This window comes from Lithobates pipiens, unplaced genomic scaffold, assembly GCF_037356315.1.
Source record: "Lithobates pipiens isolate NorthernLeopardFrog02 unplaced genomic scaffold, aLitPip1_a1.2 Scaffold_71, whole genome shotgun sequence".
Taxonomy (NCBI): domain Eukaryota; kingdom Metazoa; phylum Chordata; class Amphibia; order Anura; family Ranidae; genus Lithobates; species Lithobates pipiens.
In genome coordinates, this window is record NW_027507894.1 from 1,361,610 (window position 1) to 1,433,698 (window position 72,089).

The window sequence follows — 72,089 nt, forward strand, 5'->3', positions numbered from 1 at the left end:
TGTAATTAAACGCCCCTGTTAAACAGGGGCAGAAAAATTGGGCTGCTGGCATCACCCAGAACCAAAAATGTTCTTCCAACATATCAGCGGAGGAGGAAGAGGATAGACAATCAACATAACAGGACAGTCACTCAGCATCAGCATAGGCAGTCTTGAAGGGATGTGGTATTTCAAAAAAAATTATTCGGTTACATCAGCTTCAGGTGCTTGGTAGCTGTGGGTGATCCAAGACTGATTCATCTTGATCAACTGATTCGGTGGACAGGCGCACCCTGTGATCGGTAACAAAGCCACCAGCAGCACTGAAGGTGCGTTCCGAAAGAACGCTGGATGCAGGACAGGCCAGTAGCTCAATTGTATACTGTGCAAGCTCTGGCCAGTGATCCATCCTCAAGACCCAGTAAGCCAGAGGATTTTCGGTGGGAAAGGTGTCCAAGTCTGACCTTGCCCCTAGGTATTCCTGCACCATGTAAATTAGACGCTGGCGATGGGTGCTGGAACCAATCATACCTTGGGGCTGCGGACTAAAAAATTATCTGAAAGCATCAGTCAGACGGCCACCTTCTCCACCGCTCCTTCTGACCGATGCCTCAGCAACACGTTGTCCAGGACCAGGAGTTTGTAACCTCCCAGTCTCTGGGAACGCGTTGCACAGAGCTTTCTGCAAGGCCTCCCGGAGATGTCTCATCCTCTGCTCCCTCTGCGATGGCAAGATAAGGTCGGCAACCTTACCCTTGTACCGTGGATCAAGGAGAGTGGCCAGCCAGTAATGGTCCCTCTCCTTGATCCGAAGAATACGAGGATCCTTCCGCAGGCTTTGCAGGATCAGGGAGGCCATGCAGCGTAGGTTAGCTGAGGCATTCGGTCCGGAGTCCTCTGGGTCACTAAGGACAACATGATCCGCAGCTACCTCCTCCCAGCCACGTACAAGTCCACGTGTTTCTTGGGACTGTAAATCATCCCTGCTGCTGCTGATGCTGATGCTGAGTGCCAGCCTCCACCTCCATGCTGACACAATCATCCTCCTCCTCCTCTTCCTCCTCCTCATCCTCTTCCTGTGTGATGGGTGGCACAGCAGGAACACTGTCTGGATAAAGGGGGCCTTGAGAGGCAAGGAAGTCCTCCTCTTCCTGCCTCTGTTCTGCCTCAAGTGCCCTGTCCATTATTCCACGCAGCGTATGCTCCAAGAGGTGGACAAGAGGTACAGTGTCACTGATGCATGCACTGTCACTGCTCACCATCCTTGTGGCCTCCTCAAACGGTGACAGGACAGTGCATGCATCCCTGATCATGCCCCACTGGCGTGGTGAGAAAAAACCGAGCTCCCCTGACCCTGTCCCAGTGCCGTAGTCGCACAGCTACTCATTGATGGCCCTCTGCTGCGTGTGCAGCCGCTGCAGCATGGCCAACGTTGAGTTCCACCTGGTGGGCATGTCACATATAAGGCGGTTCTTGGGCAGGTTCAACTCCTTTTGGAGCTCAGCCAGCCGAGCACAGGCATTAAATGATCGGCGGAAATGCACACAGACTTTCCTGGCCTGCTTCAGGACATCCTGTAAGCCGGAGTACCTGCCCAAGAACCGCTGCACCACCAGGTTAAGGACGTGAGCTACACAGGGCACATGGGTCATTGTCGCAAACCACCATTCCTGGCTTAAGCTGGCGTGGCGTCAACCACCTCTCGGCCTGCCCCTGCAGAGCTGACAAAACATCCGCCCCAGTGTAGCTCCTGTCCCCCAAACAAACCAGCGCAAGCACGGCATGGCATCGTTTTGCCTGCGTACTTGCGTAGCCCCTGGAACTCCTATGGAGCACCGCTGGTTCTGAGGACAGAGCACTGGAAGAGGCCATGGAGGAAGAAGAAGAGGAGGGGGTGGAGGAGAGAGGTGTGTCACAACCAATAGTAGCGTTTTGGAGGCGTGGTGATGGAACAACCTCCAACACTACTGTACCTTGTCCTGCATCCTTCCCAGCTGCCAGAAGAGTGACCCAATGGGCCGTGAAAGACAGGTAACGTCCCTGTCCATGCCTGCTGGACCATGAGTCAGCGGTAATATGCACCTTACCGCTGACTGCCCTGTCCAGCGAGGCAAGGACATTGCCTTCCACATGCCGGTAAAGAGCCGGAATCGCCTTCCGTGAGAAAAAGTGGCATTTGGGGACCTGCCACTGAGGAACCGCACATTGTACAAACTCACGGAAGGGGGCCGAGTCTACCAACTGAAAAGGCAGCAGTTGAAGTGCTAGCAATTTAGCCAAGCTAGCATTCAACCGCTGGGCATGTGGATGGCTGGGAGTGAACTTCTTTCGCCGGTCCAGCAGCTGGGGCAGGGACATTTGCCTGCTATAATCGGACGTGGGTGTACTGCTAGCAGATTGCCCGGAAGCACTTGGCTGTGACACACCTAATTCTACACCTTCATTCCTCTCAGAGCAGGTTTCAGAGAGGACTGAAGGTCTAGTGGGGTTGGAGATGCCAGCTCATGAGGAGCAAGGAGAGGTGCGCTTTGTTCTTTGGTGTGGGTCTTTGAGGTACGCTTGCCAACGAGCTGCATGGCAGGTCAACATATGTCTGGTCAAGCATGTGGTGCCCAAGCGGCTGATGTTTTGGCCACGCGAGATACGCTTGAGACATATGTTGCAAATAGCAGCGGTGCGATCTGATGCACTGCGGTGTGATTCAGTCGGTGTGCTGCCCCTAAGCTGGCCCCCGGAGGGCATCCTGCCTTGTTGGACATGTGCCTCCTCCTCCTCCTGCTCCTCCTCCTCCTCTCTCCTACCAGGCACCCATGTGGAGTCAATGCCCTCATCATCCCCTCCCTCTTCATCGCTGTAGCAAACCTGGCAATATGCTGCAGCTTGTGGAACATGACTGCCAGATTGCTGTCCTTCTTGAGCATCCCCTCTCTCTGCATTCACACTACTGCCTTCCTCTAGCTGAGTGTCATCATCAGAGCCTACAAAACACTGGGCATCCTTCTGGAGCATGTGCCCAACACTGTGCTCAAAGAGTTCAGGAGACTCCTCAGGAGGACGTGGTGGGTCTAGGAAAGGAGTCACTGATGATGACATTGAGACGAGGGAAGACGATGCGTTGGCAGCTGCTTTGCTAGTACCCTGAGACTGGGTGAGAGAGGATGAGGAAGATGAAGAGGGCTTGGTCATCCACTCTACCAAGTCGTTGGCATGTTGCGGTTCAACATGTCCAGCTGCCGAAAAGAAGGACAAGCGTGTCCCATGGCCACGTGCTGATGACAATGCACCGCGTCCACGACCAGCACTGTTGTCTCTAGACACAGAGCCTGCTTGCCCTCTTTTATCGGCTCGCGCCTGTCTGCCTCTCCTTGCTGGCCTTCCAGACATGGTAATGGCCTGAAGGGAGTTGGGTAAAACAGCAGTTGGGTAGTGTATATTGTGCTGGAGGCACACAACACCCACTAACTCCTGCAGATGCCTTTATTATAGAACACCAGAGATAAAGGGGTATACTGTAATGGAGTCACACAACACCCACTAAGCCCTGCAGATGGCTCTATTAGAGAACAGCAATAAAGGGTAGATACAGGTGTATATTGTGCTGGAGGCACACAACACCCACTAACTCCTGCAGATGCCTTTATTATAGAACACCAGAGATAAAGGGGTATACTGTAATGGAGTCACACAACACCCACTAAGCCCTGCAGATGGCTCTATTAGAGAACAGCAATAAAGGGTAGATACAGGTGTATATTGTGCTGGAGGCACAAAACACCCACTAACTCCTGCAGATGCCTTTATTATAGAACACCTGAGATAAAGGGGTATATACAGATGTATACTGTGCTGTGCTCGAGGCACACACAACTTCCAATAACTCCTGCAGATGGCAAGTGGGCTCAAATAGAGAAGAGCTATGTAGGTGGATATAGCGGTGTGTACTGGGTACAGAGCACACAGACAGCACGCACAAGCTCCTAACACTACTGACTGCAAGCTCTATTATAAAAGATAGATCACTAGCTAGCTATATAGGTGAGGTGAATATAGCGGTGTATACTGCGGTCAGGGCACGCAGACAACAACCACTACAGAAGAGCAAGATCGAAAATCGGCCGATAACGATCGGTGTATACTGTGTTGAAGGTACACAGAACACCCACTAACTGCTTCAGACGCCAACACACTACACAAGGCCGCCGCGCTGGCGGCCTTATATAGTGTGGGGCATGTATTACACAGCCTGAGCTATGATTGGCCACAGGCATCCTGCCTGTGGCCAATCATGGCTCTCCTCGCTGCTGGCGCTGTGATTGGCCAAGCATGCAGGGTCACAGTGCATGCTTGGCCAATCATGAGCCAGCAATGCACTGCGATGACGCAGTGCATTGTGGGCCGTGAGCGCCACACGAATTTGGCGCGAACGGCCCATAACGTTCGGAATTCGCCGAACGGGCCAACAGCCGATGTTCGAGTCGAACGTATGTTCTACTCGAACACAAAGCTACTGTAGACTGTACACGAAGCTACTGTAGACACAGAAGCTTGAAACTGTACATACTGTGTACCATCTGCCTCTCCTTGGTGGCCTTCCAGACATGATGGGGATTTTTTTTTCACACCACACTACACTGTATTATATACTGTACACTGGCTGCACTGTATTATATACCGTGTACACCACCTGAAGTGTATTAGAAACTGTACACACTGTATTATATACTGTGTACACCGCCTGAACTGTATTATATACTGTAAACCGGCTGCACTGCATTATATACTGTGTACACCGCCTGAAGTGTATTAGAAACTGTATACACTGTATTATATAGTGTACACCGCCTGCACTATATTATATACTGTACACCGGCTGCACTGCATTATATACTGTGCACACCGCCTGAAGTTGAACACCAATTGCTGGTGTTCTGCTGATCATATATCGCAGGCAGGCAGCTGCAGTAATTACAGTTGTTGTATTGTGCCACCTGTATAGTGTACAGCTAAAGCTACCCCAATTGCCTGGGTTGTGATCCTATACCACAGGCATCTGCAGCAATTACAGTTGGTGTATTGTGTCATCTGCACAGTGTACGCCTAAAGCTACCCCAATTGCTGGTGTTCTGCTGATTCTATCCACAGGCAGCTGTAGTAAAAACAGTCGGTGTACTGTGTCATCTGCACAGTTTGCACCTACAGCTACCCCAATTGCTGGTGTTCTGCTGATCCTATATCGCAGGCAGCTCCAGTAATTACAGTTGGTGTATTGTGTCATCTGCACAGTGTGCACCTAAAGCTACCCCAATTGCTGGTGTTCTTCAGATCCTATACCACAGGCAGGCAGCTGCAGTAAATACAGTCGGTGTATTGTGCCACGTGCACAGTGTGCACCTAAAGCTACCCCAATTGCTGGTGTTCTGCTGACCCTATACCGCAGGCAGCTGCAGTAATTACAGTCAGTGTACTGTGTCATCTGCTCAGTGTGCGACTAAAGCTACCCCAATTGCTGGTGTTCTCATAGTAATAATACTACAAGCAGGCAGTTGATTCTGCTAGCTCCAGTATAATCAGTATATATGTCCCAGCTTTTTGCAGCTACATCTCCCTACAGGCCATTAGTATGTCTGGAAGGCCAACAAGGAGAGGCAAACAGTCATGAGCCAATAAAAGAGGGCAAGCAGGCTCTGTGTCTAGAGGCAACAGTGCTGGTCATGGACGCGGTGCATCCTCCTCAGCACGTGGCCATGGGACACGCTTGTCCTTATTTTCGGCAGCTGGATGTGTTGAGCCGCAACATGCTGAAGACTTGGTAGAGTGGATTACCAAGCCCTCCTCTTCATCCTCTCTCACTCAGGCTCAGGGTACTGGCAAGGCAGCTGCCAACGCGGCCTCTTCCCTCGTCTCAATGGCATCAGTCACTCCTTCCCTAGTCCCACCATGTCCTCCTGAAAAGTCCCCCAAACTGTTTGAGCACAGTGTTAGGTACATGCTCCAGGAGGATGCCCAATGTTTTGAATACTCTGATGATGATACCCAGCTAGAGGAAGGCAGTAATGTGAGCCAAGAGAGAGGGGTTGCCAAAGAAGGACAGTAATCTGGCAGTCATGTTCTACCAGCTGCAGCATGCTGTCAGGTTTGCCCCCAGTGATGAGGAGGGAAGGGATGATGAGGTTTCATAGTTAGTAAGGTTGAATAAAGACACCAGTCCATCCAGTTCAACCTGAGTGAGTGTCTACAATTATCCCTATCCCTGTACATTGCACACTCACTTTGGTCCCCATTCATATACTAGGGACAATTATGGACAGAAGCCAATTAACCTACCTGCATGTCTTTGGATTATGGGAGGAAACTGATCTACCCAGAGGAAACCCACGCAGGCACAGGGAGAACATGCAAACTCCAGGCAGTGGTTGGGATTTGAACCAGTGACCCTTTTTACTGCTAGGTGAGAGTGCTAACCACTACACTACTGGGTGTAGTGCAGTCACTGACACCACTACACCACTGGGTGTAGTGCAGTCACTGACACCACTACACCACTGGGTGTAGTGCAGTCACTGACACCACTACACCACTGGGTGTAGTGCAGTCACTGACACCACTACACCACTGGGTGTAGTGCAGTCACTGACTGCACGTAGGTGCCTGATAGGAGAGAGGAGGAGGAGGCACATCTCCAACAAGGCAGGATGCCCTACAGGGGCCAGCTTAAGGACAGCACACTGACTGAATCACACCGCAGAGCTCCGCCTATGCAGGGCGCTGCCTCTGCCCGTTATTCCAAAAGTTCTTTGGTGTGGTCCTTTTTTGAGACGAGTGCATCAGATCACACCGCTGCTATTTTGCAACATATGTCTCAAGACATCAGCTGCTTGGGCACCACATGCTTGACCAGACATATGTCAACCTGCAATGCAGTTCTTTGGCAAGCGTACCTAAAAGACCCACACCAAAGAACAAAGCGGAACTCTCCATGCTCCTCATGAGCTGGGATCTCCAACCCCACTATACCTTCAGTCCTCTCTTAAACCTGCACTGAGAGGAATGAAGATGTAGAATTAGGTGTGTCAGCCCTTGTATACACGGTCGGAGATTCCGTCGGAATGTTTCCTATCGGACCGTTTTGTCGGATATTCCGACTGTGTGTGGTCTGCATCGGACTGTTTCCGTCGGAATATCCGACGGACCAACTTTTCCAACTTGCCGGAAATATTTTCTGACAAAATGATCCGATCGGACATACTCTGATCATGTGTAGCCTATTCTGACGGACAAGGTGCCACGCATGCTCACAATCAAATTCAGACACGGAAGCGCTCACTCAGGTAAAACTACTGCTATCCCCAGGATGTGGTTCTTCAAGAGGCTGCATCTCCTTTCAGACCAGACTGAACCCAGGCCATCACTCTCTCGTCTTCCTTAGGCACTTCCCTCCGGGCATCCTTCGAGGCTGTGGCTGGGCTCCTGTAGTTGTGGCAGGAGGAGGAGAAGGAGGGCGTTGGTCGACCTCCTGGCTGCCACTTGCCACAGCCTCCCCCCGGCTGAGGTCTTCCTGTGTATGAAAATGGGACATAGTTTTAGTTTTTTGCTCATCAATCACACCATTTTTAGCTCATGACTGTTGCAAATTGAATGTTACCAAATAGAATAGACTATCATTCTGAGCTCAGCATTTTTCATTCTCGTCCCAATCATTTTTGGTCACTACTGTCTATTGATATGTAAACCACTTTGTTAAATCACAACTTACTGATCAATAAGAACATCTAGTTAACATCATTAAATGTACCACAAGAAATATGTTCAACAATGCAATACCTGTCTCAAGCTGGGCCCCACCACATGTTGCTGCCTGGAAGGCTCAGGTTGGACATTGGAAGCCTCAGCTGGGGGTGAAGGAAGCCTTGAAGGAAGACTGGAGAGTGGTGGCCTGGGTACCCCCTGGTCTACCAGAAAATGCAGGCTCTGGAAGTAAACCATCCTGGGGTAATAAATGGCATCTGGATCTCCTGATCTCAAAGACTCCAGGTGCTTCTTTCTCTCCCTGAGATATGTACTCTTCATTACACCAATTTTCCTATTCACATAGGCCATGTCTGCTGTGGGGACCCTGATCCGCACCAAAGAAAGAAGTTTCTCCAGCTGCGTTTCTCTTTCTTCTGTCATAATAAAACTGGTTGTTGATCTGCCACAGGCAGGGCATCTCCCTGTACAGTTCCAGAAATAGACCCATAAAACTGGGGTTTTTGAATGGATCCATCTTCTCTGCAAGACACAACACAAGACAAACCCTAAAATACTAATAATGCCATGATAAACCCTCCTAATCTTGTCCCAACATCGGCCTAGAAAGAAGTAGTCTAGTCTTGTGATGTACCAAGTTCAAAATGTTACCTTCGTTTGCACGATCGTCGCGTCAGCTCCTCACTCTGTTCACAGATCGTACGGACGTCACACGCGTGTTGCGTTTTATATACAGTGCGCATGCGTGAAACTCTGCCCGCCCCTGACGTTCTTTCTAGACTATTCCCCGCCCCTTCGCTTTCGGCGCATTGGGGAGAGCACATGGCGGAGAGAACGCAGGTGCGCAATCAGAGTTCCACTAACAAGGAGGAAGGTGAGGAAAGCCCGGAGCCTGAAACGATCCAGGAAGAGAAGATTTAAGGCCTCAAATATGTCTTTTGGATGAAATGCTTTGCAGCAGGGCTCATTCTTGCACTCCAACTAGAGTATATGGGAGAGGTTGCAGTGTCGTGGCATCAGCACCAGCACTGAGAGTAACTGTGAGCACTTATGGTGTTGTGGCACCAGCACAACCACTACAAACACCAAATGCCCAATTTTTCTACCACTGTTCAACAATGGCATTTAATTACAATTCTTGATATAATCGTTCACAGCAGGGTGCTCCAGCGCCCACCAAGAGTCACTTTGAGGGCTTACAGTGTTGTGGCAACACCAACACCTTAGGCCCCCATTTCTGCAGAGCATATAGGACAGGCCCCTACTTTCAAATATCCAACTTACAAACATCTCCTACTTGCAAACGGAAGGAGACAACAGGAAGTAAGATGAAAAAAGACGGATGGCAAAAAAATGATACAGGGGTCATAACCCTTCCCTATGTTTTCCAAAAATCGTAATTTTTTTTTTTTTTACTGGAGCTACACTTTAAAAATGTACCAGTTCAAAATTACAAACAGATTCTACTTAACACAACAAACCTACACAGTCCCTGTCTTGTTTGCACCGCCTGTATACTGCTGTTCTGAGTATATAGGGCCTGGGGGCCCCACGCCTTTCCTTTTTTTACTTTGGGTACAGGGTTCCCCTTAATATCCGTACAAGACCCAAAGGGGCTGGTAATGGGCAGGGGGGGGCTACCCATGCCATTCTTCTCAATGATTTTCATGCGTATTGCCAGAACCAGATATTACATTAAAAACGAAAGCAGTTTTAAGTGACTTTTTTTCTGTTAAATGTCATTTTGTGCAGGGATTGTTCTAAACATGGGAAACACGTGCCAATTCACAGGCATACTATAGACACCCCCAAGCACGATATTTAAAGGAATATTTCACTTTTTTTTTCACTTTAATCGTCATTAAAATCATTGCTTCTGAAAAAAAAGGCAGTTTTAAAAAAAATAAATTGGCATTGACCCATGTCTCCTGGGGCAGGAGCCGGGCCCCCAAGCCCTTTTTAAATTTTGAATGTTCAAGTCCCATAGACTTCAATAGGGTTCACAAATTTTCGGTCCGTTCGAAAGTTCTGGTGCAAACCGAACTGTGGGGTGTTCGGCTCATCCCTACCTGTAATGTAGAAAAGGATTTTACAGGTAAGTAAAAATTCCTATTTTGCGAGCAACTGAATAAAAAATAGTTCATGGAAAGAAAAAAATGGCTGCAGGTAAGCATTTAAAAAATACTTATTTATTACTTACTTATTTATTTTTTTATATTCATTTTTTTAGGTTGGTGACATAATGGTGAAATAATGGCATGTATAAAGAGGCTGAACTAATGTATGTGTGAGTGTGTTTGCTTTTTAAAGGGTGAATGAAACATTGTTTAACCATTACTCCCATTTTCAGTCAAGCACATTTTAACCACCTGACATCCGTGCTATGGTCGAATGATGGCCATGGCACCGATGTGAATTCCCGGGAGGCCATCATATGATGTGAGTAAGGGACTGGTCATTGGCTGACAGCTGATCACATGATGTAAACAAAAGCTCAGTGATGTTTTTTTTTCTCTTCACACTGACAGTGGAGAAGAAAAAAAAAGCTGATCACCGGCTTATCTTAACCTCCCTGGCGGTACGATTATTTGTGCTGAAAGCGGTGCCATTATTTTGCATGAAAATTTGGCGTTTTATATTGTAGTCCTGTAATTCTTAGGAATAACTCACTTAAATCTGTCCAAACCAGAGTCTAGCAGACATCCCGGGTATGATAAAGTTTGAAAAATATAATCATAAATTATAATATAATAAATAACTATAAATAATTATACTAATTAATAATATAACAATAATAAAAATCATTCAATAATGTAATCAAAACAAAAACACTGAAATTTGTTCAGTTGCAGAATTGTCACTGTCATTACTTTTCAGTATTTGATGACGGAGCTCCGCACAAATCGCTATCCCTCAATTCTACGAGTGATTCAAATTTATTATCGCTGTTTTCTAGCTGGTCTAAAATAATTTTTGATGTAAAGGGACAGTTTTGGTTGCTATGGACAATCTCCAGTTTCCAGGCATAAAGAACAGTTTTTATAATACAAAACTGCATGCAGGACACTGGACAGACCACTAGGGACAAAGGGGATGTGAAATAATTACATACAGCAATGTAATCTGTAAGATTACATTATACTGTATGTATACTGTATGTTTCACTTTTTGAATTTGGCGCTGATCTCCGTCCCCGTGTGTCGCAACGCTCGCAGGGCACGGAGATCGGCGATGTGATGACTCAAGCGAGACACAGCTCACTCATACAGCGAGGGGACATTGCTGGATCCAAGGGAGAAGGTAAGTAAGCGTCCTCCTGGATCCAGCGATGCGGTCCCGAGTCTGGCTCGGGGTTATCGCTTTTGGCATAAAAATTCCACCCCGAGCCAGACTCGGGAATACCGTCAGGGGGGTTAAAGGGACATCGGTCCCTAAGAGGAAGAGGCAATTATGCCCCATTTATACCAACCGACCAACAGTGCCCACAAGTGGCACCTATCATTGCTCACAAGTGCAACCTATTGATGCCCACAAGTGCCACCTATCGATGCCCACAAGTGCCATCTATCAATACCCACCAGTGGTGCCAATCAGTGCAACCTAGAAGTGCTGCCTATCAGTGTAATCGATCAGTGCCCATCACTGCCACCCATCAGTGGCACCTATCGGTGCCCATCAGTGCTGCCTCATCAGTGACAGACATCAATACATCAGTACATCAATGACAGACAAAAATTACCAGTTATAAAAAATAAATAAAAAAAAATTTAAAAAAATGTGGTCTTTTTAATTTTTTTTTTAAATAAATAAAAAATCGCACAGGTGATCGAGTACCACCAAAAGAAGGCTCTATTTGGGGAGGGGGGTGATAAAAATTTCATTTGGGTACAGTATTGTATGACTGCACAATTAACATTCAAAGTGCGACAGCGCTGAAAGCTGAAAATTGGTCTGGATAGGAGGGGGGTTTAAGTGTTCAGTAAGCAAGTGGTTAAACTGATGTGCCTGTAGTTGTTTTTCTTATCTTTTCAAATGTTTTTATTGAGATTTTTTTGCGGATTTAGTTACAACAAGGGTTACAAAAGAAACAACATATAGTAACAAAATTAACATAGCACAGTATAATGTAGTGACAGGATGTTCTCAGCATAATATAAAATAGTAACAAATTTTCCACAATAAAGAATAAAGTAGCATTCACAAGTATCCAATATTCATAGTCATAAAGGGACTTGAACAGGAGTAAGCCTCTTAGAGCTTGTGTAATAAAGTCCATATTATAATTAGTGTTAGAATTATAAATATCTATATGGATAATGGCCACTTCAGGACCCCCAAGACACCCCTCACAGGGATCTATCTGTGTCCTGGGGTACCCAGGCCAACATCCTAGAGGAAATTTAAACATAGTAGTTGGCGTTTATGAAGGAAAGTAAAGATCTATTCTTACTCCACAACTCATTTCAAAAAAATAAACATGTGATATATTTTTCTCTTTATTATGAAATAATTTTAAAACTGTCCAAGATATATTAAAGCTTACAAGGGTTCTTACGTCTATTTGATTAAGGAATCAGCAGTGTCTAAATTGTGGAAGTATAATTTTTGTACCATATGCTCCATGGTTCCCATAGTTGTTGTTCCTTAATATATAGGGACTTGTCGTTAGGGACTATCATTTCGTAGGAGTGGTGGAGTTGGGTTAATTCCATAACTTCATGTAAGAAAAAAGAGAAAGTGCATGTTCCTCTGGTTCCCCTGGATAAACTCCAGATACTGTCAATTCTTGCAAGTCAGCGATCGATGCCCCCGTGAAGTCATTTTCCTCTCCCCCCCCCCTTCTTTCCCCCAGTTTGGTGGGTGGATGAAGTGGGTTAGAACAGCAGGGCAGCGGTACAAGGATGACCCTTTGAGAGAAGGCACTATTTTCTTTTTCAGATTTTAATAAAAGTCTCTGGTTGAACAGTAACGGTTTGGTGGAACTGGTAAATATTACTGAAATAAAGTATAATAATTAGCTAATTTTTAGGCAAAAACTTTTCTATTGAAAGTCTTTTTTCTTTTGACTATTTGCACAATATATGATATAATCACCCCTTCTGCTTGGGTTTTGTCCCCCCCTGAAGAAGACCCTGACTCCCTGAAGGTTGAAATGCATTGGGGTAGCATGGGTGCTATTTGTAGCTTTTGAAATATTGATGTATTTGTAAATTGTTCCTGTAACTATCTCTGTACCAAATGTTGCATATATTTTTTACCCATTGATATGCTGTAATAACATATACCAGAGTCCGTATTTTAAATTTATGACGGCGATTAAGCCTTTGAACTAACAAAATAAATATATTTTTACAAATTTATTTCTGCTTCTTGTCGCTGCCTGAAAACCCCAAGGGGAACCTGTCCTTTCATTCTTTTTAGAATATTTAGGGGTGTGCAGCCAGCTCGTTATTTTATTTCCATGCACTTTCTCTTTTTTCTTACATTTAGTAATTGTCGGTGGTTAAACACCATTTCCCCATTCTTTGTGCATATGAGCTTGGATATGGTCTCTGGTATGTGAGGCGGGGGGGGGGGGGGGGGGGGCGGGGAGGGGAGAGGGGGAGAAGGGGAGGAGGAGGGAGAGGGAGATGGTCATGTGTAACGATTGTATAACAAATTTTGTATAATCATCATATTTTTTCTGTAAATATTGTATTCTAATTTACGATTGTATAACAAAATTTGTATAATCATCATATCTTTTTTGTAAATAATGTATTCTAATTTACCCCATTGTTGTTAACCTGCCTCATCGATGATGAGTGCTTTTCAGGGGGATGAATGGACCCATCTTATGTTTGGTTACGAGACTGATCTCGAACAAGGTGAAATTCTAATTTCTTTATTAATACGTAAATTTACACGTTTATTGAGAAGAAAATCACACCTTTCCTAAAAGGTTATACCTCAGAAAAAACAAGCTAAGGCATCAAGATGAGGGATTAAAAAGAAAAATGAAAGGAGTCATTCATCGGGGTGTGGCCGGATGGAGGTGGGAGTGAGCGAGTGAGTGAGTTTGAGTGATGCCCGGGCTCCCTGCCTACACCTCGAGCCCCGAAGAATGTGCGCCTCTGTTCCCCGACAAGACTGCGCTCTGAGATCGGAGTTTCCTTAAACATCTCCGCCTACCCCTCGCTCGCCGGAGACCATCGGAGAGTGCCGAGAGCCGCCGAGACATTCCGCACAGAGATCTCGTGGAGGTTCGTGCTCCCACGTGACTCCGAGAGCCGAGCGTCTCCTTCTCAGGTGGTTCTGAGAGCCGTGCATCTCCTTCTCAGCGCTGCGGGGGATCGTATGGAAGAGGCTCCGAGACCAGCCCGTACTGAGACAGCTTCGCCGACGAGACCCGGCTGAGTGGACCATCAGGGCTCGTCCAGCGGTAACCTTTCCTCCAGAGGCTTGAGGTACTACAAGGTACACCAAGGTATATTGGCGTTGGTAAATAGCTTAGTATGGCTGGCAGTTGGCCAGCAAGTGAACTGGATGGGACATGCAAGCTTGTTAATATCTGCTAGCATAGCTGTACATGGGCGACCCCCGCATTGATGGATGGCCTGCACTCACTTTCTGCCTTTTGTTTTCTGCTTTTTGCTCTTTTTTTGAGCTGCTAGCTGGCAAGTGCTTAGCCTTATAAGATAACTGATGCAGGCTCTTGGTGATGTGAGACTTTGATACAGGTTCCCTTTTGCCCTGGCACTTACTAGCTGAAAGCGGTTCCCCCCCGTTGAAAATTAGCTTTTATCTATGTTATAATAATTCTGGTTTTCATTGGTCTACTGCCCTTCCCCTTCTCTCCTTTTTTTTCCTTTTTTTGAATATTACTATGCTTAGTAAAAGAGCCGCGGAGGACATGCCACAGGGGGAGGGGAACCAAAAAACACGTGCAGCCAAGGAAAAATTAAGCCAAGCTTTAGCGGCTTCAAAACTTGAGCGCTTTGCACATGCGACTTCTCCAGGCAGGAAGACACAGCACCACTCATCTGGCCAGTTAAAAACCCAGGGGACGCTGGGAGACAGGAGAAGTGTGGGTTACCTGGCAGCCGATTCCGGTACTATACCCCCTGGGGGGGGGGGGTGAGCGAGCCATCCCAAGATGAAAATAAGATGTCTCAAAAATCTGCAGGGGGTGGTGAGCCTACCCTACGAGAGATTCTGCTGGCGATTAACGAGTGTAAAACTTCTATCTCTGGTTTTGATAGCCAACTAAGAAATATTCAAAACGAATTGCATGTCATGAGCCAATTACTAAGTAATACCATTGACAGAACAAAGGCACTAGAAGAAAGACTAAGTACGGTGGAGGATGACCTATCCCCCCTACAGGGAGAAATTGCTATGCTTCAGAAACAAATTGCCGCACAAGCTTCTAAAATTGACGATATGGACAATAAGAGCCGCATGAACAACGTGCGATTAATTGGCCTTCCTGAGGGAAGTGAGGGTTCTAACCCTGTAGCCTTTTTGGAGACCTGGTTCAGGGAATTACTGGGGGATGTCTCCTTCTCCTCACTGTCCTGCATTGAAAAAGCCTACAGAGTCCCTGCTCGGTCACACCTAGCAGAAGGACGCTGTAGGCCTATGATATTGAAATTTATCAACTATAATGATCGTATAACTTTGATGCGGAGAGTTAGGGGATTGGGAGACATCCTCCACAGAGGGATTAGAGTGTCATTCTGTCCAGATTTCTCGGCAGATTTACAGAAACGGAGAGCGGAGTTTTTACCTGTTAAACGTAATCTGCAAAAGCATAAGATAGCCTACGCTCTATTGTACCCGGCCCGACTCCGCGTAACTGCTCTGGGCTCAACTTTCTTTTTCAGCTCCCCTTTGGAGGCCACGACCTGGCTCGAGGAGCATAGGGAGTCTCTTTAGTGGCTGCTAGTGTTGCAGGGTATTTTTTTTTTTTCAGCACTAATCTTTGGGAAGGGGATGGGGGTGGGGGTGGGGGTGTCCCTCCCTTTTTTTTTTTTTTTTTTTTTTTTTGGGGGGGGGGGGGTAGGGAGGGGGTTGAGTAAGTGGAGATAACATATTAACCACTTAGGGAGGGGGGATAAGGTATTACGGATTATTGTGTACTACACGGTGAATTACACTCTGTATAAAGTTTACGTAAGGTATTATCACAGATATGGGGGGGGGGGGGGAGTGAGGGAGAAGTACCAAGGGAGGGAAAAGGTATGGGGTAAGGGTTAAAGAAAAAGCTGGGGGAAAGGAAGACAGGAAAATGTGTATAAATATTACTAGAATTATCTCACTTATGAATTTATGTCAATGTTTATTTGGTGCACTGTGTATGAAGCCTTTGCAAGGGGTGGGGCATAGATATAGTGGTACTGTGAGGGGGGGGGGGGTGGGGGTGATGAGGACAAACTTTGTGTATAAATATTACTAGGAATACCTTGCTTATATAATTGTTAATGAATGAACGGGAAGGTAGAATGTCATTGATTGCCACTTGTGAGAGGGATAACAATGGAGGAAGGAATGGGTTAACACTATGGGTTAATGTTTATTATAATAATGTAAGGTAAATTAAATAATAAATTAAATAACATATTAGCTAACTTCAGCCGACGTAAAGAGGTTTTGTAATTGAGTTGGGAAGGGTAGTTCTTGGGGGGTGGGGGGGGGGTAGTGGGGGGATATCTAGAACCTAGCACTAGAATTATTGAGCTTTTGAAGTTATAATGCCGCTTTTTTCCCCTCTTCCTTTTTTTTTTTTTTTTGCTTTGTTTTTGTTGGATACAAGTGGCGCTATGGAGGGACTATGTCCCCACCTGAAACTTGTGTTAAACAAGTATGGTAGGATTACTGGGGGGGGCGGGGAGCAAGGGCATGTTTTGAATGAGGTATGGTTATACCGGCTGCAATTGAGACCCCTAGGGGTTGCTCTAATGGGCAGGGTTGGGGGGGAGGAGGGAGGGGGGTGAGTCTTCGAACACATGCTGTTGGCACCGGGATCGTGGCGGGGAGCAGGCTGGGATGGGGGGGTGCTCGGGGGAGGAAGCGGCTCCCTCCCCCGTTGCTTCCCCCCCATCCCAGAGTATATTAGCCGCCGGAGCTGATGGGTAGGTGGAACATAATTTCATGGAATGTGAGGGGCCTGGGAGACCCTAGGAAGAGGGGGTCCGTGATGTTGGAGATGGAGAAGAGGGGGCCTGGCCTCCTTTTCCTACAAGAGACCCATTTAACTCCGGCCGCGGCCCCCCATCTTCATAGTCGGAGCTTCCAGGCACACTATCATTCCTTCTACTCATCGTACTCCCGTGGTGTGAGTGTACTAGTCTGGAGGGGTACAGATTTTCTTTGTAAAGAGTCTCAGATTGATGGGGAGGGGAGATTTATTTTTTTACATTGTTTGATTGGTGGGCAGGAATATGTCTTGGCCAACATCTATATACCCCCCCCCTTTAAACTGGAGGTTATACATAAATTTTTAATGTTTAGCCTGGGTAAACCAGGGGTTCCATGGCTGATAGCTGGAGATTTCAATGAAACTATGGACAAGAGCCTGGATAGATTTCCCTGCTCAGTGGGGAGTAGAACCGGCCGACTATATGAATTCTCGCTGGAGGTGGGATTAAAGGACATTTGGCGTATGCGGCACCCTCAGGATAGGCAGTACTCTTGTTTCTCTAGTACCCATCAGTCACTATCGAGAATAGATATGGGCCTGGGGAATAAAGAGGCATCAGAGCTGGTGGTAGACATGGTATACGAGGCACGTGGGATTTCAGATCATTCCCCCTTAGTGATAACTTTGAGTACGGGAGAGAGCCCCCCACGGGGAGAGTGGAGAATAAACCCCGCTTGGCTAGAACTAGTTGACAATTCTAATCTTCTAGGAGCACAGATAGGGGAATTTCTTCAAATTAACAGAGGGACAGCACCACCCGGAATTGTTTGGGACTCCTTAAAAGCCTTTGTTAGAGGTTTATTAATACAGAAAATCGCAATAACTAAAAAAAATACTCGAGAGCAAGAGAAAGAAATTAGAAATGATGTTATTCAAGCTGAGAGAGCGTTCGTGGAGGACCCATCGCCAGTTAAACAACAGGCTTTGGTGAACTGCCAACAGATATATAAAATGGCCCTCTTAAAGAAAGCAGAAAATCAGCGTATTTTTCAACGCCAATATTATTTTGGTGAAGGAGAAAGGGTGGGTCGAGTCCTTTCTCTGTTGGTCCAATCGAACGGCCCTTCTACTGCAATACAAGTAATTAAAGCACAAAATGGAGACCTTGTCTCCAGACCCTCTGAGATCATGAAGGTACTTAGGGATTATTATAGCAAATTATATAAATCGACTATACAGGATCATAGACGCTTAGCCACCAACTTTCTACATCAGACAGATATCCCTATGCTCTCAAACCAGGATAGACTGAATTTAGATCTGCCATTAACGATGGAAGAACTAAAAAGCGCAATGTCTAGTATGCCCAACTATAAATCCCCTGGCCCTGATGGGCTTCCAGTGGAAGTCTACAAGCGATATAGTGAACAGTTGCTGCCGGCACTACTGGAAACATTAAACCATGCATTAGAAAGGGGAGAACTCCCTCCCTCAATGTTAGAGGCTAATATCACCTTAATCCTAAAGGAGGGGAAGGACCAACAGGAGATCTCATCGTATCGACCGATATCCCTGTTATGCTCAGACGTAAAAATCTTGGCTAAGGCCTTATCAACTCGCTTAAACAACTACATCCATAAATTAATACATCCAGATCAATCCGGGTTTATCCCGGCCAGAACAATCAGCACCAATATTAGGAGGGTTTTCTTAAACCTACAAATACCTAGAGATAATGAAGGCTCGGGGGCTATACTGGCCTTGGATGCTACTAAGGCCTTTAATAGCCTGGAGTGGGGTTACCTCTGGGGGGTTTTGGAACGTTTTGGCTTCGGCCCCGTATTTATCCAATGGGTAAAGTTACTATATGGGGGGCCAAAGGCAAAGATTAAAATGGGGACCTTATTCTCCGACACATTTTATTTAGAAAGAGGAACGAGGCAGGGGTGCCCGCTGTCCCCCCTCCTGTTCGTATTGGCTATGGAGCCCCTGGCTGTGCGGGCGAGACTACGCCCGGACATCCAGGGATTCCGGCGCGGACCGGAGGAAGAAAAGATGGCTCTATTTGCAGATGATGTTTTGTTTTTTATTGGGGACACGGGCTCTACCCTGAATAATGTGGTGCAGTTGATGGAGGAATTTGGACAGCAATCAGGCCTGGTTATTAACTGGAGCAAATCAGCCCTGATGCCATTGTCGGGGTCTGAAGGTCCAACACAATCCACGGTCCCGGGATTGGAAGTGGTGCCTAAGTTAAAATATCTGGGTATCTGGATCCCTAGAGACATTAATCAGTATGTTGAGGAGAATCTAGTACCACTACTGGCTAAGTTGAAGCAAAAGATAGATAATTGGTGTCGCCTCCCCCTGTCTGTAGCTGGCCGCTGTAATCTGGTAAAAATGATTTGGCAGCCCCAGATTTTATATATTCTTCACAATTCCCCAATCTGGATTAACCAGAAGTGGTTTACTAGACTGGAGGCGCTGATCCGCGAGCTAATATGGAGGAAGAGACAGCCTCGTATTAGACTACAGATGTTGCAGCTTTCTGCAGAAAAGGGAGGAGTAGCGATACCGCACTTAAGGACATACTTTTTGGCAGCCCAGCTCCAGCATTTTACTGGGGCTGGGCTTGAAGGAGGCGGCTGTCCAAATCATAAATTGATGATCATCAAAGCACGCCACAAAACACTAGCTGAAGTTTTGGAGGCTAACTCATTTGCTTGTAGGTGTCCCACCAATGTATTGGCGAGGAAAGTATGGCAGACAACTAAGCAACTTTTGGACTATGAAGGAGTGACTGAGTATACACCCTTATGGGATAACGGAGACCTGGCCGAATTAAAAAGTATAGGTAGGCCCCTGGAGTGGGAGAGAAGGGGGATCACTAGATTAGTGCACCTATACCAGGGAAGCCTTATGAAACCTTTTCAAGATCTTCGTCGGGAATTTGGTATCTCCAATAGAACGTTCTATACATACCTACAAGTGAGACATGGGATACAAGCACAGTATCGCACACTTACCATTGAAAGGACAAACACCCCCCTACTTCAAGAACTTCTTGATCGAAGGCAAACAAAGGGACAGATCTCTAGGCTATATGCAAAACTTAAGGATAAAGTGCTGAAAGGAGAGGGCCCAGATAAGAGTAGAAGGGGATGGGAGGCTGATTTGGGACCACTCAAGGGTGACCAATGGGATGGGATCCTAGCACAGGGGAATTTGGTATCTATCTCCCCATCACAGCGCATGTCCCATAAGCTCTTCCTATATAGGGCATACTATACCCCTAGAAGAATGTGGAAAATAAGTAGTAACTCTAATGGTAACTGCCCCAGATGTGGGGCATTAGGGGATCTTCTCCATATGGTATGGAAGTGCCCAAAACTGTATCAGTATTGGCTAGAAATTGTACACAGCATCAACAGGATCTTCAACACCACCTTGAAACCGGAAGCTAGGACTTGCTTATTGGGTATTATGGAAGGGGGTAAAATACCAGCTGCAACAGAGACAGCTATACTGAGGTGCCTATATCAGGCCAGACGTCTAATTGCGTTGAACTGGCAGGCAGCGAGTCCCCCAGTATTACAAGCTTGGGTAAACGTCATAAACTCTACAATTTGGTGTGAACGTGCAATGTTTATTAGACAAAATAATTTTAAAAAGTTTGGGGCGCTATGGAATCCGTGGCTGAGCGACATGGGTTACCCCCTGGACGTGGTAGTGGACGATAGGACCTAGCAAGTTACTATTCGGTTGGGCCTGGTGTGGTTGGTAATCCGTTGCTGCTCCCCGTCTTGGTCCCTGCAGGGACTTGCCACTTTCCTAGCCAGCCTGAACTGGCTTGGCCGGAGCCAGTAGCATGTGTTCGAAGAAGAGGGGCTTAGGGGGGAGGGAAGCCTGGTAGACAGGTTAGGGGAATTAGTATGGGCTATATGACTACGCCTGTGTTTGTTGATAAATTATATGACGTAAGAATTTGTATTTATCGTTGTTTTATATGGTAATTCTTCTTCATAATCATGCTGTATGTAAAAGGAAAATCTTTTTTCAATAAAGAGTATCTAAATTAAAAAAAAAGAAAAATGAAACAATATTAGTGAATGCAAAGAAATATATTCTTTGGTTGAATCTCAACATGGAGCCATCATGTGGGCTCAGCTATTATCCCTCTGTTTTCCCTCTGTTTCCCCCTCTCCCCTTTTCTGTTTTTGTTCTTCTCTCTCCCGTCTCCCCCTTTTTTCCAGAATCATAATTGAATTTTTACTATAAAAATACCATGGAAGAAGCAGTGAAACAACAGTGGTGGTATCCATTACTCTGACAATATTTTGCATTACTAGCAACATATGTATTATATTTAATGGTGCATTGTCACTTTATGTGATTCCTCCTGGGCATCAAGGATCTGCTGAAATTATTGAGGTCTGACTATATCGGGGGTTTCGCTGACTTCCCGGCACGGGGAGGGGAGGAGGGAGCACTTCATTGTTGCTTCCGATCCCCCCATTCCCTTGGCTAGGTTTGGCTGGGGGGAGTAAGCCCCGTGCCGGCGGCATTCCGCAATTGCCACCGCATGTCGTGGGTTGCGCTGTGCGTTTGCGCAAGTTCTCCCCGGGTTTTCATGGGGAGTTTTGCATTGCGAATGCGCGCGCACATCGTCGCGACGTCACCCGGGTTGCGTTGGAGACAACGGTGTTTCCGGGGCATTGTTTGCCTTCCGGAACGCCGAGGAACTGACAGGAGCCATAATTATGGCTCTGGGCGCTGAGGAGAGCAGTGGAGGGGCGGAGAATAGGCACACCTTTAGGAAGGAGGAGAACCACACCTATACTCAATCGAACAATTATGCAAGTGATATAAATAGGGTGTAGCAGTCAGGACTCATTCATTTGATTCCTGGAACACCATACAATACAGATCATTGAAACAGGTATGAAGGATGTTGAAGAGAGATATCTCCTCTTCCTTTGTTTTTCTCCGTTAATATAATGTGAAGCTGAATAACTATATTACTTTATATTTAGTTGTAGGGCTGCTGCGATACTGGGGGCTCTCTCTCTCTTTTTTTACTTGCCATAAGGGGCTAACTTAATCATCTGCAGGCTACAAAACAAGTGCAGCAGATAGAGTATACAGGTATTATATTATCAATCATTAATGCTACTAATATCTTTTTAGTTTTCACTGCACTTTCTATCACTAATACTATCACAGTCACATCACCATATGCAGATGGGGTCAATGGTTTAGGCACACTCCTATGTTAGTTTTTTCAGTCTTTTTAATTTTAATTTTTTATTTTTTTTCATCCACAACCTACACATTTTGGTTTGCTCGCACCACTTGTTAATCATTTACGAATAATAGTAACACCACTTCACAATAACGATAATCATCATACTGGTGACTCCACACTTTTTTACTAAATTGCTTTTGTATAAACATATATTATTTGGGCAACTAAGCATTACTTTTCTTCCACTCTCTATTTCTTATTTATAATTATATATGCACTTATATAATAGTATAATATTGTAACACAACATTTATATATTCACTTAGAATATCTTTACGTGGAACACTTATTTTATATTTTATTATATTTCATTATTTTTAGGTGTGGCCACCTAGGGTGTGCCAAGAACCTCCTCTTCTGTTCCTCTGGTTCCCCTGGATAAATTCCAGATACTGTCAATTCTTGCAAGTCAGCGATCCATGCCCCCGTGAAGTCATTTTCCTCTTCCCCCCCCCCATTCTTTCCCCCAGTTTGGTGGGTGGATGAAGTGGGTTAGAACAGCAGGGCAGCGGTACCAGGATGACCCTTTGAGAGAAGGCACTATTTTCTTTTTCAGATTTTAATAAAAGTCTCTGGTTGAACAGTAACGGTTTGGTGGAACTGGTAAATATTACTGAAATAAAGTATAATAATTAGCTAATTTTTAGGCAAAAACTTTTCTATTGAAAGTCTTTTTTCTTTTGACTATTTGCAGAATATATGATATAATCACCCCTTCTGCTTGGGTTTTGTCCCCCCCCCCCCCCGAAGTAGACCCTGACTCCCTGAAGGTCGAAATGCATTGGGGTAGCATGGGTGCTATTTGTAGCTTTTGAAATATTGATGTATTTGTAAATTGTTCCTGTAACTATCTCTGTACCAAATGTTGCATATATCTTTTACCCATCGATATGCTGTAATAACATATACCAGAGTCCGTATTTTAAATTTATGACGGCGATTAAGCCTTTGAACTAACAAAATAAATATATTTTTACAAATTTATTTCTGCTTCTTGTCGCTGCCTGAAAACCCCAAGGGGAACCTGTCCTTTCATTCTTTTTAATTCCATAACTTCTTTCATAGTAGGAAGAGAGTCAGTTTTCCATTTTCTAGTTATGGGCAGTCTCGCAGCTAAAAGTATATGTGTTACCACTTTACGATATTTTTTGGGAATCGTATGTATATTTATATTCAGAATGGCTAGTTCTGGTGAAAGTTGAAAGACAATACCTGTAACCGAAGTAAATAAATGGGAAATTGCCTGCCAGTAGTTATGTAAACATGGGCAATCCCACATAATATGAAATAGGGTCCCTATTTGGGTACAGTTTTTCCAGCAATTAGGTGAAGAGTTCCCCTTGAATTTTGCTAGGATATGTGGAGTCAGGTATTGTCTTTGAACAATTTTTTGTGCCAATTCCCACAATGTAACACAGGCTGTGGCCCTGTAAACAGGGCCGCTGTTAGAAATCATGGGGCCCCATACAGCCTACCTGACGGGGCCCCCTTGACCCCGCCCACAACCCACCCTGGCTCCACCCACAACCCCACCCCCCGTTCAGCCCCTGCCTCCATGCTGTCAGGGTGGGGGGGGGGTGTCTGGAGGCAGGAGCTGGAACATGAAACATTTACAGCACCCCACCAATCATAACTGCATCTGAATGGGAGAGATGTCAGTGTTTTGACATCTGTGCCCTTTCAGTTTGTGTCTTCATACACCACCGACTTGTGTCCATTTACATCAGGCTACCTCTGATGTGTCACATTTAGGTCTGGAAAAATAGAAAATGATATTCTTTTGCAAATTTTTTTTTCCCACCTGAATGGACACAGGTGGATCTAAATGCACACAAGTCAGTTCATACCTGTAAACCTACATGGAGCATTCAATCAGGTCTGCATGAAAAAGGACCTAATTGCAAAGCTTGGGTGAAAGGTTATCAAAGGAGAGTGGTTTAGGGTGGTAAAAATGCAGCTTGGCTGTGTGTTTTTACTGTCCCTTCCCCCCCATCACATGTGTAAAAGTAGCATCTCACTATGTGCTCATGGTCATTATCATTATGATGATCAGAGCACAGCAGGTTCTCTATGGCTTTGTCAGTGTAACATGACTGTGTGGTGCTGACTTTGTTATGGCTGTGCTGAGTTATAGTCTGTAACACACAGTACAGCCATATATCAGGAAAGTCAGCACCCAACAGCCATGTTACACTGACAGAGCCATACAGCACCTGCTGTGCTCTGATCATCATAATGATAATGACCATGAGCACACAGAGTCTGGGGACTGCACATTCTACAATAGTGTGACCTATCAGTGTGTGTGTATGTGCAGGGGACTGCTTGCCTGTGCACCACTGCCATTACGAGATTACTCCTGCTGCTCTGTCTGTCTCAGCCACCTCAGTGATAAGTCCCTCAAGCTGCAGCACTTACTGAATGAAGGGAGCCATATAACAGTAATATCCATCCGCAGGAGAGGCATACAGTGAGCAGGAAGAACTTTAGTTTGTGCAGGTATACTGAGAGCAGCATGCTGCACGATATTGTATCCCTGCACCCGAAAATGGAAAAAAAGTCCCTCTTCTGCTCTCACCTCCTGGGCCCCTCTGGTAACTTGATGGGGCCCAGGAAATTAATATATATTCCTTATATACCTTGGTAATCAAGTGGGTGCGGGTTAATATAGTTATTTTTTTTTTTTTAGCTAGAAGTTAAAAGCTGCTCGGGGGCCCCCCTGCTGGCCGGGCCCGGTACAACAGGGCTGGTTGTACTGGCCTATCAGCGGCCCTGCCTGTAAATGCTTTGTAGGGAAGCCGTCCCTTGTTTAATTGAAAATTCTTGCCCCAAATCTTGTTCCCATTTAAGGAAGGTAGGTAGTTTGCTGGGTATGTTTTTTTCCCCTAGAACTAGGTATATTGTTGCTACTCCTTTCTTTGATGTGGTATGGTTGTTGAGGAAAGACCATATTTTAACAGGGATTAAAGCTCTGAGTTGTGGATTGTGATGCAGACACTTATCTATTTGATTATATGTAGATCGCCCAGATTTCGGAAGTTGTAATTCATTACTTAACTGAGAAAAAGATTTTAATGAGCCCTGTTGGAAGAGGGATCCAATTTTGATATCCCGACCCAAATTCCATTCATGTATGTGTAGGCCAGGAATTAATGTTAGTAATAGTTTCAGAGGAAGGTTCAACATGGTGATTGGGGTTTTTTCCCATTTGTATGCGATGACTCTCAGCCAAGAGTGTAACGTCGCTTTCACCGTTGGTGGGTATTGAGCTGTAATAGTTGACCTAAGTTTACTACTTAGCAACCAGAATTGCATATTAGGTCTTTCTCAATTTGTCCCTATAAAGTTTTAGGAGTAGGTAAGAACCATTCTTGCATTTAGGTCAAAATAGGTGCGTCATAGTAATCCTGTAGATCGGGTATAGTCGATCCACCTATATTTCTATGTTTAATAAGTATGTGGAATGCGCAACGGGGTTTTTGCCATTCCATAGATATTTTCCCAAACTGCTTTGTAAGGATTTAAAGTAGTATTTAGGGATACATATTGGAAGGGACCTGAGTTGATATAATCATTTTGGTAAAGTCATCATTTTGAAAGCTGCCAGGTGACCAACCCATGTAAATTCGAATTTACTAAGTGTTGTCAGATCCGTTTCAAAATGTTTCTTAAAAGGTAAAAAGTTTGTTTTAAATAAATGTTTTGTTTTGTTAGTGAGAGTGATTCCTAAGTAAGGAATCCCCTCATCCTTCCATTGATAGGGGTATTTATTAGTCAATAACTTCCTAGTTGTGTTATCTATTCCTAGGTCTAAAATATGGGACTTGGTTTTGTTGATTTTATAATAGGATGCTACTCCAAATGTCGTTAGTATATTTTGGAGATTCGGGAGAGATGAAATAGGATCAGACACTATAAGTACTATGTCATCTGCGAACAGACTTATTCTATTGTCTATTTGCCCAATTTTTATTCCAGATAGTTTTGTGTCAGATCGTATACGTTCTGCTAGAGGTTCGATGGCTAAGTTAAATATTAAAGGAGATAAGGGGCAACCTTGTCGTATTCCATTCGAGATGCCAAAGGGCCTAGACATCATATCATTTGTGTAGACTCTCGCTGAGGGGTTTTTATACAGTGCTAAAATTGCAGATAAAATGTTTCCATGAAAGCCAAATTTTAAAAGCACTGTCTGTAAGTAGCCTCAATGGAACCTATCAAACGCCTTCTCTGCATCCAAAGAAAGGAGCAGAGAAGGTGTTTGATGTCGCTCAGTGAAGTGTATAATATCAATCAGACGTCTTGTCTGATTGATTCATCAATCAGGATCTGAAGATTGTCGACCTTTAGTAAAGCCACATTGATCCTTGTGAATGAGGTCTGGTATGTAATTCATCAGTCGATTCGCTATTGCCTTGGCGTATATTTTGATGTCAATGTTCAATAATGAGATTGGTCTGAAATTTTGGGGAGCGTTGGGATCTTTGCCTGGTTTCGGCAATGTTATGACCAAGGCCTGAAGCATCTCAGCTGGAAATTCTGATTTAGATGCCGCATCGTTAAAAAGTGAGCATAAGTGGGGAGCTAGTATATCTCAAAGTAATTTATAGTATTCTCCTATCATTCCGTCTGGACCCGGAGATTTATTATTGGGCAGGGAGTCTATAGTTCTAGCAATTTCTTCTACTGAAAATGGGATATTAAGGTCAGAGATTTGATCGGTAGTTAATGATGGGAGACTAATAGTATCTAGGAAATCACTTATTGTCTTTGGGGTAGGTGTGGGAGTTTGAAAATCTTCTTTAAGATTGTAAAGGGATCTATAATAACAGCTAAATGCATTCGCTATGTCTTGGGGGTCTTGCAGTTTTTCTCTAGTAATAGAGTGGTATATATATGGAATCTTTGATTTGGAATATCTGCCTTTGATCCGTAGTGCCATGTTTTTCCCTGCTTTGTTGCTAGTGTGGTAATATTTAGCTTTAAGTTTTCTAATATGTTTTTCATATGTATCCAATAAAGTCATTCTAAGTTCCTGTCTTAATATTTGAAATTTAGTTTTCAGTTGTTGTGAAGGATGAGACTGGTTTTGGGAATCTAGTGTTTTAATTTCAGCAGTAAGTTTCTCGATGAGTTTCGTTTTATTTTTTCTGAATTGAGCATTCATTTGAATAAGGATTCCCCTACTAAATGCCTTATAAGCATTCCATAGGGTAGCGGAGTCTGACACCGATCCCATGTTATATTTAAAGAATTCAGTTATCTGGTTCTGTATAGCTGTAGCATAGGTAGGCATTTTAATAAGATATGCGTTTGTTCTCCATAGGAATTGGGTCGTTTGAGAGTGTTTAGGTAGAATAGTCATACTAATTGGGGCATGATCAGTCCAAGTTATGGGTGCAATGTCAGACTCCCTCACCCGCTGCAATAACCACTTATCCGTAAAAATATAATCGATACGAGTATAGGTATTATGCACCTGGGAATGATATGTATATTCACGATCTCCAGGATGATGGCATCTCCATGCATCATAGAGATCGCTTTTATCAAAAAAAAATTTAAGTGCATAGTTGGTTCTGGTTTTGGGATTAGAAGTGTCTAGTTCTTGTTCATGTATTGTGTTGAAGTCTCCACAAATTATTAAAGCACCTTTCCGGTATTTACCTATTTTTCTTATTAGGCTATTCAGAAAATGGGATTGCCTCTTATTAGGCGCATACACATTTACCAATGTAGTAAGTGTATTATCAATGGTACATATTAATATGAGGTATCGTCCATTGGTATCAACAATAGATTCATGTAATTGAAAATTAACCGAATGATGTATGGCAACAAGTACTCCTCTTTTCTTCTGTTGGCCTGAGGCTGTAAAGATGTGAGGAAAGTTCTTATGTGTACATGTGGGAATAGCGCCCGTTTTAAAATGGGTTTCTTGTATACACAATATTTGACAGTGCTGGGTGTTAGCCATTTGCCACATCGACGCTCTTTTTGCTGGATGGTTAAGACCATTCAATTTCAAAGAGAGTAACTTTGTACTCATAAAAGGATATTAAGAAGATGGAAAAAGTAAGTACATACTAGCCTGACAATAGCTTTAAACCCTACATTCCATGTGAACAATTTGTAGTCTGAAGTGACTATGAATGTTCAAAAATTTAATGACTGGAAAGTTTTGATTTAAATTTTGTAGATTCACAAAATGCCTGTCACTTTGAACGCTATGAGCTGTGTAGAAGATACTGTGAAAAAAAAAAGAAGAAAAAACACAAACCCAAATATAACCAAACATTAAACTTAACTTGCAGTGGTAAACATTTCAATGTATACTGCAACATTAGAATGGGGAATTAGTTCAAAGGTCAGCTGCTCCAAAGATTTATTATCTCGCGGCACGGTGGGCAAGCTGATAAATCGGTTTCCTATAGGCAGGATTGTAGTTTGTCTGGGTCTAGACAATGAATGTTAATGCCATTGTGGTGTAAGTTTCTCCGGAGTCTTCCTAGCTCCGATGGGAGGAGTTCGTTCGGGGATAATACCCCATGTGTGAAGTAACTTAATGCCTTGTTCCACAGAAGTGATTGTGTGGGAGATGTCATTCTTCTGTACCAGTAGTTTGGATGGTTGTTTCCAACGGTATTCAATGTTATGATTACGCAGAGCTTTTGTAATCGTGGAAAGTTGTCTTCTCATATCTAGGGTATGTTTGGACAAGTCGGCATAAATCTGGATTGTGTTATATGGTTGTGGAAGTTGTCCTAGATGTCACGCTTTAACGTGGTAGAAATGTACTCTAAGTAGTACATCACGCGGTATTTGTGGAGGGAGAAAGGACGGTTTTGGTATCCGATGGATACGATCTATTGTGAGCTCTAAGGCTGGTATTGCTGGCAGCAAGTTAGAGAATAATTCAGTGGCATATGTTTTAAGATCAGACTGCTATATATTTTCAGGGATACCCCTGAGTTTGAGATTGTTCCTCCTTGAGCGGTCTTCAAAATCTGCGATTTTAAATTTAAGAGAAACATTTTAAGGAAAAACACTGCGCTATAGCTAAAGTGAGAATCAGCAGCTGACACTCAAACAAACAAAGTTCAGTGAAAGTGGGGTAACAAATAGTGTAGCGCTAGATAAATGAATAAGAAAATTGGATATGGGGAAGTATCAGTAATGAAACTAGTACTATACCACATACAAATGACAAAGTAAATAAAAATACGTGAATGAAAACACAAATATTAGTTCGCTCAATATACAACATATGTATAAGAGCGCACAAATACTGGTAAGTATCAGTGACTGAAATGTGAGTCCCAGAAAAAATAGTCCACATGTGTTGAGTAGTAGATAAGTATCAATGTTGGTCTTCCCAACGGGAGAATCAGATAACCCACAATTCAGATGGACTGGAAATGACGGCTTGTCTGAAGTAACTTCAAAAAGAATAATTAAATACTCTTACCAGAGAAAATGGACTCATCTGTCATATGACGGTTGAGTCAACTGTGCTTGTAGTCCAAAGTGATGCCAATCGGGTATTATGAGTTGATAGTAGTCCACGTGAGTCACTCAGCTGTCTCCGGATTACATGGACTTCCAGTGTTAGAGGCTGTAACATGCGTCTCTCGGGACGGCAGGGTCCAAGCAATTGGCACCCCACATTGCTTTTTTATGTTTTACTTTATTTTATTTTTGTGATCACATGCTGTATTTATGTTATGGTTTTTATGACCTTTTCTAAATAAACCCAATGGTTACTGTCTGACCTGCACCATTTGGAGCCTTTTTTTCCTCTTTTTTTCTCTTTTTGCTGAACACCCACTGCATTTGGGGTGGCACCCCAATGCGAATAATTGGACCCTGCCGTCCCGAGAGACGCATGTTACAGTCTCTAACACTGGAAGTCCATGTAATCCGGAGACAGCTGAGTGACTCACGTGGACTACTATCAACTCATAATACCCGATTGGCATCACTTTGGACTACAAGCACAGTTGACTCAACCGTCATATGACAGATGAGTCCATTTTCTCTGGTAAGAGTATTTAATTATTCTTTTTGAAGTTACTTCAGACAAGCCGTCATTTCCAGTCCATCTGAATTGTGGGTTATCTGATTCTCCCGTTGGGAAGACCAACATTGATACTTGTCTACTACTCAACACATGTGGACTATTTTTTCTGCGACTCACATTTCAGTCACTGATACTTACCAGTATTTGTGCGCTCTTATACATATGTTGCATATTGAGCGAACTAATATTTGTGTTTTCATTCACGTATTTTTATTTACTTTGTCATTTGTATGTGGTATAGTACTAGTTTCATTACTGATACTTCCCCATATCCAATTTTCTTATTCATTTATCTAGCGCTACACTATTTGTTACCCCGATTTTAAATTTAAGCCACTCTTTTTCAGCCTTATTTTCTTTGTGAGCATCTACTAAGTTATTAATAGTGTTGGTCATGTCTCCCATAGAGTTCTCAATAGTATGTACTCTTTCACCTAGGGAGTTCACTTCTCTGGAGAATTGTTTTGTGAGTTGTAAAATATCCGTATGAAGCGAAGTATGTAGAGTTAATAGCATTTCTTTTAATTGGGTGTCCAGAATAGGCTGGTTATTAGTGGGGAATGCAGTTATAGGCGAAGCTATAGGAGATATGACTGTGTCTTCTTGGCTAAGATGAGGTATTTTATGGCTTCCTGGCTTGTGAAATCCAGCTTGATACGAGTCTTAGGAGGGCTGCGACAAGTAGGGCTGAGGTAATCTTCCTCATGAGGAGATTCCAGATGTGCTTTTTGAGTTGTCTCTTCTGGAGCAGCGTCAGGCATATCTGTGTAGTGCACTCTCCCTGAGGAGGCCGTTGCTGGTACAGCTGCTGTGAGAGGATCAGCGCCATCTTTTTTTCTCCCCCCGCTGACTGAGGAGAGAACGTCGTTAGTTTTTTCATTTTCCGTTCTTCTTTCTGCTTTTTTGACATCACCCTCAGACTCAGGAGATCTTCCGTCGTCTATTCGTATCTTATTTACCGATATTCGCTATTATTTGTCGCTAATGTGCCCGCTCGTGTCACGGAGCTCTCTCACAGAGCCTCCATTCGGCTCCCGCCTGTGGTTGTTTTTGAATGATTTATCCTCACTTCAGAGTTTTAAACCTTTTAGGAAGATGGCTTCTCTATGCCTAGTCTGTAAACCCTCTGATCCATTAGCCAATGGTTCTTCAATAAAACGCTTAGATCATCCTGGTTTTCAAAAGGTACATAACTTTCAGTTAACCTTCTCCTCTTTCCCCTCCCGTGATACTGTGAACAGTCAGTTTGGTGCTGAACTAGAAAAAAGCAGCCACCACTGAGAAGCATAAACAACCCTTTCAAAACCTTTGTTTAACATACAACTTTAAATGGCATGTTTACCATGTCTAAAATTAATGAGCAATTTTATTAAACATCTTTCTTGTGACTCCTAGAGTGCAGTGTCCATTTGCTGTTCTAATTTTAGCTTTGACAGACAACTGGTGTTTTGTTAGTGAGGTTAAATTGACACTTTATACAATTAATACAAGCTTTTAAGGTTTTTAGCAATCTTTTTTTCTTTCTTTCCTTTCAGTTAAAACAAGGTTTGATATTTTCTTAATTGATCTATAAGCAGCATAAAATACTATTGTGTTCTGTTTTCAAAACATAATTAAATGAAATGATGATCATTATCTACAGTAGCTCTTCTACAGGAAGTCTGACAAGGCTTCATAACAAGGCTTTATGATAAGATAAAAGTAACTTTTTTCCCACAAATAGAGCTTTATTTTGGTTTTATTTGATCAGCTCTTTGGTTTTGATTTTTTGCGCTATAAACAAAAAAAGAGCAACTATTTTGAAAAAAAAATAATACAATATTTTGTACTTTTTGCTATAATAAATATCCAAAATTTTTTTAAAAAAATGATTTTTTCCCCATAGCTGAGGTCCTCCACTCCCTTTATTAGCTTTGTTGCCCTTCTCTGGACTCTCTCCAGTTCCGGCACATCATCCTTCCTGAGGCCTGGTGCTCAGAACTGGATGGCATAATCGAGATACGGCCACTCTTGTAGAGTGGGAAAATTATAATTTTATCTCTGGAGTGAATCCCCTTTTTAATGCATACCAATATTATGTTGGCTTTGCCTGTAGCAGCCTGGCATTGCATTCCATTGCTGAGCCTGTCATCTACTAGGACTCCCATATCCTTTTCCATCCTAGATTCCTCCAAAGGTTCTCCCCTTATGGAGTAACCTGCATTCATATTTTTGGCTTACCTTACATTTTTCAACATTAAACTTTGTTTTGCATGTAGGTGCCCACCCCATTATTCTGTTTAGGTCTTCTTGTAAGGTTTCCACATCCTGCTTAGAAGTTCTTGCCCTACCTAGCTTTGTATGGTCTGCAAATACTGAGATTAAGCAGTTTATCCCATCCTCTAGATTGTTTATGAATAAATTAAGCAGGATTGGTCCCAGGACAGATGCTTGGGGGACCTCACTTTCCACAGCAGACCATTCTGAATACTCGCTGAAAGGAAATATTACTGGACAGCCGACCATCCTTTTTTCCTTGGTAGCCCACCGGGACCCTTCAGAATTCTGGAGACCCCAATGACACACAATAGGCAGTTTCAGTGTTCAAAGCAGGTCTAAAGTCTTTATTCCGAATTAATAGCTTTATATGCAAGTAACAACATAAGTGGGGAGGGGTAAACTTACTCCTAATGTTTCTAGGAGTCATACAAACTTCTACAGAGATTTTTTTCATCATAAATTTAGGCAGCTAAAAGGAATTTACAAAGATAGCTTATCTCGCAAGGATACAGGATGCCATTCTGGGAATCGGCCTAACAACAATTACTCATAGAGTGGGGGTTTTAATTAAACTTCAACTCAAGCAAGAAGTTTAATAAATATTTAACTCATGCAAGAAGTGTAAGATAAGGCACATACATTCTGAAAAACAAGAACTGCAAAATGGAGGGGAAATTACAGAATGGAGTTGCAGTTGATTATATGTTCTATTATAATCACCTCTTAAGTCAGGAAAATTACTTACTTCCTTTCTACAGAGCTTTTGCTGTAAGAGATTGAGATAAATTCTACTTTCAGCACCTGGTTCAGGGGTTCTAGTGGCTCTAGAAATTAACCACTTACAGACCGGACCATTTTGCTGGTCAAAGACCAGACCACTTTTTGCGATTGAGCACTGCGTCGTTTTAACTGACAATTGCGCGGTCATGCGATGTGGCTCCAAAACAAAATTGACGTCCTTTTTTTCCCACAAATAGAGCTTTCTTTTGGTTGTATTTGATCACCCCTGCGGTTTTTATTTTTTGCGCTATAAACAAAAATAGAGCGACAATTTAGAAAAAAACACATTATTTTTTACTTTTTGTTATAATAAATATCCCCCAAAAATATATAAAAAAACTTTTTTTCCCTCAGTTTAGGCTGATACGTATTCTTCTACATATTTTTGGTAAAAAAATCGCAATAAGCGATTATTGATTGGTTTGCGCAAAAGTTATAGCGTTTACAAAATAGGGATCGTTTTATGGCATTTTTATTAATAATTTTTTATTTTTTTTATTTTTAATAGTAATGGCGGCAATCAGCGATTTTTATTGTGACTGCGACATTGTGGCGGACACATCGGACATTTTTGACACATTTTTGGGACCATTGTCATTAATACAATAATCACTGCTATATAAATGCAGTGATTCCTGTGACACTGGCAATGAAGGGGTTAACCAGTGGGTGGCAGTGTAGGAGTTGAGTGTCCCTAGGGGTGTGTTACTAACTGTGGGGGGTTGGGCTTTCATTTAGTGAACACTGATCTCTTCTCCAATCACATGGAGCAGAGATCAGCGTCACTAGTTGCTAGGCAGAATGGAGATTCCTCCATTCAGCCGTCCCGTGAGACGATCGCGGGTATGCCCGCGGCAATCGAGTCCGCGGGAGCCGCGACCGGACTCACGGGGGTCCTGACCGGCACGCGATCGCGCCGGCGGCAGCGCGCTCACGATGGCAGGGCGGCATTAAAGATTGGACGTACCTGTATGCCAATATGCCTGCCCGTGCCATTCTGCCGACGTACATCGGTGTGCGCTGGTCGGGAACCGGTTAAACACATAATAAGCTTGAAACATGCATACAGGAATAATAGGAAAAGTAAAACCATAACAATTGTCACAGCGATATCTTTTAACCAGGAAAATATTCCCCCGAGCCCAAAACCTCCTAGACCTTTTAAATGATCCCAATTTTGTGCAATGTTATGGGCTTCTTCTTGAAACGTATTAACTTCTTTCCAATGTTGTGCAATTATGTCATAATAGTTAGGCATATCCATACTGGTATTGTACTGTATATCCAAGTACAACACTCATAGTCCCTCGTGTGTTCGCAGAGACCAGTCAGTGCTGCACTCATGCGTTCGATGACCAGATCATGTAATTCTACCTTCTTTCTGAGTGCCCGTTGCTCTTTTCCATAATATCATCAATAATCCTAGAGTAATTATTTATCTTTCTCATCATATCTATTCCCCACCCTGTCTATGAAGGGAACCAGGTACAGGCCTGGTCTCCCTTAGTAAAAAAATTCTCTCTTCATTTTATGCCTAAGATGGTATCTTAGATACATACTGGTCTCAAGTAGGTGGTCTTCCTTATTGTTACCCATTACTTCCATAATCAGGACTAAAGAGGCCAAATAACACTATCCTTGGACATGGAGAGGGACCCAAGGATAACTTACCTTCCTACAACATACATAGATACTTTGTCCTAGTGCAAATAGTTTCTCATCGATAAGCCTGTGAGTGTGCTTGTCTTGTGCTGCGATGGCGAATCGGTGTAGTATAGCACTTACATTATCGGTGAGGGAATAAATGTTAAACAAGGTATTGTTTAAATCAGGATCAGATATATGGAACATTGAACAGGCAGAGTTTCCCTTAGGCTGCTTTCACACTGGGGCGGTATTCAGGCGTTACAGCGCTATAAATAGCGCCTGTGTAACGCCTGAAAAAAACCGGCCCCTTTAACTCCAGTGTGAAAGCCGGAGGGCTTTCACACTGGAGCGATGCGCTGGCAGGACGGTGAAAAAAGTCCTGCCAGCCGCATCTTTGCAGCGGTGAAGGAGCGGTGTATTCACCGCTCCTATACCGCTGCTACCCATTGAAATCAATGGGACACCGCGGCAATACCGCCGGCAAAGCGCCGCTGCAGCGGCGCTTTGCGGGCGGGTTTAACCCCTTTTCGGCCGCTAGCGGGGGTTAAAACCACCCCGCTAGCGCCCGCACACCGCCGCTAAAACGACGGTAAAGCGCCGCTAAAAATAGCGGCGCTTTACCGCCGACGCTGCTCTCGCCCCAGTGTGAAAGCAGCCTTAGGTTTGCATGTGGAAATGTTAAATATTGACCTACTGCATGTAGAGGGGTTAGTCTGTGTGTCATTTCCTAAATTGAAACACCAGTAAGGGAAATAACGTCTACCAGTTATTGGAAAAGTGTGGTGTTATTGGAAACTGTGTTGTTTTCATATAAACTTGATATGTTGGTTAAAACGATGGGAGGAGTTTCATGCAAAAAAAAGGGTGATGTTTAAAGGTACAGCCATAAGGGGAATCTGGCTGTACCTGGATGCAGTTTACTACATATCCAACATTTCTCAAAATCTGATTTTTGTGCATATGCATATTTGAACTTCATCAGTAACATTTTATCATGGAATGTGGTTAACCCTTCCCCATCTCATTTTATACCAATGATTCTCTTTTTGACCTGTTACGTGTTGTCAGAACATTTGCGGTTAAAAGAATATAAATATAAAGTCGCATATTGTATAATTTTTCATATTTCTCATATTCATATATATTGGACATGAGAAGAGCCATTTTGGCTCTGGAGTTGAATCGGAGTTCATGAATAGGCATTATTGCAAAAATTATTTTATGTCTTACAAAGGGTCTAAGTCTTGTCTGTACCACCTTCCCAGACCATAATTTAAAGGTTTTGACACTTATAGATAAGGGGGGGATTTCTACAGACAGGGAATCATTTAAAGAACCGTATTTTAATTGAGCTTACAGACCTAATTCGAATTGGTATTTGTAAAATGAGCCACAGAAACAATTAGGGATGGCCGAACTGTTCGCCCGGTGGTCGGTTCGCGGCAAATTTTGCGTGCTCGCGATTCGCCAAACCGGCCGACTATTGCCGCTATTCGCCCGGCGGACATATGTGTTTACAGTGTGAAAGAACTTTGACCCATGATGACACATCCATCATGGGGTACAGGACAGCTAATTGAGACATTTCAGCACATGGACAATTGGACATACCCCCTACCTTATAAATAGACCTGATCTGGCGGCCATTTTACATTCTGTCTTATGTCAGTGTAGGGACAGGATGCTGTGTGAAGCAGGGGGAGACTGTAGTGACAGAAATCACTAGCTATTAGGTCCACAAAAGTCCTTTTAAGGACTGGTATAGGTGTAGTACAGTATATAGGGTTCAGTGCACTGCTGTGCTGGTGATTGCAGCTGTCTTTTGTCAGTGTAGGGACAGGATGCTGTGTGCAGCAGGGAGAGACTGTAGTGACACAAATCACTAGCTTTTAGGTCCACAAAAGTCCTTTTAAGGACTGGTATAGGTGTAGTACAGTATATAGGGTTCATTGCACTGCTGTGCTGGTGATTGCAGCTGTCTTTTGTCAGTGTAGGGACAGAACACTGTGTGGAGCAGGGATAGTCAGTTTAATCACTAGCTAGCTATCACTACTAGGTCCACAAAGGTCCTTTTAAGGACTGGTATAGGTGTACAGTGTATAGGGTGCTGGTGCACTGCTGCTGACTGCTGCCCTATTCTGCAGCAGTCTTTTATCAGTGTAGGGACTGTCTGCAAATCACTAGCTACTAGGTCCACAAAGGTCCTTTTAAGGACTGGTAAAGGTGTACAGTATATAGGGTTCTGGTGCACTGCTGCTGACTGCTGCCCTATTCTGCAGCAGTCATTATCAGTGTAGGGACTGAAGGACAGTCTGCAAATCACTAGCTACTAGGTCCACAAAGGTCCTTTTAAGGACTGGTATAGGTGTACAGTATATAGGGTGCTGGTGCGCTGCTGCTGACTGCTGCCCTATTCTGCAGCAGTCTTTTATCAGTGTAGGGACTGTCTGCAAATCACTAGCTACTAGGTCCACAAAGATCCTTTTAAAGACTGTTATAGGTGTACAGTATATAGGGTGCTGGTGCACTTCTGCTGACTGCTGCCCTATTCTGCAGCAGTCTTTTATCAGTGTAGGGACTTAGGGACAGTCTGCAAATCACTAGCTACTAGGTCCACAAAGGTCCTTTTAAGGACTGGTATAGGTGTACAGTAAATAGGGTGCTGGTGCACTGCTGCTGACTGCTTCCCTACTCTGCAGCAGTCTTTTATCAGTGTAGGGACTGAGGGACAGTCTGCAAATCACTAGCTACTAGGTCCACAAAGGTCCTTTTAAGGACTGGTGTAGGTGTACAGTGTATAGGGTGCTGGTGCACTGCTGCTGACTGCTGCCCTATTCTGCAGCAGTCTTTTATCAGTGTAGGGACTGTCTGCAAATCACTAGCTACTAGGTCCACAAAGGTCCTTTTAAAGACTGGTATAGGTGTACAGTATATAGGGTGCTGGTGCACTTCTGCTGACTGCTGCCCTATTCTGCAGCAGTCTTTTAACAGTGTAGGGACAGAGGGATGGTCTGCAAATCACTAGCTACTAGGTCCACAAAGGTCCTTTTAAGGACTGGTATAGGTGTACAATTTGGTGTGCAGTATATAGGTGTGTAATACACGTATAAAATACTTGCACATATGGAAAGCATAGTATAGTGCATTTCCACTGTGCAGCATTGTGACTGCTGAGTGGTTCTGCAGCGATACTACAAAGAGTGACAAACGTAATAAAAAAAAGTGTTATAACTGGTGTGATAGACCAGTGGCCCCCAAAAACGACAGATTGAAGCGGGGTGTTATATACCTTCTTCCACATACATACTGCACTTCTCACGTTCCCTGTTACTGGAAGAGTTAGGGGAACGCACAAGACGCCGTTATGTCCTCCATCAGGGGGTCTTTTATGAACAGGGCAATAAATGTGGGAGAATGTTAGCACGAGTAGTAAGAGCCTCCAGACCTTCCAACAGAATCCACCAAATTCAAAACTCACAAGGTACGTCCCTCTTTAAAAATGAGGACATTGCCAGATGTTTCAAGCACTATTACAAAGAACTATATAACCTAAAATCCACCACTCAGAACCCAGACCAGGCAGAAAGGAGGTCAGAAGCTATTAGGGACTTTCTAGCCCAATATTGCCCGAAACCACTCCCACGATCACAAGCGAAAGACATGGAACAAACCCTCTCTATAGAAGAGCTCCAAATCACTCTAAAACAAATGAAAACAGGGAAGAGCCTGGGCCCGCACGGGTTTACACTGCAATATTACAAATGCTTTTCCAATGTATTATCCCCAAAACTGATAACCACCTTTAATGCCATGGATATCAAACTCTACGCCAAAATTTTAGCGAATTGATTAATTATATGATATTGCATGCCCCAAACATCTCCCTTACAAAAAAAGATGTGGAAAGTTGTCAGAGATCCTTCCCTTTTCTATGGAACCAGAAAGCCATCACGTATCTAGGTATACAAATCACAGCAAAAATGTCTGACTTATATAATGATAACTTTCTGATAGCCCTGAAAAGAGCCCAACATGATCTGAAAGAATGGGGCACTCTCAACGTCCCGTGGTTTGGCCGATCGGCTCTCCTGAAAATTATAGTTTTACCACGCCTTCTATACCTTATTCAGTGCATTCCCATCAATCCACCAGCATCCTTCTTTGCAGCATTCAAGAAGGCATCCTCACTGTTTATATGGAGAAATTCTCCACCCCGTATTAAATAGACAGGCCACACACGTCCAAAACTTAGAGGTGTTATTGGGCTACCGGACCTTTATAGATATTTTCTGGCAAGCCATCTTACTCGAATTGTTGATTGGAACATTCACAAAGCTGGAAAGGTCTGGGTAACCCTAGAAAAATCTTTTACATGACTTCCCCTCAGGTCCCTACCCTGGGTACTACCCCGACGCTGGCCCTCAGGGTTTGTGATACATCCGCTTATTAATCCATCTCTCTGAGCCTTCACAAAGGCAACAAAAATGGTAACATTCTCCTCAGTCCCCGGAGCCCTAACTCCATTGAGGGGAAACCTCGGCTTCACACCCGGAGTTTCAACTTCATTTCTCAGTCAGGAATGGCCACACAACAAAATCTTAGCCCACCAATTTTTTACTCGTGGGTCCTCTCGCTCCTATGAGGACTTAGTAGCTTCATCCCCTTCCAATTCTTTCCCGTTTTGGTCATATAGACAGATCCGACATTTCCTTTCCACTCAGGCGACAGAGACGTGGACGAAACAATTGACACCTTTTGAAACGTTATGCACACGATCTCCTCTGTAAAGGCACTTGATCTCGTACATATATAGTATACTTATAGCCGAAACCTCCAACACCCCAGATTCAGCACGTATAGCCTGGGAGTCTGACCTTCAAGTCTCCCTCACTGACGATGACTGGGCCCTCATTAACGAATATGTTCACAAGGGATCCCTTAATATTGCCATTCAGGAAAATTGCTATAAAATTCGACACACGCTGGTATAGAACCCCATCAAGTTTGCATAAATTCTCTCCATCTATCCCAAATACATGCTGGAGATGTAGGAAGGCAAAGGGAACCATGCTCCACATTTGGTGGGAATGTTATTCCCTCCAGCCATTCTGGAAAGGTGTACATGAGCTTATTGCTCATATCACTACATATACCTTGAACTATTCCCCGGCACAGTACCTTTTACAACATACCCATTTAACCAAAACTGAGTACTATAAGTCCTTGGCCATGCACTTGGTGAATGCGGCAAGACTATGCATCCCGGTACATTGGCGATCCACAATTGGCAAATGGTTTTTGAGGATTTCCAAAATAGAAGCAATGGAAGAGCTGGGCCTGTTGGACTCACTTTAAACTAACACAGCATTTCCGAGCTTATGGCACTTAAACTACAAATGCCACCAGGTGAGCTGTAGATGATAAAAGAAAATATACCGGGGTGGCCGCACCATATTGAAGAATGAACATAGACCCTGATAACACCTATACCTTAAACTCCCCCTCCCTTGCATACCACTCCTCTCCTTCCCCCACCCCTCTACCCACCCCCCATCCCCCCTTTTCTTCCCCCTTTCCCCCTCAAAGAACAAATTAATCTTTCTCTTCCCACGACCTTATATGGCCATACGGCTATATTGCTATATTTTACTAGTCTTAGCCCCTCTACACACGGCCGGAGATTTTGCCAACCAGATCCTTCTGATTTTGTCTGTCGGATTTTGTTCGTCGGATTTAGTCCGACGGATTGTGTCCGAAACTGTTGCATACACACGGTCGGGCCAAGTTGTCTGATTTAGCGGTTGCCAAGAACACGGTGACGTAAGCCGTGTACGGCGGGACAAGAAAAAGAAAGTTCAGCACTACGTCCGGCACCCTTTGGGCTCCTTCTGCTGATCTCGTGTTTTAGTAGAAGTTTGGTGAGAGACGATTCGCGCTTTTCAGATTAGTGATTCAGATCGCTACCGCTCTTCGGTTTGTGCTTGTCTTTGCGTATCTGATAATCAGTGCGTGCAGTCATTAAGTATTTGCTTCTCATTGTGGACTATATCTTGGTATAGTACGCTTTGAAAGGCATTTTTTATTGTCTGCTTGCTTCTGCTATTCAGGTCATCCTTTCAGGCCTTGCTGTTTATCGGTGCTTTCTGGTGTCCGTTCTGACCAGCCGACCGTTTTCCAAACATGTTTCATCTACGTACTCATCGTACAGTTTGTGCTGTGCAGGGCCTTTGTGTTGGGGTTCTTACTTTGACACAAGCCCGGTCCATGAACAGGGAGGGGAGGCGTTTGTGGACCAAGAATTGGTTGCACCAGCGTCACCATTTCTCCCACATGCCTTTGCTCCGTGAGATCCGCGAGAATAATCCTGATCATTTCTGGATTTTTCTCAGGATGACGGACCCCGTTTTTCACCGTCTGCTGGCTTTGCTGACCCCTTATATCACCAGGCAGGATACCTGCATGTGGCAAGCCATCACTCCGGAGCAGAGGCTCATCGCCACGTTGCGCTACTTGGCGACAGGGAGAAGCCTTCAGGACCTCAAGTTCTCTACAGACATCTCCCCCCAGGCTCTGGGGATCATTATTCCAGAGACCTGTTCTGCCATCATTCAGCTCCTGCAGAAGGACTATATTATGCTAACTTTTATCCTTAAACATCACATTCTATGTATTTCATGATTGCTAATGTCTTGCATTTCTTTCCTCATTCCCTAATTACCATCATTGCAATGTGCTCTAATTCATATGCTCTGCTCCTTTGTCCTCATGCATATTTGCCTCACTAACTTCCCCACCATGCTCTTCTTGGCCCCTAAAACTATAGTCTAGTCACTTAACAATGTATTTTGGCAGCTCCATAGCATTGCTTTCCCCTAAACACCCCCTAAAATCTCTACAAATGTGATGTGTGTGCTTCAATTCATGCAAAGTGACCTTTTTTGGAGTTGTGCCAAATTCATTAGTAACCCCCCTCTCCCCAACTGCTAGCTCAGCTGATGGCAATATTCTATCTGATGACTTGACCCAACCCAATACACACTATACCTACCTTTTTGATGATCACATTTATGGAAGAATTAAGTGTAAGGGCCTGCCTCAATACTTTCAAATGCTATTTTTATTTTTTTAACACATTAATTTTCTTGCTATGTACCGTAATAGCAAAATGTCAAAATGTGCTTCCATTTTGTTATTATGACACTTCTTACCTGTCAGGTGGGCTGCCAATAGTGTAACTTAAGGAGGGGCTTCCCAAAGTATCACACATTATTTAGGCATTCAGCTCTCAATCAAGTGGAGAGGGTTACCTGTCCTAAACATCCCCCCTCATTTTTTAGCAAGGGCCCATCAGATGGGGGGGGGGGGGATATGACTCTCATAAGGGGACCTTATACTTTAGACTTTAAATACTCAGTTAAAAAAATGTTATATTAATTTTGTCAAATAATGTGGGTGTCTAATCTGCATGCAATGTTGATTTGTCAAATTACTAGTTTTTGTTCATGTGTCACTACACAGTGTCCTTCAATGCCACAGGAATGGCAGACTGTGGCCTCCCACTTTGCCAGTTTTATTAAAGTTGTGCCTTTTTCACCAACAGTGCAAACCCAAGTTCAGAGCGAGATGAGGGCACAGTCTCTTCTTCAGATAATCTTATTATGTTGTGGGTCTGCTACACACACACCTTCTTTTTGTTAACTAATGTATGTAGTGCATTACTGATCAAAATCATGCTCATTTTCAGCACCACGGCAGGAAAATGGCATGATTGTCCAAATTTACACCTCACTGTGGGTGTTTTTTACTAAAGGCACATCCACTATGCACTGCAAGTGCACTGCAAAAGTACACCTGAAACTGCACTTGGAGTTCAAAGTGGAGTTGACTTTAGTAAATCGCACTCCTCAGCACAAACTCAAATTTGACTACAAATAAATTTTAGGACCAATGAAAAAGGAAGCCACACATTGTTGACAATTCAACTTTTTAATACAAGCACATTCATATGTGCGTTTATTAAAGGTTTTTACAACAAACCAAGAGATTTTGTGTATCCAAAACAGAGTTTAATCTTTTTTTTTTTTACTTGTTTTTTTTGTGTAAACAGGCATGTATCAAACCATAAAATACAGAACACAGGAACTTACAAAGTTCAACTTTAAAAAGTGAAGACAATATCAGACATGAGTATGTACAAACTGGGCTGATATTTCCTTCATCACATGGGGTGTGACCCCTGAAAAAAACAAATTTGGAAGATGCACACAGTGTGTCAACATGTGCTATATCCCATCATGGGGGATCAATGTACATTCTTTGGGGCTGCAACCCCTTCATCTCAGACACTTTCCACAAAACACGTACATTGATCCCCCATGATGGGAGATAGCGCATGTTTACACACTCTGTGCATCTTCCAAATTTTTAATTTTGCAAAATCCAACATTTTTATGTTAAAAAGCAAAAATAAAACCCTATCTAGTTTTTTAGTTTTCACACTCTCCCCAAAACATCAATGATGTTCTTCATTTTATTTTTAACATCATTGATGTTTTGTTGTACAATTTCCAAATCCCGATTGGACCCCATTATCTCCCCGATCAAGATCTGGGCACTTTCACTAGTAAAACGGGAATATTCTTCCACATCACCTAGAAAACAAAGCAAACAAACACACCATGTAATCCAAATATGGTGATATACATTGATGAGCTTACCGGAAGCTGTGTTCTCCGACACTCACCTGTTGTGGTGACAATTTGTCCAACCTCCACAATCTCTCCTTCCTCCTCCTGCTCCTGCTCCTGCTCCTCTGTTTCTGCTTTTGGAAGTTGCCCTTCTTTGGGAGGGGTGTGGTCCCTGGTGTCCTCATACTTGCCGAGTCTTCTCTCCCCTATGAGAATGTAAACAAAGATTAATTAGCACACAGAGGGCAGAAATAGGAATATGAAACATTGCTTGGAAGTGTTGTACAATTGTGTTTTTGGGCCGAGTTACAAGGTGAGAACATTATTGGGCACACTTTGTTAAGCTGGAATACTTCCCTGCAGAACGATGTTTCATATGAACGAACGAAACCATGACCTTGAAAGTGGCCATTTTAAAATGCACAACATGAAACCAAAGCACATGGAGCATGTATGCAAGCAAGAATAATCATATGAACACACGACAACTACTTACTTTTTTTAAGAACACGCTTGATCCCTAGGTACTGCTCGTGCTCCCTCAGTTTCAGGTCTGACCAGCGTTTTCTCAGTTGATCCTTGCATCGGCGTACCCCAAAATTCTTCAGAAGACTCTTCACAACTTTATTCATGAGCTTAGCCTTTCTGAGATTTGGGTTTGGGTAAGGTCCATACTTCCCATCATAGTCGTCCTGTTCAATATGTCGACCATCTCCAACATCTCTCCAAAAGACATATTTGAGGCCTTAAATCTTGTCTTCCTGGATCGGGACGTTTCAGGCTCCGGGCTTTCCTCACCCTCCTCCTCGTTAGTGGAACTATTAGTGCGCACCTGCGTTCTCTCCGCCATGTGCTCTCCCCACTGCGTGGGAAGCGAAGGGGCGGGGAATACTCTGGAAAGAACGTCAGGGGCAGGAGGAGTTTCACGCATGCGCACTGTATATAAAACGCAACACGTGTGTATCATATGTATCCGTATGATCTGGGAGGAGAGTGTGAGGCTCGGACACGACGAACGTGGAAACGAAGGTAACATTTTTAACTTGGTGCTTCACTAGACTAGACTGTTTGTATCTAGGCCAATGTTGGGACAAGATTAGGAGGGATTTTAATTGCATTATTAGTATTTGAGGGTTTGTCTTGTGTTGTGTCTTGCAGGCAATATGGATCCATTCACCAATGCCAACTTTATGGGGCTATTCATAGAACTGTACATGGAGATGCCCTGTACAACAAGTTTTATAATGACAGATCAAAGAGGAACGCAGCACTGGAGAAACTGCTTGCTTTGTTGCAGATCATGGTCCCCACGGCAGACATGACCTATCTGAATCGCAAAATTGTGGCCATGAAGCTTACATATTTCAGGGAGAGAAAGAAGCACCTGGAGTCCTTGAGAGCAGGAGATACAGATGCTGTTTATTACCCCAGGATGGTGCACTTTGACAGGCTGCATTACTGGTAGACCAAGGGGTACCCAGGCCACCCCTCAGGCCACCACTCTCCAGGCTTCCTCCAAGGCATCCTTCACCCCCAGCTGAGGCTTCTGATGTCCAACCTGGGCCTTCCAGGCAGCACCATGTGGTGGGGCCCAGCTTGAGACGGGTATTGCATTGTTGAACATATTTCTTGTGTTACATTTAATGATGTTAATTAGATGTTCTTATTGATCAGTAAGTTGAGATTTCTCCAAGTGGTTTACATCTCAAGAGACAGTAGTGACCAAAAATGTTTGGGATGGGAAAGAAAAATGCTGGTGTCAGAATGATAGTCTGTTCTATTTGGTAACATTCAATTAGCAAAAGCCAGGAGCACAAAATGGTGTGATTAATGATCAAAAAACTAAAACTATGTCCCCTTTTCATACACAGGATGACCTCAGTCGGGGGGAGGCTGTGGCAAGTGGCAACCAGGAGGTTGACCAACGCCCTCCTCCTCCTGCCCCAGCTACAGGAGCCCAGCCACAGCCTGGAAGGATGCCTGGTGGGAAGTCCCAAAGGAAGACCAGAGAGTGATGGCCTGGGTTGAGTCTGGTGTGCCAGAAGATGCAGCCTCTTGAAGATCCACATCCTGGGGACAGAAATGGCATCTGAATTTCCTGCTCTCTAGGACTTCGGGACCAGACTTCTCTCCCTAAGATATCTACTCCTCAGGCCACCAATTTTTTAATATCTAATTTAGTCATGTCTGCCCTGGGGGCCAAAGGCTGCACCAAAGTTAAGAAGTTTCTCCAGTGCTGCGTTCCTATTTTTAGTTTCTAGCGAACAAAATAAAAAAAATTTTTGTTTGATGAAATACTTGTGTAATGTGTTTTCCTTCAAAAAGTACAGTTTATTTGTGAGCAGGCAGGTACATTTCAAAAATACAAAGTGAACTAAATAACAAGGGGTAACAACACTAAACAACCTCCTGTAGATTAAAAAAGAAAAAGAAAATATAAAAAATACAATAATGTTGTTGTAAGTTTACACACAAAAAAAAAAAATAAATAAATAAAGAGAAATGAGCAAAGTGTCTTTAAAGGAGATTTTTAGGGAACCCCCCCCCCCCAAAAGACATCCAAAAAATAAAAAAACAAATCTAAAATTATGTAGATGTGACGCAAACTAAAATTGTATTGCTGAAATGGTTAAAAAGAGTAATGAAATTCCGTTCGGGAGAAGTGTGTTTGACTATGAGCAACAAAAGAAGTTCGTTCTTGCAGCATTGTTAAAGAACAAGAGAATGCGCTTGATGAAAGAATTTTTAACATTGCAGCGTGACGAATGTGCTATATCGCTTACGAGCAGTAGTTTTACCTGAACGAGCACTTCCGTGTCGGAATTTGAATGTGAGCATGCGTGGCACTTGGTCCGATCAAAATTCTCTACACATGATTGGATTAGGTCCGACCGGCCCAGTTGGTCGGAAAATATTTCCAACATGTTGGAAAATTGGGTCGGACGGATATTCGAACGGAATCAGTCCGATGCATACCACACACAGTCGGATTATCTGACGACACGGTCCGATAGGACACATTCCGACGGATTCTCCGACCGTGTGTACAAGGGCTTATGCCGCGTACACACGATCAAACAATCCGGTGGAAAAGTCCGGCAAACTCAAGTCCGCCAAACAATCCCCCCGTGTGTAGCCTCCGGCATACTTTTTTGACCCGAAAGTACGGCGGACTTAGAATGCCGTGTTGCACTCCAATCTTCCCGCCGGACTTGCATTTCGGCAGACAATCCGGCCGTGTGTATGCCAGTCCGCCGTACTTTTGAAATGAGCGGACTTTTCCCGCCCGGAGAAAAGTCCGCTCATTTTGAGCGGGCCGCCTGGTATGGACTTAAAGGGGAACCCCAACGCCTAAAAAAATCGGCGTGGGGTCCCCCCAAGTCCACAACAGACCCTTGTCTGAGCACGCTACCCGGCCGGCCAGGAAAAGGGGGCGAGCGAGCGCCCCCCCTCCTGAGCCGTACCAGGCCGCGTGCCCTCAACATGGGGGGTGCCTTGGGGAAGGGGGGCCGCGCGGCCCCCCCACCCCAAAGCACCTTGTCCCCATGTTGATGAGGACAAGGGCCTCTTCCCGACAACCCTGGCCGTTGGTTGTCTCGGCGATCTCTCCGGCTGCAATGCCAGGGACACGCTGTGCTGCCACTTATATAGGGACAAGGGGCGGTGTCACATGGCTTTATGTCACATGGGTTGGTGTCACATGGTGACCCCGCCCCCTTACAATGTCACAGTCCCCATGTGACATCAACCCATGTGACCAACCCATGTGACATAAAGCCATGTGACACCGCCCCTTGTCCCTATATAAGTGGCAGCACAGCGCGTCCCTGGCATTGTGGCCGGAGAGATCGTCGAGTCAACATCTCCTGGAGAAGAAGAAGAAGAACGGAAGGCGGCGGCGGTGGCGACAGAAGACCGGGCCACCGCCTGTAAAAGAGCTAGAAGAAGGTGCGGTGGCCCGGCAGAAGAACCGAAGAGGGGGACAAAACCCCCGAAGTCGGAAGAAGAGGCCGGCGGCGAGGAAGAAAGCCGGGCTCCTCTGCTAGCAAAAGAGCTACAAGAAGATAGCGGAGGAGTCCGGCGAGAAGACCCCCGAAGACGGAAGACCCCCGGAGCTGTGCAATAAAGTATTTTATCTCGTGTGTTGTGTTTTTTTGTACTTTTATTTTACAGGTGAATGGGTAGGGGTACATTGTACCCCATACTCATTCACATAGAGTGGGGGGCCGGTATCCGGGGGCCCCCTTATTAAAGGGGGCTCCCGGATTCAAGATAAGCCCCCCGCCCGCAGACCCCGACAACCAACGGCCAGGGTTGTCGGGAAGAGGCCCTTGTCCTCATCAACATGGGGACAAGGTGCTTTGGGGTGGGGGGGGCGCGCGGCCCCCCCTTCCCCAAGGCACCCCTCATGTTGAGGGCACGCGACCTGGTACGGCTCAGGAGGGGGGGGCGCTCGCTCGCCCCCTTTTCCTGGCCGGCCGGGTAGCGTGCAGGACAAGGGTCTGTTGTGGACTTGGGGGGTACCCCCACGCCGTCTCCTTTGCGGGCCTCGCCTACCTGGAGACGCGCTCGAAATGAGCGGACTTTCCTCCGCGTGTGTGGGTGAGTCCGTTCATTTCAAAAGTAGGGCGGATAGTACGGCGGACTTAGTACGCCGTATTAGTCCGCTCAAAAAGTGCAGTGTGTGGGCAAGTAGCCCGTTCGGAAAGTCAGACGGACAGTCTGGTGGAAAGTCCGCCAGACTAAGTACGTCGGACATACCGCTACGTGTGTACGCGGCTTTAGACTATGAAAGCAGGACATCCAGTGGACTTAATAACCATTCCATATCTATGTTACGTATCAATGTTCTGGAATTCCGCAATATTCCTGCAATGTTTTCTGTTATATGTTTTTGCTGTATAAGCTGTTTAATGCAAATATTAATAAAATCTTTATGGAAAAAATAAATAAGGGGGCCCCCAGATCCTGGCCCCCCACCCATGTAAATGAGTGTCGGGTACATCGTATTAGTGATGGGAAGTCCAGATCTTTAAAGTGAATTGGTTCATTTCGAACTGCTCACTGAAATGAACCGATTCAATTAATAGATTCTTCGGTTCCTCGGTTCACTTGCTGAGTGTACTGACAAGCAACTGAACTGAAGCTCTGATTCAACCATATTAAATGATTAGAATCAGAAGACTGATTCACACAGAAGGTTGGCAGGTCCTGGGGACATTTACTTTGATTTAGTTCATTGGCGCAAAGCACAAGCCTATTGTTTTCAGATTAGCTCAGTGTCATGAATTTTGGTGATACACAAACAGCTGTGTTAGTCTGGGTTCACTCTTGTGCGATGCGGGAAACCTACGATTCCACTACGGGTTCCTGCATTGCCCCAGACTCGCACGACAGTTCACAATGACTTATGCAAACTGCTGGGGAGTGTCATGCAATGTGACACCCCCATTTCAGCTTGCATATCGCACTGCAAAGTGACAGTTCGGACATGAATCGGATCGCATGGGTGCCATGCGATCCGATTCTGGTGCGGACCAAAAAAAGGGTCCTGTGTGAGTTTAGTCCGAATGCAATACGATTTCAGCCATACTATCTGCATGGCTGAAATCGCATTGCACAGACATCGCCTGTGATTTGCATTGCAGTGTGGTGCAAATCACATGTGATTTTGCACCACGCAGCAGTGTGAACCGGCCCTGAGTCTAGGTTTCTGCAAATTTGATGGATAGCAACGTTAACTGTGAAGAAGGCCCAGAATGCAGTTCACATGCACACAAACCCCGCTTTTCATTTAGGCTCCGTTTCCACTTGTGCAACTTGTCCTGCGACTTGGGACTGCAAAGTTGCATGACAAGAAGTACCCGATTTCCAATGCATACTATTCATATCTATGTGATTTCAAAGTAGTCCCTGCACTACTTTGGTCCCATTTTAATGTGGCTTGAAGTCCATAAAACTCCAGAATACACAGGCATTGCTTCAAGTCGTGCAACTTTCAGGCTTTTCAGGCTAACGCAGCCTGAAAGTTGCACAATTCTGCCGCAATTTTGATACGACTTTAAAGCAATGCCTGTGTATTCCGGAGGTCTATGGATCTCATGTTGCATCAAAGTGGGACTAAAGTAGTGCAGGGACTACTTTGAAGTCGCACAGATATGAATAATACTCATTGGAAATCATAGAGTACGACTTGTCATGAAACTTTGCAGTCCAAAGTCGCAGGACAAGTTGCACAAGTGGAAACAGAGCCTAAATGAAAAGTGTCTTTTTGTGCATGTGAACTGCATTCTGATGGGCCAACTTCACAGTTAACATTGCTAGCCATCAGATTTGCCCGTAGTCTTTACAGCGCATGCGCAGGAATGATGATCAGATTTTACCACCATGAGCGAAGTACCCCTAGTAGTAAAATCCAATCGTTACGGCTATTTTCACACTTGTGCAACTTGAAAGTCAAGTGCTTTTGCCATGATTTTTGCCACGACTTGAAGCAATGTCTGCGTAATCTAGGTCTCTGCCACAAGTCGCATCAAAGTCGGACAAAAGTAGTATAAAAACTACTTTGAAGTCGCACAGATATGAACTGAACTCTTCGGAAATCATGGGGTATGATTTGTCATGCGACTTTGCAGTCTCAAGTCGCACGAGTGTGAAAGGGCCTTAGGCTGTCCATACCACCTTATCACTGCTGCTACCTGAACATTGGATTAGTGTATTTTTTACTGGTGGTGACTCGTGATTCTTTCAGTGTACTGTGTTCTAACAACTCGAATGATTCCTTAACTCGGTGTGCGGTGCCAGTGTGCTGTGATTGGTTGCAGGGAGGGGCTGAGCTCTCACTCTAGGATCATATTACTAGGCCTGCTCTGCTATTCTATTGAGTGCATAGTGAACTGTTTTAAACAAATCAGTTCAGTTAGATTAATCGATTCATCCAGTTCACTGAAAAGAATCGATTCAAAAGAACGATTCATTCATGAACTGGACCTCACTACATCGTATCCCTACCCATTCACCTGAGGGAAAAAAAAGTGTCAATAAAAAAAAAACACACTACACAGGTTTTTAAAGAAATTTCTTATGCAGCTCTGGGGATCTTCTGACTTTGGGGGTCTCCTCTGACTTTTCCACTCTCTACGGCCTCTTCTCCCGATGTCCGGTTCTTCTCCCGCTCTCCAGTTCTTCTGCCAACTCCTCCGCTATCTGCTTCCAGCTCTTTTGCTAACGTTGGCCCGATCTTCTGCATCGTCTTCTTCCCTCTTCCCTTCCTCTGATGTTGACACGACACTCTCTCTCGCTGTAATGCCGTTTGAGCGGTGTGCAACGACCCGGAGCATGTTGGGGCTGTGACATCATAAGGGGCGGGGTCACTGGGTGACATCACTCAGTGATCACGCCCAATGCCTATATAAATCGTTGCACACCGCTCACACGGCATTACTGCGGGAGAGAGCGTTGTGTCAACATCGGAGGAAAAGAAGAGGGAAGAAGATGATCGGGAAGAAGACCGGGCCAACGCTAGCAAATGCTAGCAAAAGAGCTGGAAGAAGATAGCAGAGGAGTCGGCAGAAGAACCGGACACTGGGAGAAGAGGCTGAAGAGAGCGGAGCAGTCGGAAAAGACCCCCCAAGTCGGAAGAAGACCCCTGGAGCTGCCTAATAAATGACTTTAAAAACCTGTGTAGTTTTTTTTTTTATTGACACTTTTTTCCCTCAGATGAATGGGTAGGGGTTACGATGTACCCCATACTCATTCACATAGGGTGGAGGGCCGGGATATGGGGGCCCCCTTATCAAAGGGGGCTCCCGGATTCCGATAAGCCCCCCGGCCACAGACCCCGACAACCACCGGCCGGGGTTGTTGGGAAGAGGCCCTTGTCCTCATCAACATGGGGACAAGGTGCTTTGGGCCCCCCTTCCCCAAAGCACCCACCCCCCCATGTTGAGGGCATGCAGCCTGGTACAGTTCAGGAGGGGGTGCTCGCTCGTCCCCACCCCTTTTCTTGACTAGCTGAGCTGCGTGCTTGGAAAAGGGTCTGGTATGGAGTTTGGGGGGACCCCCATGCCATTTTTTCGGCTTAGAGGGGTTCCCCTTAAAATCCATACCAGACCTAAGGGCCTGGTATGCTCTTGAAGGGGAACCCATGCCGTTTTTTTATTTAAAATTTGGCGGGGAGTTCTCCCTCGACAGCTGATCATGTTCTCAATTTTCCCGACGGATAAACTTTCTATCGGTAATTCCGATCGTGTGTATGCAATTCCGACACGCCAAAAAACACGCATGCTCAGATTCAACTACGAGACAGAAGCTATTGGCTACTGGCTATTGAACTTCCTTTTCTAGTCACGTCGTACGTGTTGTACATCACCACGTTATAAATGATCGGAATTTGATGTGACTGTGTGTAGGCGAGACAGCTTGAGCTGAATTCCGTCTGGAAAACCATCAGAGCTTTTACCGACGAGATTTCCGATCGTGTGTACGCGGCATTATTCTACTCTCTAGAAATGTATCGTTAAGTTCTATTGACAAGTGTCTGTTTGGAATTTTTACTAGTTTGTCAAAACACCTCATACCAGTATAAACATAATATATAGCATGTACCGCTGTCATCGCCGGGGTACTAAAGCTCATGGAGATTCAGAGTACACCCAGAAATTGGTCCTGGTCACCTTCTTAGCTAGTTGGAGAATACACTTTAAACAATAAGTTGGGATGCTTTTCATTGTTACCCTTGCAGAAATATACTAAACTAAAAAATATAAATAAACAAAGATACTCCTCATCCTTTGGTGTAGTTGAGCAGATTCTTGCAGTGGCTCGTGTGGATCCAGTTGTCTTGTCCACCAAGCTTCTTTACAATAACCCAGTCACCTGGTTGGAAAGAATGTAAATTGGTTATTGTGTCAGGGTCCAGGAGGGACTCATGAACCCTGTGGTGGACCTTTTGAAGTTCATGTTACAGTGACTGTACCCACCCCATCAGTTAAGAATGTCGACAGCTGCTGGGGAAAGTAAAACCCTGTTTTTGGTTGACCTCTAAACAAACCTAACTCAATAACTGTAGTTACTGCATAACCTGTGCGTGGCTTAACATCTGTGGTGCAATACCTGGAACCCTTGACAAAAAGGTTCTAAGCATCTGGGATGGGAGCCTCCTTCACCAGACTGCTTCTTGCTGATTGAAATTCCATCAAAGAAAGACAGTCGTGGAACATGTCATCCTACTAGGTCACAAACTTGGCTAGAATTATTGAATTAGAAAGTATTATTGATTTAAAAATGGCCATTCTTACCATTATCCTACCCATTTTTTTCCTCATTACAAACTCGAGGAAGACACGCAGGGTTTAGAATGGTGCAGAAAAAAAAACAATGAAATAGTGAAATAACCTAGGATACTTTTACCTTCTTAGACGTGTGTATTTATGCATGTGTACAGCTATCTACATATGTACATACACTTTTCAGAAACTCCTTGGACCTGAAAAGATACTTATCAACAAAAAGTTATTACTCTATCCTTCATATTTAACCTGCAAAGAATGATAAACAATACAACATTCGTGTACATTGGTAAATTGTCACTGACATTCCTCAAAACCGACAACAACGAAACCCTCTGTAACCCTTACTTTCACGTTGCTACAAAAATACAAACAATGGGAAGACTAAAACATGAGACAAACATTTAGATATAAATGTGGGGGAGATATTTCATAGTTCCCAAAACAAAAATGAAAAAAAAAAAAAAACAACCAGATGGAATACTGCCTTCACTCTTTTAGCGATAGAAAAAAATACAATGGGAAAACCACAAGAGGGCAGCACAGTGGTGTAGTGGTTAGCACTCTCACCTAGCAGTAAGAAGCGTCGCTGGTTCAAATCCCAACCAGGACACTACCTGCCTGGAGTTTGCATGTTCTCCCTGTGCCTGCGTGGGTTTCCTCTGGGTACCCCGGTTTCCTCCCACAATCCAAAGACATGCAGGTTGGTTAATTGGCTTCTGTCCAAAATTGGCCCTAGTATATGAATGGGGACCTTGGATTGTGGCTCCTTGAAGGTAGGGACAGATGAGAGTGTGCAAGGGATAGGGACAATTGTAGACGCTCACTCAGGTTGAACTGGATGGACTGGTGTCTTTATTCAACCTTACTAACTATGAAACTATGAAGAGCAGCTCCATGTCTTGCATGGGCCAGCCACACAAAGTTTAAAGACAGGCATGAGAATTTTAATCACACAAGCGTGTACTACACATCCATCAGCCCACTCATCATTACAGATTTCTGAAGCCACAGCTGAACTACTTCCAAGGTATTTTTATTCTGGGGTCTGGTACCTCCAGACATCAAAAGTGCCTTCCAAAAGAATACACCTTACTGTCCCCTCTGACCATATATGCCAATCTTTAAGGGGTCTCACGCTGGAGCCCCAAACCCAGGCCTTGTGTACTATGCAGCTGTCTGACTGGTGTGGAACCTCATTTTTTCCCTCCAAAGCATGGGCGGCCAACATTACCCATGACGATTCCAATCACTTATGATGGTCCCTGCGTCCAGGGTAACCTCGCACTAACTTTCAGAGCAGTACTGCCTAGTGACTATTTTTACAGTACCACAGGAATACTCAGCGTATTCTGTTTATAATACATGGCCTCCCGGTATGCTAGAATCTACTTCTCACATTTATATGCTCGCCAACCAATTATCGGCAGCCCTATAAATGTGTTGTCAGACAAACTACAAAGCACCATGAAATCCTCTACTATTCAAAACAACGGCGTCTATCTGTACCTAGTTGTTACAAAAATGACATGAATGCCTCTCGTTTACTCTCTACCCAAAACTGTATTACTGTATAAAACTTCACAAAATAACTGGAATTAAATTTAAAAACCAAAGTGATTTCATCCTCCCAAACACAAGTTCCTCACACCAACTCCCTGTTGATACATAACATCTTGTAAAGAACTTCCTGTTGCATACCTGCAAAGAACTTCCTGTTGTCTGCTCAGCTTTAAAACCCCATCTAACTGGTTTATTTACATATCAATGGACAGGAAGAGGAAGAACATACCGAACTGGCAAAAAATTTGGCAGAACACACGAACACCATTAAAATCTATGGGACACGAACAAGAATAATCAAAAGTGCTCATTTTAAAGGCTTATATGCAAGTTATTGTCATAAAAAGTGTTTGGGGACCCTTATCCGAGCATGCAACCTGGCAGGCCGCAGGAAAAGAGGTGGGGGGTGAAAGAGCACCCCCCCTCCTGAACTGTACCAGGCCATATGCCCTCAACATGAGGGAGGGTGCTTTTGGGTAGCCCCCCAAAGCACTTTGTCCCCATGATGTTGCATCATCCCCACAACCCTTGCCCGGTGGTTGTGGGGGTCTGCGGGTGGGGGGCTTAACGGAATCTGGAAGGGGAAAAACTACACGGTTACATAAATGGGTGGCGCCGCCCCCTTTTATGCCAGGGGAAGCCATGGGGAAGTCGCCATGCATCAGAGGGGGGTGGGGTCACCCTGGTATGTCACCGTGTGGCCCCGCCCTCAGTTATATAAGAACTGTCAAAGTCGCTGAAGCAGGAGCCTCCCATGGATCGGTAGCAGGATTTTTTTTTTTTTTCGGTCCGTCAGTGGAGTGATAGAAGAAGAATGGACTTCATGGGACATTTTTTTTTTTTTACATTTTGACACTTTTGTGAAATGGTATGGGTACAATGTACCCGGTACCATTTCACACGGGGGAGGCCAGGATCTTAGGGTCCTCTTGTTAAAGGGGGCTTCTAGATGCCGATAAGTCTGGTATGGATTTTGGGGGGACCTCTATGCCTTGTTTTAAAAAAAATTGGTGTAGGGTTCCCCTTAATTTCCATATCGGACCCAAAGGGCCTGGTATGGATTTTAGGGGACCCCCTGTTATTTTTTTTTTTATTTTGGTTCTAGCTTCCCCTTAATAATTCATACCAGACCCAAAGGACCTAGTAATGGACTGGGGGGAATCCCATGCTCCCTTTTTCAATGAGTTTTATCTATATTGCCGAGACCTGACAATTCATTACAGCTGCGAGCGATTATAAATTACAATTTTTCCTTTAGAAATGTCATTTTGCTGTGGTACGGTTCTAAACACAGGGAAATGTGCCGCTTTACAGCATACTATAGACAACTCCCAGGCACGATATTTAAAGGAATATTTCATTTTTATTGTTTCACGTTAAGCATTAAAAAAAAATAAAAAATCACTGCTCCCGAAAAAACGCCCGTTTTAAAAAAATGTTTGCATTGATACATTTTCCCCGGGGCAGGACCCAGGTCCCCAAACACTTTTTATGACAATAACTTGCATATTAGCCTTTAAAATTAGCACTTTTCATTTTTCACGTGTCCCAAAGACTTTAAAGGTGTTCCGAATTTTCCCTGAACACCGCATATTGTTTGGTGTTCGCAGAACATCCGAGCAACCAAAGAAAAAAAAAACGTATGCTTGGGCCGAACTGTTCGCCCATCCCTACTCCATATTATGGCTGTCAAGACATAAAAAAATCTATGGCTATCATCATATTGGTGACTTCAACTATTTTAAAAACCTTTTGTCTAGGAAAGTGTGGAATAAACCCACCATATTGCAAATGGGAGGGAATCCCCTGAAATCCCCCTCGACTCCCATATAGCCCTGGGCAGACAGACCACTGAAACTCCTGAAAAAAAGATGACTCAAAGAGGTCAACCAAAGCCTTTTTCTACTGCAGGCTATGCAATACAAAACTCAGCTAAAGTGGTAAAACCCAAAATAGGGGGGGCATGAATTTCCCTCTGAGAAACTCAAAGAGGACGCCCAAACAATTAATAAAAAAAACACGCTAAAAAGTATAAAAACTTATTTAAAGTTACTCTTACCATCCATTGAGATTCAGTGCAAAGTAGAGATTTCACTTAAAACCAAAATTCAATACAAAAAACAAGTTTTATTGAAAAGTATGTAAAAAGTACAAATATAGCTAAACCTGAAAAGATTGAATTCATTTAAAAGGAAATGGTGCCTACACCATTTGCAATGAAAAAACTGTGTCTTTGAAATGCAACAGTGGAAAAACTATTTAAACCAGTGAGTTTAAAATTTAAACAAAAGTTTCTCAGTTTCCAGTTTCTCACCCCTGAAATTGGAGCAATTTCCACTCTGGGAGGATTTACAGGCTAAACAGTATAAAATCATTCAAATGCGGTTTCTCCCATATAACAAGACCAAAACTGCGCCTCTAAAAATGAAAATCACCTTTTTAACAGAACAGACCGTACTACTCACACTAAACTTAGAAACCTGGTCCAAATGCAGAGCAATTCCACCCAAAACTCAAAACACGGCAGACACGAAATGGCAGTTGCAACAAACGGAAACCGGGCCACGACCAAATTGCAGACAAAAGCCAGGCCACATGGTGACTACAACAAAATGTCGTGCAACAATCGGACCACATGGTGAAACAAACATTTGAAATGTAGTTGCTGACCTCGCCAAAACCAGCACAAACCGAAATTTCTTCACTAGAAAAACAAAACTTTCTCCACAAAAACTGACTAAAACAATTGAGAATGCACACTTAACCGTAGCACACACTTTAGGCTACATCAACTAGGGAAAAACATCCCAAAGTTACATAAAACACCAAATAACACAGCTCAAACATACACTCTTGTTCCCAAGGAAAGGTCATATACTTAACTGTGGCATCAGCTTCCACAAGAAAAAGACAACAAGAGAAATACAAACAGTGATGGTTGCTTGCATGATCTTTCATCTCAAAACAAAGGAGCTCCCCCCATGTTATTGCCTAGAATCCACCCTCCATCAGGTTAAACACTACACAGGGCCTACCAAGAGATAACACTCGCCCAACCTCTCTATCTCTAGGACTAGGGATAGGCATCGGGAGGTACTATGTGGCATTGCCATGGTAAGTTGGTAATAGACTCAGAAGGCCCTTGGTTATAACCCCTTATATAATTAACCCCAAGGTTGCAGCATACTGCTAATTTACAGTTCTGAATGTTTTGCTACATTTTGAATGACTTTACAGATTGATCTCCTTCTGCAATATGAATATAGCATGAGTAATATAATAAAGTAAAAGTGCTGTGTTTTGAGTTTTGGGTGGAATTGCTCTGCTTTTGGACCAGGTTTCTAAGTTTAGTGTGAGTAGTACAGTCTGTTCTGTTAAAAAGGTGATTTTCATTTTTAGAGGCGCAGTTTTGGTCTTGTTATATGGGAGAAACCACATTTGAATGATTTTATACTGTTTAGCCTGTAAATCCTCCCAGAGTGGAAATTGCTCCAATTTCAGGGGTGAGACTTGTTTACAATTCATATTTTTTATACTTTATTTCACTTAGGTCCCCTTTGGGGTTTCTTTCAATCATTAAGTTTACATCACACCCATTGCACTCACCGACTCTGGAGGTGTTCTTGGCAGTTGCAACCATCCATGCAGGCTACTGTGCTACCTGGGGGCTTCACCTTGCGGTCTTTTTTTGGCGATCCTTGATGCCACCCAGATGGTGTGCGGATGCAAATGTAAGTTGGATGCACAGTTTCTCTTTCAATATGGGCTCACACCCATTTTTAGCTCATTTTTGTTTCATTATTTCTCCTTTTATTATTTTTTGCTATTTTTCTTTTTTAGATCTATTCCATGGTACTTTCTCCTGATGAGCGGCTATAGCGCCGTGAAACGCGTAGAGCCTTGAATTATTACCTTCTTTTTATTGTAATCATGGAATATCAAGTTTTTACATAATCTGAATTTTTGGTTAATTTACTTACTAACTAAGGTCTCAAAACTACTCAATACATGTTTATTTATTGAACTGTGATTTATATTGTACGAGGCATGTTGCCCCAAGTATTTTTTAGAGGCCTGTTGCCCAAAATACTTGCAAACAATGTATGATTTGTGAAATATAAATAAATTATAAAAAAATTTTAGTCACTTGACCAATCCATTTACTGCTGTGTGCTTCACTCAAAGTCCCACCTCTCTCCTCTCCTTATGAGTATAGCATGTTTTTTCATAGATTAAGGCACAGGATATGCTCACATGTAACATAATCTGCCCAGACCTTGGCCCCTTTACCACAGACCATGATAGTAACCACAGGTCGTTGACACTGATGACAATACAGGGCCCTGTCTCCTCACCTCGGCTGCAAACATGCCTCACACACCTCGAAAGGTCCTACACACAACTACCATCACAACACCTATACATTATTTCTAGCTTAACCCAGCAACGGAACCGTACTCCGAACATTTAACCTCCGTCCATAAGCTCCATTGCCTGATAATGGCAGGTCAGCCAACACCCCTGAAGACTCTTCTTCACCAGGTAATTACCAACCCCCACAGCATAACAGTGTCGGCCTAGGTGGATAAGCTGGCCCATGCTGGTAGCTCACTGTATCTTACTAGCCCCTCTCACCATTGAGAAGGTTAGATAGATTTCCCCCATCGGTATCTTCAGCCTAACACTTAGGATGGATATACAGCTGACCCCCTATTTCAACTGAGGCTACCCCCTTCACATCCCCAATCTTACCAATTTCCCCTTCCCCATAATGGTGGACTCACCAACCCCTAACATGACACACCTTGACAGGGCACCACCTACCTTCCAGTTGAAGTTGTGCTCGCTGAACATGCATGGGCTCAATAGCCCAGAGAAGAGATCTCAGTTACTCTATACATTACAGAAGACCAAGTCACACATAGCCTTTGTCCAATTGGAAATGAGTTTCTTGGATAATGTCCCCAAACTACACAATACCCACTTTCCTACAGTCTACCATGCCTCCAGTGAAGACTCAAAAACCAATATAGTCTCGATACTGATATCCAAACACTGTCTCATCCAAATATTGGGGATGTTACACAACAAGCCTATCACACCAGAAAACCTGTATGCACCTAACAAACACCAGGTACTCTTTTTCGCGAGACTTTACAACAGCTCACATCATTGCACTCAGGTATCCTAATTGTTGGAGGTGATGTCAATGTAGCTCTCACCCCAGCTCAAGACTCCTCCACAGGTGCATCCTCCATGACCTATAGAGCCCTCCAAGCAATCAAAACCCAAAAAAACTGGATTTTACATTCTACTCTTCACCACACAACAAGTACTCCAGAATCGATTATTTCTTTCTCTCTCAGAATGATCTAACACTCATCTCAAAAAGCAACCATAGATTCTATGGTGCTTTTGAACCATAACCCCATCTCTAAGACATTGACCCTCCCGACGGCACACACCAAACTCACAATCTGGCACCTTGACAACTCCCTATTGACTGACATTGAAACGACACAGAAAATCCATAAACACCTCTTGCATTACTTTAAAGAAAATTAAACTGTCGACTCCATGCCCGCTACTATTTGGGTTGCACATAAATGCGTAATCAGGTGTGAACCCCTTTCTATAGCTGCCAACAGAAATAAACTCAGAAGAGCTTGTATCGTTGAATTATCCACAAAAATCCATGCTCTTGAACAAGCTCACAAGCTTTCCTTAGCCACCAAATCCCTTGTTAAAGGCCAGAGAAGAACTTTTGGAGGAATTAGGTAAAACATTGAAATGCAAGTATGTGTTAACGAAAAATTTTACGAATTCTGAAACAAATTAGGCAAACTGTTAGCTAGAGCCCTGCAGCACAAAAAGGCCTACAGTACAACCATCTACATAATTAAAGACCCCGCGGATAACACTTTCGTATCCACAGAAGAAATAGCCAACCAATATGGTCAGTACTTCTCTAAACTCTATAATTTACCCCCCATATGCAACGTGACATACCCTGGACAGAAATGAGACCATTAATAACTTCTTAAAACTATATAGCTCCTGACCCATTACCGCAGAGGAATCCATGGAACTGGAGCACCCTATTACTATAGAAGAAACTCTAGCCACCCTAAAACAACTTAAAACAGGTAAGAGCCCAGGACCAGATGCAGATGGTCTAACCGTGTGCTATTACAAAACTTTCACTGACATACTAACCCCCCCCCCCCACTTCACTAAGGCCTTCAATTCTTTATCCTCCTCTCCCCAAGCGAAGAAAGACATCCTTGAAGCCCACATGAAGCTAATACCAAAACCAGGCAAAGATGTTACGATGGTATCCAACTACCGACCCGTATTCCTCCTAAATTTACTTAAATTAATACTAGCACAATATGCCTCTCCCACAGCCAGAATCAGAGTTAATGGCCACCTGTCGAACGCCTTCTCCATTTCGAATGGCACACCTCAGGGTTGTGCCCCTCTCCCCCCTCATTTTTGTGCTTACCTTGGAACCCATGTTACACAAACTAAGGGCCAATCGAGACATTAAATACATTGACATCCAAAACAAAAATTGCAAAATGGTGGTGTACGCGGACGTTATTTTTCTTTTCCTCTCAGACCCCATAACCACAATACCCAACTTGTTTAAGGATTTTGTCTTCAACACTATCTCTAACCTCCAAATTAATTCTACAAAATCAAAAGCCCTGAACATCTCCCTCCCATCAACTTTGGTTTTACAATGCCAGGAAAACTTTCCTTTTGGATGGGAACCCCATGCCCTTACGTACCTGGGTATCCAAAACCCTGCTAAACTATCTGAACTTTACAATATAAACTACTCACCTATAGTCGAAAACATCCAGAAGGACCTCCACAAATGGAATTCAGGGCACTTCTCGTGGTTTAGACAAATAGCTATCTTAAAGATGAACATTCTACCCAGAATCCTATACATTTTACCTATACCCAATCAAAATCCCCACATCTTTCTTTTCTTTTCTTTCTTTACAAACGGCTCTGCAGAAAATTTAGGCCTCCAAATACTCCAGACTAAGCTGGGATAAAATGATCCTCCCCAAATTGACAGTAGGGCTAGGACTCTGACATCCACAGATACCACTGGTCTTTTCACCTCACCAGAATAATTGACTGTTAAAGGCCAGAGAATAACTTTTGGAGGAATTGGGTAAAACATTTTTAATGCAAGTATGTGTTAAGGCAAAAATTTTACGAATTCGGAAACAAATTAGAGAAACTGTTAGCTAGAGCCCTGCAGCACAAAAAAGGCCCACAGCACAACCATTGACATAATTAACACTTTTGTGTCCACAGAAGAAATAGCCAACCAATTTGTTCAATGCTGCTCTAAACTCTATAATTTACCCCCCCGGCGCTACATGCAACGTGACAAACCCTGGACAGAAATGAGACCATTAACTTCTTAAAACAATATAGCTCCTGACCCATTACCGCAGAAGAATCCATGGAACTGGAGCACCCTATTACTATAGAAGAAATTCTAGCCACTCTAAAACAACTTAAAACAGGACCAGCCCAGGACCAGATGCAGATGGTCTAACCGTGTGCTATTACAAAACTTTCACTGACATACTAACCCCCCTACTTCACTAAGGCCTTCAATTCTTTATCCTCCTCTCCCCAAGTGAATAAAGACATCCTTGAAGCCCACATAACGCTCATACCAAAACCAGGCAAAGATGTTACGATGGTATCCAACTACTGACCCGTATTCCTCCTAAATTTACTTAAATTAATACTGGCACAATACGCCTCTGCCACAGCCAGAATCAGAGTCAATGGCCACCTGTCGAACGCCTTCTCCATTTAGAACGACGCATGTCAGGGTTGCCCCCCTCTCCCCCTCTCATTTTTGTGCTTACCTTGGAACCCATGTTACACAAACTAAGAGCCAATCCAAACATTAAATACATCCAAAACAAACATTGTAAAATTGTGGTGTACGTGGACGTTATTCTTCTTTTCCTCTCAGACCCCATAACCACCATACCCAACTTTAATATGGGGCTCTAGGCGCTACCTCTAAAAGAATTTTGTGGGCTAAGTCCGTAATTTATGGAAATTTCCCAATCTTCTATGCTGGTCGCGATCAGTGGCTCATCTCCACTGAGGGAAAAAAGGGGGACCCCAAGCTCTCTTCAGTATTCAAATTGGACTATCTAGTCTTAGGCAAGTTACAATATCCAGACATTTTTTTTTTTGTACAATATACCCCTATACTGGGTGTATATGCAGTAGATACTAGAGAATGATAATAAACCAGAGAGGGCAAAAGAAAAAAGAGAAAAAGGGGGAGAAGAGGAGAAAACCCCCACACAGAAAAAGCTCAATAGCAATTATCCTGCGTTTTCTACTTACACCCTGTTGATAAAGAGCATTACTAAATGATGGGATATTTTAGACCAGTGGTATGTGGTGCGTAATTATAAACACTAGAAGGGGAACATTAAAATTCAGATTAATCTAAGTAAAATAATCAGATGTTCAGAAATATAAAAAAAAAAATTATAAATTATAGAAAATGAAAAATAAAACTAAAAAATAAAAATAACTGTGTAGATCTAATATTGAATATATAACTCCTCATTCAGGGTGTCAGGTCACCTTGAGGCGAGGTGACAGGTGCACACCGTAGGGATCAGGAGTGCACCGCAAGGTTGTGGACCCTACGGCTGACTGCTGCAGACGGGGGACAGATCCCACTGGGGTTAGAGCGTAAGATTCCCTGGGGCGCGGAGTTTAAGAGCCAGCAGGTGTTCACCAGAGCCTCCAGTGGTGAGGATGGACTTGGCTGCAACTGGCTCCAGGTCGCGACCCTCAGGGTCCCCCAGCTCACACCCACAGTAGGCCACAGGAGGATAGGGATGGTGAGGGACAAGGCCAAGGCGGGGCCACAGGCAGACAAGAATAGTCGGTACACGCCAAAAGGTCAGGATCACAGGCAACAAGGATAGTCAAGACACGCCAAAGTCGGTAACGGAAAACAGTAGCAGAGCACACGGCAGGAAGCTAACACACAAAGGAATACACAATGGTTGATCAGCCCTGTTGGCTTGCAGTGCACAGGTTAATATAGGGCTCCCTGATAGGGCCTGGGGTGGAGCCATGCTTAGAGGAGAGGTTATAAAAACCACCAGGTGGAAGTGACTGACCTCTTAGTCTGAAGACATGGGGGAAGGTAAGCAAACACAGGAAGATCGCTGCATAACCATGACACAGGGTTTTCCTATAAACCTCCATATGTCCACAATTTCTATCTCCACGTGAAAAAAGAAAAAGAAGAAAAAAACTCTAATATATTACACGTGACAATAAAATCCAGATCCTTATCCAAAAAAGTGCAATAATTCATAAAGAGTTATAAAAATTGTAAAAAATGTGCAAAAGTCTTGAAAAGAACAGTGTTCAAAGTTGCATTAAAGTGCTGTGTGCCTATTAAACTTCAACATGAATATAAGGGGCTCAGTCACTGTATAGCAGGTTTCCAGGCGAATCAGAGAAAAGGTGACTTTAGTGCTTGTTCACACAAATCCAGTGACTTCTGTGTTCACACCCTTTTGGGTCCCCACTCACCAGATCCTTATCCCCCTAAGGGGTTATGGGTGTGTAGTATCTCCACCTCCAATCGCCTTGTGCCCAGTTCCTCCACCTTCTCACTGTGCGTCAGTATCCCAGATGGTTCTCCTTTTGAGATGGTTAGCAGCAGACGAACGGTTCCTCAGAGGGAAAAAAAACAATTCCCATAGTTATCACCGGAAAGTTGATTTATTAATATAAAAAATCTTTGTACAAATCAATCCAAAAAACACAAAATCACAACAATAATAAAATAAAAAAGAATATATTAATCAGAAAAAATTGAAAAATATATAAAAATATATAAATAAAAATCATTTAAAAATTGATATTGTGGCGTAACCAATATGCATGTTGGCAAGAACCAAACCAGTGCATGAGGACAAAGAGTATGAATAAGTACACCTATTGGGTCCGAGCAGTTAATATTAGTATTGCCGTATTTCAGCCCAAGGTGCTATAAAAAAGAAAGAAAGAAAGTCCTCTTTATCAGGTGAAATCCCTGCACAATAGCGCTGTACAAAATCCCGGCTATACCGCAGAAACCGTGGAGGAGCGGCGTGCGTTCCATATATATATGTACATATGATACTCGCTTAGGCCTCGTTTTCCTGAGTGTACTAGGCAGGTAAACTCCGGCCCCCTGCTGGTCATGCACTTAAATGCAGTCTACCAGGTTACACATACGTTAGTTTTGTTTTACTAAGGGACTTGCTTTACAAATCAGATATTACCTTGTAAAACCAAGAAATCGGCTATTTCGTATCGTATCATATGTACCTATATATGTGTTTTTCCCTGAGGGCTCTCTAGTGTCACTGTGTGGTTTCGTGGGGGGATCTTGTGTACCCCCTTTGGAATACATAGCGTTCGATCTAGTAATGGTGGTAAAGCGATGGCGAGGGTATACTACGCTGATTGGCTGAGCAATAGGGGGAGGCGGCTTGTCTACCCTCATAGACAGCAGTGTGTGGTGGCGTGGCACCATTGCTGAGGACGTCTATGACGAAACGCGTACAATGGAGCCACGCACATTACGTCACTTCTGGTCTGCAGATTCTGTGGAGCGCAGCTGGAACGCACGCCCTCATTAAAACCCTGAATGAGAAGTTATATATTCAATATTAGAACACAGTTATTTTTATTTTTTAGTTTTATTTTTCATTTTCTATAATTTTTATTTTTATATTGCTGCACATCTGATTATTTTACTTAGATTAATCTGAACTTTAATGTTCCCCTTCTAGTGTTTATAATTACGCACCACATACTACTGGTCTAAAATATCCCATCATTTAGTAATGCTTTTTATCAACAGGGTGTACGTAGAAAATGCAGGATAATTGCTATTGAGCTTTTTCTGTGTGGGGGTTTTCATCTCTTCTCCCCCCTTTTTCTCTTTTTTCTTTTGCCCTCTCTGGGTTATTATCATTCTCTAGTATCTACTGCATATACACTCAGTATAGGGGTGTATTGTACAAAAAAATTTTTTTCTGGATATTGTAACTTGCTTAAGACTAGATAGTCCAATTTGAATACTGAAGAGAGCTTGGGGACCCCCTTTTTTTTGAATATCCACAGCCTCCAGGTGGGGGCTGAGGACTTGCAGGGCGGCAGCAACCTATTACATTCTTGAGCGCGGCTTTTCCAGCACTTTTATTTGAACCATACCCAACTTGCTTAAGGATTTTGCCTTCTTCAACACTATCTCTAACCTCCAAATTAATTCTACAAAATCAAAAGCCCTGAATGGCTCCCTCCCATCAACTTTGGTTTTACAATGCCAATCAAAATCCCCTTGTCTTTTTTTACGATTTACAAACGGCTCTGCAGAAAATTTAGGCCTCCAAATACCCCAGACTAAGCTGGGATAAAATGACCCTCCCCAATTTGACAGGAGGGCTAGGACTCTGACATCCACAGATACCACTGGTCTTTTCACCTCACCAGAATAATTGACTGGCACGTTCACAGGCTCACTAAAGACTGGATCACAATCAACGACTCTTTTGCGCGAGTTCCAATTTCCCACCTACCTTGGATTGACGGTAAATCAATCCCTAAGGAAAACACTACACACCCACTAACAGGCCCCACTGGCTTCTCGGAAGGTAATCTGACTCTCCCGCACTTTGAACCTCCACTTAGTGCACAAATTTTTTTTCAAAACGATGGACTCATCACGTACTCTACTCTGTCCTCATGATTCCCAGAGTGTAATATTCACTTCTACAGATTAGACACTTATTGAACAGTTCCAAACCTATTACCCAGTGGCTCAGAGACTACACCCTCTTTGAAGCACTTTGTTCCAGCACGGTACCCCAAAGACACCTGATCTCGTCGGTATACTCCCTCCTGTTTGGTAGGAGCGATCCTAAAGCCAACATAATCAGCCAAAGATGGGAAAGGGAACTTACTTTAGACCTACCCAAAGATAAATGGGAATTCATATATGACCACATTCATAAGTGCTCCATTAACATCTCAGCACAAGAAAACGGCTATAAAATTTACTTGAGACACCTGAATGAATCCACACATATTACCCCCGTGTTTCTCCCTGCTCCATATTTGGTGGAATTGCCCACACATACAACCATTCTGGAAGAAAGTTCACAGCACGATCACCCAAATCACAACATATACCCCAGACTTTACTCTGCCTCAATACTTACTACACCACACATCTATACCTCACTCAGCATACAAGAAATCCCTCACACTCCACCTCATTAATGCCACGAAACAATGTGTACCCGTCCATTGGAGAGGCACCAATCCTCCTAAAATTGCTGACTGGCTTCAGCGTGTAGAGGAAATAGTGGAAATGGAGAACCTAATCCATCAAGCTAAAGAGAACCCAACAAAATATCGAAAGACATGGGCTTGCTGGTTACACTTTCGAGACTCCTCAGATTTCTAAGATCTCCTGCACAACTCATAACTTCACGCCACAGTGAGAAGAGGCAGGTCTTTCACACACATCTTCATCCCAACAAGGATAGAATTACCGCCCACCCACCCATTCTTGACCTCACAAACACATCGTCGGGGGATAATTAAAACCACTATACCAACCTTCAAATGTAGGGACAACTTAAACAACTTATATAGGTGAGCTCCTCTACATGAATGCCCATTGTCGGAGGTTAGCTATACAAAACCCTTATAAACACAAAGAGGTTCAGCTCCACCACTAAGTAAACCAACACTGATGGGACATCTCAAAATGGCAACAACCGCCCCCTCCCTCTCAGTTTGATCCTGTTAGGGGTGTTTGGGATTCGGGAAGGCTTGCCTTGGTTCACCTGATCCTGCAGACCCTCCAAGGAATACCCTCCAGGACCTCACAACAGAGACACCTCTGATTACAATCATCTATACTGGCTATGACTGATACAATGGTTAGATTGTACTTATTTTGTTTATTTACATTGTTAAAGAAATGTGCTATCTTTTGATGCCCTTCATGTCAGATGTATGAGTACATGTACTGGATTCATCAGTTAAGTTTGTGTTGCTCTTGTCTGTAAACTTAAACTTTAATAAACTTTTGTAATAAAAAAAATGCATGGCCACCCTTCACCCTCTCAGCCACATGGCCACTTCAATATGTGGCAGCCATTTTCAAACCAAAGCTTTCTACAAAACCATTTCAAAATGACTTCAGTACAAACCATCCCTGTCTTGAGTCAGTTAAACAATCTACAAGACTCATGCAATCTACTTGTCCCTTACATAGTTAATAATCATAATTCATACATTTCTATTTCTCATTAGGGGTGAGCTTCGAGTTCGAGTCGAACTCATGTTCTACTCGAACATTGCCTGTTCGCCTGTTCAGCGAACAGTGAACAATTTGGGCTGTTCGCAGCAAATTCGAAAAGCCGGAACACCCTATACAAGTCTATAGGAGAAATCTAAAGTGCTCATTTTAAAGGGTAATATGCAGATTACTGTCCTAAAAAGTGTTTGGGGACCCGGTTCCTGCCCCAGGGGACATGGATCAATGCAAAAAAAAGTTTTAAAAACGGCCGTTTTTTCAGGAGCAGTGATTTTAATAATGATTAAAGTGAAACAATAAAAGTGTAATATTCCTTTAAATTTCGTAGCTGGGGGGTATCTATAGTATGCCTGTGAAGGGGCGCATGTTTCTGGTGCTTAGAACTGTCGCTGCACAAAGTGTCATTTGTGCAGGAAAAAAAGTCCTTTAAAATCACTTGCGGCTAAATTGTCGGGTCTCCGTAATACAGAGAACACTCAATGAGTGTTCTCTGTATTAGCCGACAATTCATTCATTCATTGATTAAAAAAAAAATAAAAAAAAAGCGTGGGGGTTCCCCTAAATTCAATTACCAGGCCCTTCAGGTCTGACATGGATATTAAGGGGAACCCGTGTCAAATTTAAAAAAAAAATTGACGTGTGGGTCCCCCCAAATATCCATACCAGACCCTTCAAGTCTGATATGGATATTAAGGGGAACCCCGCATCAATTTTTAAAAAAAAATTGACGTGGGGGTCCCCCTAAAAATCCATATCAGACCCTTTATCCGAGCACGCAACCTGGCAGGTGACGAGAGAGCGGCCCCCCCTCCCTCCTGAACCGTACCAGGCCACATACCCTCAACATTGGGAGGATGCTTTGGGGGTCTGTGACCCCTCAAAGCACCTTGTCCCCATGTTGATAAGGACAAGGGCCTCATCCTCACAACCCTGGCCGTTGGTTGTGAGGGTCTGCGGGCGGGGGGCTTATCAGAATCTGGAAGCCCCCTTTAACAAGGGGACCCCCAGATCCCGGCCCCCCCCCTGTTTGAAATGGTAAGGGTACCCCTACCATTTCACAAAGAAAGTGTCAAAATGGTTAAATAAGACAAACACACTTTTGAAAAATTCCTTTATTAAAAATGAAAAAAAAAAAAAAAAAAGATTCCAGCGGTGCTAATCCACTCTTGCTATCCAGCGACGGATCTCCGGGGTCCAGCGATGGATGATCATATCCAGCGACGGGGGAATCTCTCAGTCCAGCGCTGTCCATACATCCTTCTTCTGTCTCCTCTCCGGAGACACTGCAGAGAGCACAGCGCTGACGTTTCTTATATTGGGAGGGCGGGGCCACCCGTCACCTGACCCCGCCCCTCTGACGCTGGAGAGGGAAGCCAGGGGTTCCCCAGTGACGTGTGGGTGACCCCGCCCCCTCTGATGTAACGGAAACCTGCGTTTTCATCTCCCTTCCTGTTGTCTCCTTCCGTTTGCAAGTAGGAGACGTTTGTAAGTTGGATGTTTGAAAGTATGTGCTCTGCAGAAATGTGGGCCTAAGGTGTTGGTGTTGCCACAACACTGTAAGCCCTCAAAGTGACTCTTGGTGGGCGCTGGAGTGCCCTGCTGTGAACTATTATATCAAGAATTGTAATTACATGCCATTATTGAACAGTGGTAGAAAAAATGGGCCTTTAATGGTTATGGTGTTGGTGCCACAACACTATAAGTCCTCAGAGGGCGCTGGAACGGCCCTGCTGTGAAATATTATATCAAGAATTGTAATTACATGCCCCTGTTACACAGGGGCTGAAAAATTGGACCTTAGGCACTGGTGCTGGTGCCACGACACTGCAACCTCTCCCAGATACTCTAGTTGGAGTGCAGGAATGAGCCCTGCTTCAAAGCATTGCATCAAAAATTGTAATTAAATGCCCCTGTTAAACAGGGGCTAAAAAATTAGACCTTAGCCACTGGTGGCGTCACCCAGAACCAAAAATGTTCTTCCAGGCTATCAGCAGGATCATTGATGAGGAAGAATATAGTCAGACAACATAACAGGACAGTCACTCAGGATAAGCATAGGCAGTCTTGAAGGGATGTGATATTTAAAAAAAAAATATTCGGTTACATCAGCTTCTGGTGCTTGGTAGCTGGTGGTGATCCAAGACTGATTTATCTTTATGAAGGTCAGTCGATCAACCGAGTCAGTGGACAGGCGCACCCTGTGATCAGTTAAAAAGCCTCCAGCAGCACTGAAGGTGCGTTCCGAAAGAACGCTGGATAGGCCAGTAGCTTAAGTGTGCAAGCTCTGGTCAGTGATCCATCCTCGAGACCCAGTAAGCCAGAGGATTTTCGGGGGGAAAGGTGTCCAAGTCTGACTTTGCCCCTACGTATTCCTGCACCATATAAATCAGACACTGGCGATGGTTGCTGGAACCGATCATACCTTGGGGCTGCGGACTAAAAAATTGTCTGAACGCATCGGTCAGACGGCCACCTTCTCCACTGCTCCTTCTGTGACTGACCGAAGCCTCAACAACACGTTGTCCAGGACCAGGATTTTGTAACCTCCCAGTCTCTGAGAATGTGTTGCACAGACCTTTCTGCAAGGCCTCCCGGAGATGTCTCATTCTCTGCTCCCTCTGTGACGGCAAGATAAGGTCCGCAACCTTACCCTTGTACCGTGGATGAAGGCGAGTGGCCAGCTAGTAATGGTCCCTCTCCTTGATCCGAAGAATACCAGGAACCTTCCGGAGGCTTTGCAGGATCAGGGAGGCCATGCAGCATAGGTTAGCTGAGGCATTCGGTCCGGAGCCCTTTGGGTCACTAAGGACAACATGATCCGCAGCCACCTGCTCCCAGGCATGTACAAGTCCACGGGTTTTTTGGGACTGTAAATCATCCCTAAAAGACTGCTGATGCTGAGTGCCAGGCTCCACCTCCATGCTGACACAATCCTCCTCCTCCTCTTCCTGTGTGATGGGTGGGACAGCAGGAACACTATCTGGATAAGGGGGGCCTTAAAGTCCTCCTCTGCCTGCCTCTGTTCTACCTCAAGTGCCCTGTCCATTATTCCACTCAGCGTATGCTCCAACAGGTGGACAAGAGGTACACAGTGTCACTGATGCATGCACTGCCACTGCTCACCATCTTCATGGCCTCCTCAAATGGTGACAGGACAGTGCATGCATCTCTGATCATTCCCCACTGGTGTGGTGAAAAAAAAAACGAGCTCCCCTATCCTGGTGCCGTAGTCACACAGGTACTCATTGATAGCCCTCTGCTGCGTGTGCAGCCACTGCAGCATGGCCAACGTTGAGTTCCACTCAGTGGGCATGTCACATATAAGGTGGTTCTTGGGCAGGTTCAACTCCTTTTGGAGCTCAGCCAGCCGAGCACTGACATTATATGATCGGCGGAAATGCACACAGACTTTCCTGGCCTGCCTCAGTTCACCCTGTAAGCCCGGGTACCTGCCCAAGAACTGCTGCACCACCGGGTTAAGGACGTGAGCCACACAGGGCACATGGGTCAGTTGTCCCTGTCGGAGGGCGGAGAGAAGGCTGGTGCCATTGTTACAAACCACCATTCCTGGCTTAAGCTGGTGTGGCATCAACCACCTCTCGGCCTGCCCCTGCATAGCTGACAAAATATCTGCCCCAGTGTGGCTCCTGTCCCCCAAACAAACCAGCGCAAGCACAGCATGGCATCTTTTTGCCTGCCTACTTGTGTAGCTCCTTGAACGCCTACCAAGCACCACTGGTTCTGAGGACAGAGCACTGGAGGAGGCCATGGAGGAAGAATAAGAGGAGGGGGGGAGGAGAGAGGTGTGATGAGGAGCAAGGAGAGGTCCACTTTGTTCATTGGTGTGGGTCTTTAAGGTACGCTTGCCAACGAGCTGCATGGCGCTTCAACATATGTCTGGTCAAGCATGTGTTGCCCAAGTGACTAATGTTTTGGCCATGCGAGATACACTTGAGACATATGTTGCAAATAGCAGCGGTACGATATGATACATGATATAAAAAGGCCCACACCAAAGAACTTTTGGAATAATGCGCAGAGGCAGCGCACTGCACAGGCGGAGCTCTGCGGTGTGATTCCGTCAGTGTGCTGCCCCTAAGCTGGCCCCCGGAGGGCATCCTGCCTCATTGGAGATGTGCCTCCTCCTCCTCCTCCTCTCTCCTATCAGACACCCACGTGGAGTCAGTGACCTCATCACCCCCTCCCTCTTCATCGCTGAAGCAA